This window comes from Lynx rufus, unplaced genomic scaffold (genome assembly GCF_022079265.1).
Source record: "Lynx rufus isolate CCGP_SWC_20201006 ecotype Redwood Valley unplaced genomic scaffold, mLynRuf1.p SCAF_7, whole genome shotgun sequence".
Lineage (NCBI taxonomy): Eukaryota > Metazoa > Chordata > Mammalia > Carnivora > Felidae > Lynx > Lynx rufus.
In genome coordinates this window covers 86100413-86172501 of record NW_025814889.1, presented here as the reverse complement: position 1 = coordinate 86172501, position 72089 = coordinate 86100413, and the positions used below count along the sequence as shown (strand labels likewise).

General features: G+C 37.9%; 1 pseudogene; it reads left to right on the top strand.

Annotated features, from left to right (window-relative positions):
- The first annotated feature begins 19778 nt into the window (after nucleotides 1-19778).
- Nucleotides 19779-63784, top strand: LOC124501947 (ethanolamine-phosphate phospho-lyase-like; annotated as a pseudogene).
- Nucleotides 63785-72089: the final 8305 nt, after the last annotated feature.

The window sequence follows — 72089 nt, the reverse complement described above, 5'->3', positions numbered from 1 at the left end:
CACCTGTCAGAACGGCTAAAATTAACAATGCAGGAAGTAACAGATGTTGTTGGTGAGGATTTGGACAAAGCAGAAATATCTTACACTGTTGGTGGGAATGCATCCTGGTGTAGCCACTCTGAAAAACAGTATTGAGGTTCCTCAAAATGTGAAAAATAGAACTACCCTATGATCCAGGAATTGCACTACTAGGTATTTTTTCAAAGGATACAAAAATGGCTGATGCACCCCAATGTTTATAGCAGCATTATCAACAATGGAAAATTATGGAAAGAACCCAAATGCCCATTTACTGATGAGGGATAAAGAAGAGGTTACACACACACACACACACACACACACACACACACACACACAGGGATATTACTCAGCCGTCAAAGAGAACCAAATATTGCCATTTGCAATGATGTGGATGGAACTAGAGTGTATTATGCTAAGTGATATAAGTCAGTCAGAGAAAGACAAATACCATATACTTTCACAAATATGTGGAATTTGAGAAACAAAATAGCTGAACATGGGAAAAGGGGAAAAAAAGAGAGGGAGACAAACCATAAGAAGCTCTTAACCATAGAGAACAAACTAAGGGTTTCTGGAGGGGGGTAGGTGGAGGGATAGGCTAAATGGGTAATGAGTACTAAGGAGGCACTTGTGATGAACACTGGGTATTATACATAAGTGGTGAATCACTAAATTCTACTCTGGAAACTAAAAACACACTATATATTAATTGATTTAAATAAAAACTTGAAATATTAAAAAAAACCCACATCTGGTGAAGAAGGAATAGCCCATTCTACATGAAATGCTCATTACTACACAGTTTATTAATGTTAATGTGCTTTCAATTCTTCTAAAAATTTTTCATCTAAATTATTTCTAAAAGAGAAAACAGTTTGCCATCTTATATGGGCATGATTCGTGGCACTCCAAAACAATGACAATAACATCAATGATTACTGACCAAAGATCACCATGGCCAACATAATAATAATGAAAAAGTGAAATGTTGTGAGAATTACCAAAATGTGACACAGAGACATGAAGTGAGCAAACACTGTTAGAAAAATGGCACCAATCAGTTTGCTTGCAATAGGATTGACACAAACCTTCAATTTGTAAGAAATGCAATCAATAGCTGCAAAGCAGGGTAAAGTGCCATAAAATGAGGTGAGCTTGTACTTATTTTCATGATCACGTGCTTTTAAAGCACAGAATATGCCTTAGACTTAGCCAAAACATACAGCTGCCCTGGTCTTGGAATCTGTAGCTAATGGTCCAAGAAAGTATTGCTGCAGAAAGTCATTTCTGGCAGTGGTTTCTCCAGTAAACAAATCTGAAAGGTTAGAGTCAGGGCACTGGAAGTAATGTCTAGTCCTCAGCCATGACGGAGCAGGCTTAACTAGTCTTGACATTGGATGGGACTCCATGTTTACATTTTCTGACTTTCACCTAGAGGCTATTCAGTGATTCTTTTTGCCACCAATGATCTTTTAATATACTCAATTTTTGCTTACTTCAGCCAGGTTTAATTTTTATTTCTTATATCTAAGATTTCTGATTGATATAAAAAGAATTATCTTTAATGAGTTTTTTTATTAAATGGGCACTTATTGCAGGCTTCATGTCCAACTACACAATCTGATCACATTTGAACAATTGCTACAAAATTGGACATATACACCTACATTATCTGACATTCAAGGTCTTAACAATATACCATGGAATTACTGTACACTTAACCTTTATTATTCTACCTTTCCTTAATCTCTACAAACATGCTATGATAGTCAGTAGACAGCTGAGTTAGTAAACAGCACACAGCTTAACTCTATGCCTGCCCTCTGGTTTCACATATTCTAACGCAGAAATAAACTTGAATAATTTAAATAAGTTGTGCAAAGTATTTGTATAAGATTAACTTTAGCTTTTTCCAATTTTGCCTTCAAATTTTTTGCTTTTATTTTTTATTGCTAAAAATATTTTAGGGGCACCTGGGGGGGGGCTTAGTCAGTTAAATGTCCAATTCTTGATTTCAGCTCAAGTAATGATCTGACCGCTCATGGGTTCAAGCCCTGTATCAGGGACTATCAATGAAGAGCTTGCTTGGGATTCTCTCTCTCCCTCTCTCTCTGTCCCTCCCTCCCTCACTCTCTCTCTCTCTCTCTCTCTCACTCACTCTCTCTCTAAGTAAATTAAAAAATGTAAAGAAATATTTTAGAAAAACCTGACAGAAAAACTCGAGGCAGTGAACATGCTGAGAAAAATTCTGATAACACTGAGTCATCTAACCCACCAACCAAAACCAGAACACCAAATACGTGTAGGACTCATATTACCAGGAGCAAAGACAAAGGGCACATACTGAACGATGGAAGTAAAGCAAAAGGAAATGCTCCATGAAGGATTCATCTTAAAGTACATGCAGCAAGTTACTTATTGGTTAGACATCAGATTTTTCTCACAGTGAAAAAGATGTAAAATAAACACCAAATGGCAAATGCCAATAGCAGAGGCATACTGTGATTTTAACTCTTGTTTTCATATTCAAAGAAAAATTGACAATTAATATGAAACCGACTTGGAAAGCACAGCTGGATATAAAATAAAAGGGGGGAAAGCTGTTAACAGGTACTACTTGAGTTCTGTAGTTAACTGCAGCTAATTCACAACAAACATCATATAAGCATTGAACATGCACCATGTTTGAATACGATTCCAGAGTGAGTTTTTCAGACCTTATACTCCTATGTGGCTTCTCTCTCAATGAATAAACCATTTAGATTTTCTGTTCAGAATACATCAGATGAGTGTGTGTGTGTGTGTGTGTGTGTGTGTGTGTGAGTGTGTGTGCATGCTCGTGTGTGCTCAGGAGGGAGAGGAAGAGAGAGGTAGAAGAGAGTTTAAGAGTGTAAAATATTATGAAGAACCTAAATAAATAATGCAAATTTCATTCATGTAAATACCTTTCTATTTTCAGCAGCAGGCCATTTATTTACCAATGTATGGATATCAAGGCATCAGTTAAAGTTCCAATTACAGTATGATACTTCCTTCTTAAAAAAGCACTTGTAAACTGATAATTTCCCCCAAGGAGGCTGCTCACTAAGTTTCATGAAGGACTTTCTCAGTTTTGTAAGGCATCTGAAAATTCATTAGTAAGTGAGAATAAATATCATAAAATATAACATTAATAATGTTAACTGAATTAACCTGCACTTCTGAAAAATAAATAGTATTTTGAATATTCTTCTATTCCTTAGGGGACAATGACTATGGCAAAAACATTTTTTTATATCCACTACCACGTCCTTCCCAGAACTTCTCTTGCTATTAGGCATGAAGTACGGTTAGTAAATATTTACAATGGTCATGTCAATGTCACTATGGAAATAGGCTCAAGAGTAGTTAAAGAAGACCCGATGTCTTATCAAGCTATCAGCAGGATAGGGATAACTTATGACTCTTACACTGACATCCTTTAAATATAGACTCAGCGATACTCATGTATATTTATTGTAATGAAGGAATTATATACAATATTTATTTTCCTTTTTTTTTTGGTGCTGGAAACAGAGAGTGAACCATCATATAGAAATATTTCAAATTAACTGGCTAAGATAAATGATGAAAACAACCTCATATTCCCAAAATAATTGGCAATTTCTGTAGAGATTAAAAAAAGCCATATTAAATACTTAAAAAAATGCTTTCATATGATTATAATGAACCAAATATTCTATTCAGTTAATTCTTTAGATAACCTCTATGTCCAGGTATTATTATTAATCCCTGTTTTATTTATAAGGAAATTAAGATGAGAGGGAGTTAAGTAATTTGCCAAAGATTACACTCTTAGTGTGTGGTTGAGCTGAGATTTGAAGTGGGGGATTCTGGTCCAAAGTCAATGTCTTCAAACCTTGGTACCCTATCTTTACAGAGATACAGCATGAGGCAACTCTCTTCACAGGTCTCTGAATGCACTTATGAAGATTTACTGACTTGATGTTCTCTTTATTTTCATTCATCATTAAACGTTGTTTAATTAGGGGTGCCTGGGTGGTTCAGTTGGGTAAGCATTGGATTCTCGGTTTCGGCTCAGGTCATGATCTCATGCTTTTGTGGGCTCAAGCCCGCGTTGGGCTCCTCCACATTCACAGTGAGCAGCCTGCCTGGGATTCTGTTTCTCCCTCTGCCCTTCCTCCACTCACACTGTCTCTGTCTCTCTCAAAATAAACAAATTAAAAAAAACGTTTTCAATTATTTAATAGTTCAAGCACTAAAGAGTGCTTTAGTTATTGAAACAAGGATTCCACATAGGAAATGGAACAAAAAGATCATACTTTGAAACAAAAGCCCTATTTTGATTTAAGAATGTGGTGAATCAACGGAATAATGCTTCTAATTGTATTCCTATACTTGAGATTCTCTGATTATGTCACTATTTTCTGTTCTAGAAAGCCAAGAGGGCTTTTTAGTCTAAAGGGGTGGTCTCTAAGGCTTTGTTATTTATGATATTCCCTCAGAGAGAAATACTGTTTTATTCTAAAGAAAGACCATAAAATATGAATACACAGGAGTAGTCACTTGGGCACTAGCATTTTTCACTTTGTTTGCACAGCTCACACCATTTAACCAGAAGACAAAGTAAGAAATCTTATTGTAGTGGCATAATCCGAAATATAATTATTTTTCAACTCAGTAAATGGTCATCAGATAATTAGAACAGTATATAAATTAAGATTTAGGTCAGGTAAAATGTCATTTCCCCCTTTATTTCTAAATATACTCATCTTTTTAAAAATAGGAACAAATCATTGTTTGGTTTTTAGAGCAATTTTTAATTTTTATGTTTCCTCTGATGCTTCTGTTGACCCTCACTAGTTGCTGCATAATCTCAATGATGAGATCCAGCTCAATTCCCCCCTTAAGAACAGTGTGTATGTAAATACTCGGAAATGCTACGAATAGTACTGCAACTTTTTAAAGTATGCTTGGTTGATGTTATCTATGGAAGACACCAGTTTACCTAGTTACAATTTACACAGTTTCAATTTTTTTTTTCAACGTTTATTTATTTTTGAGACAGAGAGAGACAGAGCATGAACGGGGGAGGGGCAGAGAGAGAGGGAGACACAGAATCGGAAACAGGCTCCAGGCTCTGAGCCATCAGCCCAGAGCCCGACGCGGGGCTCGAACTCCCGGACCGCGAGATCGTGACCTGGCTGAAGTCGGACGCTTAACCGACTGCGCCACCCAGGCGCCCCTCACAGTTTCAAATTGCATAGACATTTCGTCTGAGTTTGAACAAAAAAATTACTGGTCATAATCAGTCAGCCTCTTAATATGTCTTAATTGACTAGTCTCATATTCTAGGGGCAAGTGACATAAAAGCAAACAGACAAAGCTCATGCTTCAGTAGAATTGTACACTAGTGGGGGAAGACAGACATTCACAATTGTTTTAAATGTTTACTTATTTATTTTGAGAGAGAGAGAGAGAAGGGAGGAGAGACAGGGAGAGAGAGAATCCCAAGCAGGCTTCACACTGTCAGTGAAGAGCCCAATGCACAGCTTGACCTCACAAAGTGTGAAATCATGACCTCGGCCAAAATCAAGAGTCAGATGCCACCCAGGAGCTCCCAGACATTCACAATTTAGGTAGATATAATTTATGTTTGTGATAAAATGCAATACTTAAAAATTAAAAAAACTGGAGTTATGGGATGGCGATAATATTTTCATAGATGCAGTTATCGGAACCCTCTCTAGTAGGTGACATTTAAGCAGATTGGAGTGAATGACACTGGCTCCCTGACAAGCTGGGAAATGTGGGACAAGATAAAGCCCTATGATGAGAGATGCTTAGTGTCCAAACGACAGCACAGACACCAGGTGGCTGAGTAGCATGAGGTGAGGAGTAAGTTGTAAAAGATAAGCAGAATGATTTGAAATTTCATTATCTATCTATCTATCTATCTATCTAGACTACATGACGAAATTCCATATCTAGATAGATAGATAGACAGACAGATATAACTATAATGCAAAGCAACCTTTTCAGTGACCGGTAGAAGGCTAACTTTGTAGTGATGGGATTTCTAAATTGTGAATTCATATCTCTTCCCATCAAAAGACACATAAAACGCCACAGAACTCACTACTGGAACATTATGATATGATATGCAGACATCATAATTAAAGTACAACATGGAGAAAAAGACCAAATGATAATAGATGTGTACTTTTGATGTCTCTATATTTTGCAGACAGAGGTAAGACATGACTGAATATTCTAATATGACCTCATTTCAATACTGCAGTATATTTTTAACTGGTCAGCATTCCTTCATTTTCTTCCTTCTCAAAAGCCACCACACACACACCAATTCATTTTTTTAAAGTTTGCTTTGGTAATATCTTTCCTTTGTAGAGCATATAGATAGAGGTTAAGACTTAGGTGCTGGTAAATGCAAATATATTGTTACAAAATACCACTTTAAATGTGAGAAACCACAAAAATAACATTAGCAACCTTCTAATATGATCTAGACACACTTTTAAACATTCTACCTGGGACCACATCATTTAATTCCTACAAAAATCCTATGAATGTAGTTTTAAAGACTGTTTTCATATCTATTTTCTACATGAGTGAACTGAAGCAGAGAGATTATCCTTTTTCCATGATGATATAGCTGGTGAATGATTGGGTTGGAATCTGAACCCAAGTTCTCAGACTTCAGAATCTGTCTTTTAATCACTAAAACACACAAACATACATGTATAACATACAATATATATTATCTCTATAATACCACATTGAGTAGTCTACCATTCTTAATTATTTGTGATGTTTCTAGAATTGCAAAAATATTTTGTTTCTTCATGACGGTATCTTTACTCTCTCAGAACATTATTTTGAATAGAGATTCTAGACAATGGGGCTATAGTATCTAAACATACAAACATGCTTAAGTCTCTTGATACATGTATTGTTCACATTTTTTTGGCCTAGCATTTATTGCACATAAAGCCAGATGATAAATATAGGAAATAGCTATATTTCCTAATCATTACAAAAATATATGCTGTATGCTAAGGCTCATTCCCAGGATCTGGGCCAATCTCTGAGTATTCTACCATAGGAAAACAGCCATGCAGGTGGTAACATGCGAAGTCAGCATTTAAGAATGAGTAAAACATTAATAGCTTTAAGGAGAGAAGTGAATAGTATTGCAAATTGAGAATTTGGTGCCTTTCTTCTGATTGTTCTCACTTCAGAAAACATCCACAGGTATCCTACCTGTTCTTTGATTAGATATCTCTATTCTCAAACGAGCTAGATAAAAATTTTAAGATCAATGCATTCCAAAATCACAATATTTTAAACAACCTTCTTTTTCTTGGAATGATCAACATAAAAACTAACTGGAGCTATTTTATGTATTGCCAGAAATATTGTTCATCACTCAGCCTAAATATATTCGTCTCCGTTTCCTGGCATGAATGTGACAAAATGTGTGCTTTTCCAGAATGTCAAAGCAAGTTATCAGTCTTTCCATAATTTTTAATATTTAATGTCTAGTGACTCATGTTGACTGATTTTTGTCACGATATATTATACGTGTTAAAAATTAAGAGTGGTACTGTCGGGAAGCCATGAAGCATTGAACATATGAGCTAATGCTTTCCATAAATACATCCATGCATTCACATTCACATCTTTACTTATCTCAGATAAAAGCCTATGGAAAGAACTTCATTAAAGCATTATGAAAAAGATATTTACTGAGAGAAAGGCAAAATGATTAATGCATAGCAGTCATGAAACACATTGGAGCTGATGGCCTCGCCATTAAAAGGAGCTATAAACATCACTGCTTGAAATGGTGGTCTTCGTCAATGTAACAGCGCCCTCTATGTTCGAGAGCATGCAATATGGAGAAGAGTCATACAATCTGCATAGTTAATGAAGCCTGATTTTTCCGTATCTGGAAAATTTTACCTTTACACATAAAGGTAAAATTAACTTCTTAACTTGTTTATCAGCCAATTTTATGGTCCACCTCCATAAAGCCAAAAGGATAATATTAAGATTTTATAAGAAAAAAATGAAACAGAATTTTAAATCCATAGTTGTTAATTTCTTTGGAGAACAACCACTTACCTATCGTGCTTGAATATTAAAAGCAGAAATGATTTTGAATGGGAAAATAATACATTTTTTAATACTGAAAATGTTTAAGACTCTTAAAAGTAATAGAAAAGTATTTGACTTTGACATAAATCATAAGCATAAATTATAGGTTTCAGTTATAAGGCATCTTCTTACAAATTATAAGGAAAGCCTGGCTGAATTACATAAAAACTTTCTACAAGGAAAATTTTATCATAGAACTAATACCAGAGGAACAGGTGAAATATACTCTTTTAGAAACTACTATCCAGAAAAGAAGACTTTTTCCTTGCTACTCTTTAGTATCCATAAATATCCATTAATTTCCCAATGTAAATCTTCAGATTATTTTATAAACTTTTCCCTCAAAGTGTTAAAGGCAAGATGAAAATTAAAATAGAATAGTCCAACTTTGTAAATAGGAATAGTTTTAAATGTTTGTTTTTATTAGTAATTTAAAATATTTGATCTTTTAAGGTACTTGTTAGCTTAAATTAATTACTATAGGCTATAAATACTTGTAAAAACTGAATTGTCTGACACAAAATGAAATGCGCAAAATGGAAGTTTTGGTTGAGGATTTTTATTCTAAATTTTCCATTTATGCAACTGTAGTGCTAAGTATATTGTTAAAAATAAGAAGAAAAGGAAGTTAGAAAAAATGGATTGGGCAAATAAGGTTGGAATTTTGTATAAAGAAGTTCATCAAATTAGATATGGGAGGATGTTAGGATGTCTAAGAAATATCAAATGTTTCTGTCATACACTTTAAATGTTACACAGTTAAGATTTTTAAAGTACTATGACAATTTAAAGAAATAGTTCTCTTTTTTCCTCCAAAACTGTTCAACTTTTTCTACATGATCTTTAGTATAATGGTACTGAAATTTGAATGTATAGCATTTAAGATAGAAGCCAGGTACACCTGGGTGGCTCAGTTGGTTAAGCATCCGACCTCAGCTCCGGTTATGATTTCACAATTTGTGGGTTTGAATCCCACATCGGGCTCTGCGCTGACCAGGCTCAGAGCCTTGAGCCTGCCTCGGATTCTGTGTCTCCCTCTCTCTGCCCTTCTCCTGCTCATGCTCACCCGCTCGCGCGCTCTCTCTCTCTCTCTCTCTCTCTCTCAAAAATAAACAAACATTAGAAGAATAGACAGCCAAACTAAAAAAAAAAAAAAAATTAATCTGAACAAAAATTAAATACAAATATATCACAACAGAATCTTGTGATTTCCATCAGATGTATTAACAAGCTACACACAGTTAATAAAAAATTAAGTGTAGACATATTTAAAATTGTCAGGGGGCTTAAGAATAGAATTTATTCTTAAATTTCTGTCAGATCTAAATATAAAGGTGGAACCTTTCAAATTCCCAAATATCATTTTTTCCCAAAAGAATGAGGACCTGGAAACAGGAATATGAATAAAGGGTCTATGTTTTTGTTTCAAGAATCTGGTGGAAGAATGAGTTATTTTACAAATTATAATTATATTCTAACTTTAATATTTTAAAAATTATTAGATTGTTGAATATATTTCCTTTTTCAAAGCCAAAAATGTAATTTTAAAAGCATGCCCTCTATAAACTTAATATAACTTTAAAAATTAAGAAAAACAGAAAAGAAGCAAATTTATTTACTTTCTCTTTCAAGGGTAGGGGTAAAACTCAAATATCTATTTGAATATGTTGTTTTAAATACTGTGAAGGAGTACCAGCATTCACATATGAAGTATTACAGAACCTGCCTAGAGAAGAACAAATTGCACAGTTCAAAAAAAAAAAAAAAATGCACAAATGGTTACTAAAGTATGAAGGGGCGGACCTAAAAGGCCGACCACGCCTCCTCCCCTTGAGTAACAGGACTCCAACCCTTCCCCAGCCAATCGGCCAAGGCCACAACCCTTCCCCAGCCAATCAGCTGAGGCCACAGCCATTACCTCACCAACTGCCCCTAGACCCCAATAAAACCTTTGTGCTTTTGAAACTTGCTCTCTCCCCGGTATCTCACCACTGTGTCAGTGCAGGTAGGGTATTGAGCTCGAGCTAGCTCGAATAAAGGCTCTTTGCTTTTGCATCGGACTCGGCTCCCTGGTGGTCTTTGGGGATCACGAATTCTGGGCATAACATTTGGGGGCTCGGCCCGGGATCCCCAAGACCCCCGAGGGACCCCCGACCCGGAGAGCCTGACTGGCCACGGTTAGTGTCTGTTCATTCTGTCTTTTCTGTGTGAGCTCATTTCTGAAATTCTAGTAGTGCCCAACGCGGTCTAAGTGGACGCACTGGAGGACCACGGGCCGGGAGTTTTGGAAGATGTTCCGATCCTCCCTTTTGGAGGGATGTGGAATCCCCTCGTTGGTTCTGGAGGGATGTGGAATCCCCTCAAAGGTCTGAGACGAGGCAGGTCGCTCCCACCAGTCGGCGTGAGGCCGTCATCTAGCTTTCGGTTTAGGAGGAACGTGGAATCCCCTCATCGGTTTTGGAGGGACGTGGAATCCCCTCAAAGGTCTGAGCTAGCTTTCTGTTTTGCTTCCACAGAGTTGGAAGACTGTTTCTAACGGCCCTCTGTTTGTTTCTGTGTTTCTCTGTTTTGTTCTGTGGACTTACTGGACGGACGTTATGGGACAGACTCAGACTACCTCTACCCACCCTCTTGGCTTAAGCCCTTCCTAGCCCCACTCCCTCCTGAGCCAAAACCTATTCTTGCTTTGCAGGGGACAAAGAAGAAGGAAAACAAGAAAAGTCTTACCCAGTCTTCAGCACCCCTCTACCCTGTCCTACAAGGGGGGACTAAAGAAGAATTAATTTTTCCTCCCCCGTATAACCCCCTAGAATGCCGGAAGAACACCACCCTCCCCCTCCAGGGGAGGCAGACGCTGTTCCGAGAGCGGGAGGTGGAAACGCTCCAGTGGGAAGCCCGCCCTTTACCAGACAAAGGGCTCAGAGGGAGCAATCCGCCTCCGCTGCTGACTCCACTATTCTGCCCCTGCAAGCCACTGGACCCCCAGACGCGGAGAGGAATCAGCCCCATCACTATTGGCCTTTCTCCACTAGTGACCTCTACAATTGGAAAGCTCAGAAGCCTAAGTTTTCCGGGAAACCGGCAGGGCTTATTGATTTATTAGACTCTGTTCTTTTTACCCATCAGCCCACGTGGGACGATTGCCAGCAGGTTTGCAGGTCCTGTTCATGACTGAAGAAAGAATCCTCAATGGGGCCCAAAAACTAGTTCCGGGCACAGACGGGAATCCCACCACCAACCAGGCTCAGATAGATGCTTCCTTCTCCTTAACTCGGCCCCAGTGGGATTTCAACACGGCAGAAGGTAAGGAGAGGCTCCGGGTCTACCGCCAGACTCTAATGGGGGGTCTCCAAATGGCTGCTAGAAAGCCAACCAATTTGGCCAAGGTAGGAAATGTACAACAGGGAAAAGATGAATCTCCAGCTGCCTTTTTAGAACGGATCATGGAGGCATTCCATACCTATACCCCCATGGATCCAGGGGCTCCGGAAAGCAAGGCAGCTGTTATCATGGCTTTGTAAACCAATCGGCCATAGACATTAGGAGAAAATTACAGAAAATAGATAGACTAGGAGAAAAAAAGTCTGCAGGACTTACTGGTGGTAGTCGAAAAGGTATATAATAACAGGGAGCCTCCTGAGGACAAGCAGGCTCGCACCATGGCGGCTGCCAGCAGTAAGCAGACTCGAGACCTGGCCAGAATACTACTAGCTACAACTGCTGACTTCCCCCGAGGAACGAGACCGCTGTCTCTGGCAGCTGGCAGACGATGCAAGAAAAGGTAAAGGAACCACCAAGGGAGGGGGGGGGGAAGCAGAGGCTACAGAGAGATCAGTGCATATACTGCAAGGAGAGAGGGCATTGGGCCCGAGATTGTCCGAAAAGGGCCGGCGGGAAGGGAAGCAAGACTGATCGAGTAAAAGTCCTAGAGCTAGATGAACTGAGTGATTAGGGGATTCGGGGTTTGGACCCTCTCCCCGAACCCAGGGTAACTCTTAAAGTGGAGGAGACCCCTGTCGACTTCCTCATCAACACCAGAGCACAACATTCGGTCCTCCACACCCCACAAGGAAAACTAGCCAGCAAGAAGTCCTGGGTACAAGCGGCAACTGGTATGAGCCAGTATTCATGGACTACCCGAAGAACGGTAGATTTGGGGACGGGACGGGTATCCCACTCCTTTATGGTAATACCAGAATGCCCCTACCCGCTGTTAGGACGGGACTTACTGACCAAGATTGGAGCTCAGATAACTTCCAGACAAGGGGGGCCTCAGGTCACCGATGGCAAGGGCCACCCCATCCAGGTCCTGACCATGAAACTGGAGGATGAATACCGCCTCCACGAGGAGGCGCTCCCGAGAGAGGATAATATAGGCAGATGGCTACAAGAATTCCCCTCGGTTTGGGCAGAGACAGGGGGGATAGGACTAGCTGCTCACAGGACCCCGGTCCTGGTAGAGCTCAAGCCAGGAGAAAGTCCGGTAAGGATCAAACAATACCCCATGTCTCAGGAGGCCCGGAAGGGGATCCAGCCACACATTCGGAGACTACAAAGCCTAGGGGTACTAGTTTCTTGCCAATCTCCCTGGAACACCCCCTTACTGCCGGTCAAAAAGCCTCACACAAATGACTACCAACCGGTACAAGACCTCCAGGAAGTAAATAAGAGGGTCACGGACATACACCCAACTGTTCCCAACCCATATACTCTCTTGAGCTCCTTGGCGCCCTCCAGGGTCTAGTATACTGTACTAGATTTAAAGGACGCCTTCTTCAGTCTGCCGCTGGCACCCCAGAGCCAACCCTGTTCGCCTTCGAGTGGCATAATCCGGAGGAGGGCTACAGTGGGCAACTCACCTGAACACAGCTGCCTCAGGGATTCAAAAATTCGCCCACCATCTTCGACAAGGCACTACACGAGGAACTGGGTGAGTACAGAAGGGAGCACCCTGGCCTCACCCTTCTACAGTACGTAGGTGACATCCTGATTGCTGCCGACATGGACAAAGACTGTGAGCGAGGGACCCAGGACCTGCTGGTTACCCTGGGGGCCTTAGGGTACCGGGCATCCATGAAGAAGGCTCAGATATGCAGGGAGAGGGTAAGTTACCTGGGATATATCCTGGAGGGCAGACAGCAGCGGTTATCAGATGCCAGAAAAGAAACTGTCCTAAATATCCCTACTCCCACCTCCCGAAGAGAAGTAAGGGAATTCTTAGGATCAGCTGGCTACTGCCGCCTCTGGGTTCCAGGTTTTGCTGAGATCGCCAGGCCCCTATATGAAGCTACCAAAGAAGGGAAAACATTTAAATGGGCTGAAAAAGAAGAAACTGCCTTTAATCAGTTAAAAAAGGCCCTCCTAAGTGCCCCAGCCCTGGGCCTACCAGACATTACAAAGCCCTTCCACCTCTTTGTAGACGAACATAAGGGAATAGCAAAAGGGGTTCTAACTCAAGCCTTAGGCCCCTGGAACCACCCGGTGCCTTACCTGTCCAAGAAACTAGACCCAGTGGCTGCCAGCTGGCCGCCATGCCTAAGAATTATTGCGGCGACAGCACTCCTGGTCAAGGACGCAGACAAACTTACCCTAGGACAGGAGATCTGGATCACGACCCCACACACCATTGAAGGGGTTCTAAAACAGCCTCCTGATAGATGGATGAGCAACACACGTACCAGAGCCTCCTACTCAACCCTCCATGAGTGCGGTTCCACCCCAGTGCAGCCCTCAATCCTTCAACCCTGCTGCCAGACCCTGACCTAGGTGCTCCACTACATGACTGTGCAGGAATCCTGGAACAAATACATGGATTCCGGACGGACCTGACCGACCAGCCCCTCCCCGATGCCGAGGCTACTTGGTTCACTGATGGCAGCAGCTTTGTGCGAGACGGACACAGGTATGCGGGTGCAGCGGTGGTCACCAAAACGGACACTGTATGGGCGGAGGCTCTACCCTCCGGAATGTCAGCCCAGCGAGCAGAGCTCATAGCCCTCACCAAGGCGCTGATGCTGGGAGCTAGAAAAGGGCTTAACAACTATCGGACTTGGGAGACCCAGTTTTACCAGACCAGCCCAAATACTCCCAGGAGGAGTTACAGCTGATCAAGAAACTCCCCATGGCCCAGGAGATAAAGGGATGGTGGTATACACCTAACAAAGAGCTCGTGCTGCCAGACCGGCTCGGAGTCTCAATATTAGAGCAAGTTGTATCTGCCTGCAAGACCTGCCAACTCACCAACGTGAGAGCCACATCAAACATAAAAGGAACCAGGCTCAGAGGCACCAGATGGGAGCCCAATGGGAGGTCGACTTCACTGAAGTCAAACCAGGAAAGTATGGTTATAAATATCTTTTAGTATTTACAGACACCTTCTCTGGCTGGGTGGAGGCATACCCAACCAAGTATGAAACGGCTCAGATGGTGGCTAAGAAGCTACTAGAAGACATCTTACCCAGGTATGGTTTTCCTGCCATGGTAGGATCAGACAATGGACCAGCTTTTATCTCGCAGGTAACACAGGCAGTAGCCAAGGCAGTGGGGGCAAACTGGAAATTACATTGTGCTTATAGGCCCCAGAGCTCAGGACAGGTAGAAAGAATGAATAGAACCCTAAAAGAGACCCTTACCAAATTAACCATGGAGACTGGCGGGGACTGGGTGACTCTCCTACCGTATACCCTTTACCGGGTTAGGAACACTCCTTACACTAGTAGGGTTTTACTCCCTACAAGATCATGTTTAGCAGGCCACCTCCTATTATTCCCAACCTTCTTGCTAAGTTTAAAGATCAAGAACTTTTTCTTTCCTTGAGAGGGCTCCAGAGGGCGCATGAGGACATTTGGCCATGCCTCTGTGCCATCTACGAGGCTGGCCCGACCCTGACACCTCATCAGTACAGGCCGGGAGACTGGGTCTACATCAAGAGGCACCACCGAGAGACCCTCAAGCCGCACTGGAACGGACCCTATATCGTGGTACTGACAACCCCCACTGCTCTCAAAGTAGACGGCAGCACGACCTGGGTCCATCACACCCACGTTCGGCCAGCGGACCCCTCCTCGATCTGGAAGGACTTCGTCACGCGATGGACCATCAATCGGGACCAACACAACCCTCTCAAGTTCAAGCTACAGCACATTCGACCCACCTAATATTGGTAACTCTGTTAATTCTGCTTGTCATTGCTCATGCTGCCAGGAGTCCCCACGCCCCCCAAAACATCACCTGACAGATCACAGACACCAGCTCGGGGACAATACTTAATCAGACCTCCCAGAGTCACCCCAGTGACACTCGGTTCCCAGAACTTTGCGTAAACCTCCAAACTCTGTTCCCCTTGTCACCATAAATGCAGCTGGTCCCATGATTGGGTCTGTAAGCTACATGACAAGGGGGGAATGAAGGGGTGGACCTACACTGGCTGACCACGCCTCCTCCCCTTGAGTAACAGGACTCCGACCCTTCCCCAGCCAATCGGCCAAGGCCACAACCCTTCCCCAGCCAATCAGCTGAGGCCACAGCCATTACCTCACCAACTGCCCCTAGACCCCAATAAAACCTTTGTGCTTTTGAAACTTGCTCTCTCTCCCCGGTATCTCACCACTGTGTCAGTGCAGGTAGGGTATTGAGCTCGAGCTAGCTCGAATAAAGGCTCTTTGCTTTTGCATCGGACTCAGCTCCCTGGTGGTCTTTGGGGATCACGAATTCTGGGCATAACAAGTATATCATCAATTTGGGAAGTGATTACACTCTAACCTCTTTTTCTTTCCTTCCCCTCCCCCATGAGTTTCTGTTAAGTTTCTCAGGATCCACATAAGAGTGAAACCATATGGTATCTGTCTTTCTCTGTATGGCTTATTTCACTTAGCATCACACTCTCCAGTTCCATCCATGTTGCTACAAAGGGCCATATTTCATTCTTTCTCATTGCCACATAGTACTCCACTGTGTATATAAACCACAATTTTTTTATCCATTCATCAGTTGATTACAAATTTTTGAGTAGATTAGTAGATATTCCGGAGGAAAAAGAGAGATTCACTAACCACTCACTAACATGCTATGCAGTATTTAATTGAATATGACTATGTCCCTATAATGCCCAAAAGAAAAAACGTCCAAAAAGTTAAGGTATTCATTATTCAGTAAATAGTACTCATTTGTGAATTGAAAATCAGGAAAAAATACCCCAAACCATCAAATTTAGTCCTAATGATTAAGCAAATGCTGGGCACATTCTGAAATCAAGAATGTTTAATATCAATGATGTAGCAAAGATGATGATTGAGACTCAAGGTTAAGTTAGTAGACAAGGACTGGAAATACAATGACAAAGATATATACTACCTTCCCTCCATCTCATTCTAACTTTACAAAAAGGAGTTGGGGCCTAAATGCCTCCTCCATCCAATACAGCTCCATTTCTGCCCCCAACTTCCTTGTTGCTAGATCCTGAATCCTTAGCTCAGGCAACCATTCCCGTTTGCTACCCACTGCAGCTCCTTCTATCAGGTCTTTTCTTGCTAGAGTTTATTATTTATGTTGCAACGGAATGACCTTTCAAAACCATCAATCCAGATAATAAGCTCCATGAGGGAAAGGGCCCTGACAATGACAAATTCACTGCAGTCTAGCTCCTAACCCATGAGCCAGCACCTGGCACACAGCTCACAAAACAAGCCTTTAGTGAATATTGTTGAATGACTGAATGAACAAATAAAAAACCTACTCGTTGCATTCCCCTCAGTGGCACCACATAAATTTCAACTGTATTAACATGACCAGGAAGGTACTGCATACACAAATCTCATCCTTTTTAAATCTCTGCCTCCATGTGCTCCCTTCCCACACAATGGCCTCTAGTATCCAACAACAGTGCACTCCTTTCAGTTCCTTAAAAAAAACGAAAAAAAAAAAAGCAAGATCTGCTTAATTTTCCATCCTTTTCATTTACTTTCTGTCATTTAGAATATTCCCACACTTTTGGTCTCTTTTTCCCTCTAAACTGCCCTTCTTAAGGCTAATACCTACTCATCTTTCAGCTTTAGCTCTCTGTCAATAGATCACTTCAAATCCCTGTCTCAAAGCTCCCCAAATCCCAAGGACAAATGTCATGCTGAATTTAGCATAGAATACAATGCCAGGCACATGAGGTACTCTCAATAAATGTGTTTTGAAAGAAAGAAAGGAAAACAAATGTCAACCGATTGATAATTGATTGCTTTAAAATTGTTCAGTCCATTTGTTGATCAAAGTTAACTCCCTTTTGCACTTGTTTTACCAATTTGATTATTGCCCTCATGACAGAAGTTCACACAATCCAGTCCTTCTAACAAAGTTTCCAAGATAAAATTATTGTCTAGGAAAATGACGACTGTATCTTGTTAATATTCAATAAATCTGTTACAAACACTGTGCAAATATTCAGACACATGTAAATTCATATATATTCATAATAATTATGAATGAATTTAATAAACAAAACATCACTGATTGACAGTATGTCACAATAGGATAAACATGGATCTTCATGTTATGCATCTACCTGGGCTGAAATCTTAGCCTTACCAATTCAATTTTTCTGACCTTGAGCTAGTTACCTAATATTTCAGAGGCTCATTTTTCTCATGTATAGAAATAAAAGTACCTTGTGGTGTGACTGGAAGGAACACAGAGGTTAAGGTGTTCAAAATGGGTGTCATTATTCCAAACTCCATACGTTAAAACATATACCATAGAATGTTTTATTTTAGTGAAAATGGTTATTAATAAATGAGAGTACCACTCAAGAATACCTTAGTAGATACCTTGAAAGTCTGTTTTCCTTTTTAAGGAGATAATTAAGATTTGACCATGACTAATTACCTTAGAGATAGGTTTCCTGCCTCTATTGCAAATTAATTTGTGTCACATAAAGTGCACTAAAACATGCATTAAATTAAGTATTCATTGTCTGGCAATCAATTCATCTTAAAAAAAAAGTTTAAACACTTGTAAATGTATCATTGATGCCTTTACAATTTTTTAAAATGTTACCAGAGATTATATAAGATTTTTAGATGATCTCTTCAAACATTTAACCCTTAATCCTTTACTCAACTAGACTTACAGCTAAATATCTAGAGTGAGTCTATAGATGAAAACAGTCTCAAATCATTCAAAGTGTTTAGTTTAGCAGGCTAATTAGAATTATTTCTGATATGTTTCTTGCATGCCAGGCACAATTCTAGGCACCAAGGAGATAACAATAAACAAAATGGGGAAAAATAGCTCTACTCTCATAACAGCTGAACACATCACCCATTTATTATTTTGGTTCTTTAGGTCAGAAGTCTGACTGGTATTGCCTGGTACCTCTACTTAGGTTCTCACAAGGATGAAAAAAAATAAGATGTTGACAGAGGTGGGCTCTTATCTATAGTTTCTGGGAAGTAATCTGCTTCCAAGATCATTCACGCTGTTAGCAAAGTGAATCTTCTTACCCTTGTGGGACTGATGTCTTCATTTCCTTATTGTCTGTCAGTCTAGGATCACGCTTAGCTCCTTGTGGCTGCTCCTTGCGCATGACCCATTCCATCTCCAAAAGCAGCAACAGCACATCAGATTCTTCTCTCAATTTGAAAATCTCTGTGTTTCTTTTCTGCTACCAGCCAGAGAAAACTCCACCTTTCTTTTTTTAATGTTTATTTATTTTTGAGAGAGAGAGCATGAGAAGCGGAGGGGCAGAGAGAGGAGACACAGAATCTGAAGCAGGCTCCAGGCTCTGAGCTGTCAGCACAGAGCCCGACGTGGGGCTCAAACTCACGGACCGTGAGATCATGACCTGAGCCGAAGACGGACACTTAACCGACTGAGCCACCCAGGCACCCCTCACTTCTTTTTTTTAATGTTTATTTTTGAGAGAGAGAGATATAGAGAGGCAGAGTGCAAGTGGGGGAGGGGCAGAGAGAGAGGGAGACACAGAATCTGAAGCAGGCTCCAGGCTCTGAGCTGTCAGCACAGACCCCAACGTGGGGCTCAAACTCAAGGAATGTGAGATCATGACCTGATCCAAAGTCAGATGCTTAACTGAGTGAGCCACCCAGGCACCCCATGAGAAAACTCTGCTTTTAAAGGGCTTACCTGATTGAGTCAATTCCACCTGGATAGATGGATAATCTCTTTTATGTTAAGCTTAACTGAGTTGAGATTTTTATTACATCTGTAAAATCCTTTCACAGCAGTACCTACATTAGTGTTTGATTAAATAACCAACAGACAAATCTTCGGAAGAGGGTATCTGCCTTAGAATCTGCTTATCAGGGCACCTGGTTTGCTCAGTCAGTTAAGCTTTCTGACTCTTGATTTCAGCTCAGGTCACGATCTCTCAGTTCGTGAGATCAAGCCTCATGTTGGGCTCTGTGCTGATAGCATGGAGCCTGCTTGGGATTCTTTCTCTCCCTCTCTTTCTCTGCACCTCGCTGGCTTGTGTGTGTGCTCTCTCTCTCTCTCTCACTCACTCGAATAAACATTACAAAAAAGAATCTGCCTACCAAAGCAGGGGATACCAACTTTAAAAAGAAGTCAGTGACATGCATATTGTGTCAGATGATGGTAAGAGCTATAGGAAAAAAAAAAAGCATTTAAGGTATAAGAAATGATCATGTGGAAAAGTATTGTAAACTCACATTCTACAGTCTGAAACATAATACATACTTAGGAATACCTGGGCTTTTGGAGGTGTCAGGCTAAAAAGAACATTGAGAATTTCCCTGGAGTTTAAAGCAGAATGTAGTGGGATAATGCTGAGTATATCAGAGAGGAAGATGGAGGGGGAGATCATAGCAGGAGCATTTCGTGTTTGGTAACTCCACTCAACTCCTATCAGTGCTTGTTCATAGATCAAGGGAGGAAGGGCACCTTATAAAAAAATATAAACTGGAGCACCTGGGTGGCTCAGTTGGTTGAGCATCAGAATCTTGATTTTGGCGCAGGTCATGATCTCACTGTTTGCGGGATCAAGACTCACATCTGGCTTCATACTAACAACATGGAGCCTGTTTGGAATTCTCTCTCTCCCTCTCTCTGTGCTGCTCCCCAGCTCAAGTGTGCTCTCTCTCTTAAAATAAATAAACTTAAAAAATAACTAAAAAATGGGGCGCCTGGGTGGCGCAGTCGGTTAAGCGTCCGACTTCAGCCAGGTCACGATCTCGCGGTCTGGGAGTTCGAGCCCCGCGTCAGGCTCTGGGCTGATGGCTCAGAGCCTGGAGCCTGTTTCCGATTCTGTGTCTCCCTCTCTCTCTGTCCCTCCCCCGTTCATGCTCTGTCTCTCTCTGTCCCAAAAATAAATAAACGTTGAAAAAAAAAATTAAAAAAAAATAACTAAAAAATAACTAAGCTGTACCATTTTAAGAGAAGTACAAATAAAAGCTGTACCTATTCTCAATTGCATCCACAAATCTGAATGTGGTGTTTATTACTCCAATGCATGTTCTTATCCTGGACCTTGAAACAGAAACCATATTTCCAAAACTGTAAGAGGGCTCACGAAACAGATAAACTGTATACCAGCGTGACATGCTAGATAAATGATCTGAGCATAAACCTTTCAGCATCAGTTTATTTAGACACACTCAGTCCATGCTAAAACAAAGACCATCCACCCTGATAATAACTCTACAGTGACATATACTTAAAAGGTACGACTACCCATCTTCCAGTAGCTATGTATTTTACAAAATCCATTCAGTCCCTGTGAATATCACCCTGTGACTTATTTCAGCATTCAAAATGCTATCAACAACCTGCCCTGACTCCCCATTTTGAGAGTCCTCATGGTTCCTCCTAGTTTGCATTTTTCTTTGATGTAGCAAGCTAATTAACCTAACACTAGCTTATTCCAGATGGCCTCAGGCTGCTGAAGCTTGGCAAGTAGAATATCTGGCCAAGTCCCCCACTGATTCTGACAGGAAGCTCAGCCCTATAATGGTGTGCACATCTGAGATATTTGAGTCTCCCTCTACTGAGGGCCACCTTGTCCATGAGTATGAAGTTTTTTTTTTTTTTTTTTTTAACGTTTATTTATTTTTGAGACAGAGAGAGAGCATGAACGGGGGAGGGTCAGAGAGAGGGAGACACAGAATCTGAAACAGGCTCCAGGCTCTGAGCTGTCAGCACAGAGCCGGACGCGGGGCTCGAACTCACGGACCGTGAAATCATGACCTGAGCCGAAGCCGGCCGCTTAACCGACTGAGCCACCCAGGCACCCCTGAAGTTACATTTTTAATCTGAGCTCCAACAATTTCACAGAGTTCTCAGTATTAGGTTTTCTTCTCTGTCCTGAGAAAAGTCCATACTTCTTGGTCATTGGACAAATTTGTATACATTTTCCCTTGTATGGACCTTCCACAACATTCATGTGCCACTAAACATCATCTTTACTTATCTATTATGTTTAAGGCTTTATGTCTCCTAACAAGGTTCAACAAATGTCTTTCTGTAAAAGGACAGAAAGTGAATATTTTAGGCTCGGTGGACCAGACAGTCTTTGCTGCAACTACTCCAATCTGTGCTGCAGCATGAAAACAACCACAGATGACATGTAATAAATGCATGAGGTTGTGTTCCAATAAAACTTTATTTTATATAAATAGATATCGGTCTGGATTTAGCATGCTCACTGCAAGTTGCTGACCCCTACATTACAAGTTGAAGTTCAGGGGCACCTGGGTGGCTCAGTCAGTTAAGCGTCAGACTCTTGGTGTCAGCTCAGGTCATGATCTCATGGTTCATGGATCCTGCTTGGGATTCTCTCTCTCTCCTTCTCTCAAAATAAATAAGTAAACTTAAAAAAAGTTCAAGTTCAAAGGGCAGGAGACTGAATTCAGAAAAACTGGCCTTTCAAGTGGATTAGAAGCTGACAGTTTCAAAATCTCATGTTACCCTAGTGCATCACACTAACGTCCTTTAGACAAATGTTACATCAATTTACCTTTCTGACACCTTATAAAGACATTCCTCAGTACTGTCCTTATGTTCTTGAAAATATTTTACTTAATTCCCTCTGCCAGGGCTAGAGGCTTCTTCAAGCTATTAGTCTTTGGCCAGGTTCTGAAGTCATGTGGTTTCACAACTATATCCTTGTTGACTATTACAGTTATCATGGAGTTTCTTAAATCTGTGTTCTTTCCAGACTAAAACCCTACTTTATCTATGTTTCATGTTACAATCCTAGCTAATATGCAAATCTCTCTAACTGGCATAGTTTTACTGAGGGCAATTTAGAATTGCAGTGACAGAGGAACAAATTTTTTTCATTTGAGAGGCTCCATAAAACAAGCATTCAATGAATCAGATTTTAAGGTTTCTTACAACCTGTTGGAGCTCAAATTTGAACTGATACATTCTTTAGGTTTATATAAATTTAAAACAAAAAATAAAGAAAAAATTTAAATGTTTAACTTTCTATGCTTTAAATATTTTCTTTCCAAATATAGCTTTTTTTTTCCTCTCCAAAACAGCTCCATGAAAAGCTAGATAGTAAATTTCTGTTCTGTAAAAAGCATTCTAAACTTCAGTGAGTTAAGCTAATAGCCTTAATCTTGGTTAGATATAAGAAGAAAAGTGTGACACTCAGAACTTACAAACATAATTTAAAGAGTCTTTTAAAAATACGATTTGTGAATACAGGGATTCATAATGTGTGCAAACAAAAGTTAATTTAATATTTCTGATAAGTAGAAGGCTCTTTTTAAAAATTAGCATTACTAATAGGAGTTTTAAAACAACTCTGTATATCTTCTTCCTAATTGTAAATAATGTAAATGATATTCTGCTTTGTATAAGACTAATAATTGTAAGAGTTCTATGTATATTTTAGATACTAACCCCTTAGCAGCTATATGATTCATAAATATTTTTTCCCATTCTGTAGGATGTCTTTTCATTTTGTTGGTCATTTCTTTTGTTATGCAGAAGCTTTTCAGTTTGATGCAGTCCTACTTGTTTAGTCTTGCTTTTGTTGTTTATGCTTTTGCTGTCATATCTGTGAAATCCTTGGCAAGACGAGTCAAGGACCTTTTTCCTTTTGTCTTCTTCTATGAGTTTTATGGTTTCAGGTCTTACCTGTAAGTCTTTAATCCATTTTGAGATAAATTTTGGGAGTGGTGTAAGATATGGCCCAGTCTCATTCTTTTGCATATCAATATCCACTTTTCCCAACACCATTTATCGACTAGACTCAATTTTTTCCCACTATTGTCAAATAGTAGTCAAAGATCAGTTGACCATGTATGCACGGATTCTTTCTGGGTTCTTAATTCTACTCTGTTGGTCTATGTCTTTTTTATGTCAATACCATACTTTTTTTGATTCCTATAACTTTGTAACAGTTTCAAATCAGGAAGTGTGATGCCTCCATCTTTGCTATTCTTTCCCGGGACTGCTTTCACTAGTAGGGACCTTTTGTGCTACCATACACATTTTAGAACTTTTTTCTACTTCTGTAAAAATATCATTACACTCAGTGGCAAAAAAAACAAACAAACAGATAACTTGATTTAAAAATAGGCAAAGGACCAGAAGAGACATGTTTCCTAAGATAATCAAATGCCCAATAGATACGTGAAAAGGTGCTCAACATCATTAATCAACAAAACAAAACAAAACAAAAAACAAAAAAAAATGCAAATCAAAACCATAATATCACCTCACACCTATTAGAATAGCTATTATCAAAAAGATAAGAGATGTCAAGTGCTGGTAAGGATGTGGAGAACAGAGAACACTTGTAAGGAGTTGGTTGGAATGCAAACCGGTGCAGCTACTGTGTAAAACAGTATAGAGATTCCTCAAAAAATGAAAAATAGAATTGCCATGCGGTCTAGCAACCCAACTTTTGGATATGTACCTCAAAGACAATAAATCATTATTTTGAAGACATGTCTGCACTCCCATATTTACTGCAGCATTATTTACAATAGCCAAGACATGGAAACAACCTAAGTGTCATCAGTGCAAAAATGGATAAGGAAAATGTGACACACACACACACACACACACACACACACACACACGTACGTATATAATGAAATACTATTCAGCCATAAAAAGAAGGATAATAGAAGGATGTCAGAAGGATTTCTGATAAAATAAGTCAGAAAGAGAAGATAAATTATTTCATTTATATGTGTAATCTAAATCAACAGATCTCCTAGAGAGAACAGATTGGTGGTTATCAGAGGCAGGAGTGGCAGACAAAGTTTTCAAGGGTACAAATGTCCAGTTATAAGATGAATAAATTCTTGGGATTTAATGTACATGGTGACTACAGTTAACAACACTGTATTTTATATTCAAAAGTTGCTAAGAGAGTATATATTAAAAACTAAAAACAGAATGTAAAAAAGACAATTATCTTATAATTTGAATTATAAATTTCAATATTTACTTTACATATGAATCAAAATATATTGTTTCTAAAATTTGGGTCATGTTACATACCTGTTCATTTTGAAGAAATGTAAAAAAAAATGTATGTTAGGTATCAGGGTATATAGGCAGAGGAATGGATATTCAATGGTTTATCCAGGAAAAGAAGAGATTAAAAGAGAATATTTTCTTTTAAAGGGAGACAGTGTGGTTGTTTCAAAATATAATAGAAAATAGTGAAATATATTTGAAGACATACAAGAAGTGCAAAAGGTACGAATGAAATGAATTTTCATGTGCCTGGGTTTATGGTAAGTGAAAATAATGAGACAGAAGCAATGAAATGTACTTAAAATTTAACAAAATTGGCTAGATATGATAGGCTTATTCACAAGGGATAAAAAAATGCTTGTGACTCCTTTACTATAACTTGTTCAATGTATGATTGCAAACAAACAAAAAAAAGAAGTAGAATTCTAGTTTTTTCCTTGTTAAATATAATTTTTATGTGTCCAAAAAACAGTTTCTTTTATCACAAATATATTTTTAATTCTCTGTACTTTTTGACACATTTGTAATTATCTTTTTTTTTTAATTTCAGGAGTAGAATTTAGTGATTCATCTCTTATATATAACACCCAGTGCTCATCCCAATAAGTGACCTTCTTAATGCCCATCACCCATTTAGCCCATTCCAACCAACACACCTCCCGCAACCCTATTTTTTCTCTGTATTCAAGAGTATCTTATGGTTTGCCTCACTCTCTGTTTTTATCTTTTTTTTCCTTCCCTTCCCCTATGTTCATCTGTTTTGTTTCTTAAATTCCACATGAGTGAGTGAAGTCATATGATGTAAATTACCTTTGATAACTATTATTGAATTTTGTAAAAGTTAGAAGTTCCTAATATAGTCACTTACTGCAAAGTGTATACATACACCTGTGTGTTTGTGGAGTGTATATGTGCATGTGTGTGTTTGTGTGTATTTAAAAATATTATGTGTAACTATTTCTTACCTATTGAATATTGTACCTTATGTTTGGATACCTGTGGCTTATGTTATTTATTTTTATTTTGACAATATTTTGATTTTTACCTTTCTCAAATTTAGGTCCCAAATTCAAAATAATAAAACTTATCTTCTATACCTAAAATAGCTGTATTTCCTAAATGGCCCTTGTTTTTTTTAAATATAATTTATTGTCAAATTGGTTTCCATACAACACCCAGTGCTCATCCCAACAAGTGTAAATGGCCATTGTTAATGAAAAGCTATGCTACTTGTTTTATTAAAGGATGGGAAATTAGAATAATTAAGTTTATCTGGCATGCTCTAAATTTTAATTAAAAATTAAGCTGAGGCTTTCGACAAGCTGAGAAACACTTCTGGAGCTTCCAAATGCATGGCTAAGACTTTGTTCTGGACATCATCACAATGAGAAAACCAACAGGCAATGGCTACCCAATGGAATGAATGGTAGCAACCAAAGAAATTGCAGAAACCATCAGCAGCTCTGGACCACAGTATTTCAATACTGTGTGGAAGAAATCCAACATCCTGTGCTGTTGATTTGGTCATCCTGGATGTAATTATAAGTGAAGACCATCAAGGAAATGTCACAAGAGTAGGGAATTATCTTACTGAGTTACTGAAGGCTAAACACACTTTCATTGGCAATATCAGCGGTGTTACCCTTTTCATTAAAATTGACTTAGTTAAGGACCATAAGAAAAGGAGTCCTGCCATAGCCAAAAGTCGACACACTGTCTACAAGATGAAAGAAAAACAAGTGGTTCCCACTGCTGATGGACCTCATAGATATGCTTGAAACCACCTACGTACTTGATTGAAGAAGATCCAAAGTTTATGGTGGATCAACCTGATGGAATTTTAACAGGTTTAGGATAAGCCATGGGAGCCAAAAATGAAAGTGTGATCTTTGAGAATACACCATGCATGACAAAGATACCTAATGAAACACATTCAGAATTGTTCAGTGATGGCACCACTGACTCTATAGAAAATCCCAGAAGGAAGAGAAATGGATAGTGCATGTGGGGCCCCTGGGTGGCTCAGTTGGTTAAGTGTCCCACTCTTGGTTTCAGCTCAGAACACGATCTCACGGTTTTGTAAGTTTGAGGCCCACATCGGGCTCTGTGCTGGCAGCATGGAGCCTGCTTGGGATTCTCTCTGTCTCCATCTCTCTCTACCCCTACCCCACTCATGCTGTCTGTGTCTCTCTCAAAAATAAATAAACTTTAACAAAAAAGAAAGAAATGGATTGTGCACAGATAAATATTCACTACTTAGTAAGAAGGTTAAATCACAAAAGATTATCATTTTAAAGCAAGATAAATGTGCAGAGATACAACAAATAAGTGGATCTGTCTCTTCCATTCATAGCTCTACTGTAGCCTTCAAAAGTAAATTTTAATTCTATTTTGATTTGTAAATAAAAAATTAAGTAACAAGAATAAATCAAGTGATGATCAAACCATGGTAAGAGTATTGGTACAACCTCTAGCCTGTTAATTTTTTGACTTGAGATTTCTGAAGTACTTAATTTATTCTACAAACGTAAGCCTCAAATTTAATACTAAGTTGGCAGCCTGACTTCTCATGTTATAATGTTTGAAATTACAGAGCAAAGTACAATAGGTACCTTAATTTGGGAGACTTGGGCGTCTTACAATCTGAATTCTGTAATGGTTTAATGTACGTAAGTATAGTCATAGACCGTAATAAAAGATGATATAAACAAGAAAATAATATGAGTCTTTTTGGTTCCTTAATTTAGGACAAATAAACAAACAAAACAAAAAGCACCTCAGTCTCTTATTTTTTTAATCATCTACTACTTATCAGTAGTTGGCAAAACTAGACATAGTATCCATTAAGTCATATGCAGATAAGGCACACTATTCACATAATCATTCAAGTATAAAACTGGCATTATGGTAAACGCTTTAAAATATAAATATCTATAGTATCAGAAGACTATGTAATTAGTGATACTTATTTTGGGGAAAAAAAGACATTTGACTTATTTGGGGGAGGTGTGTTCAGGGAACTTTGAGGAAAAAGCATTTGAACTGGTATGTCCAGAGAGCAGAAAGTGTTCCAGGTAAGAGAACAGCACTTATAGAGGCCAGGTACTGGGAGGAAATCTGGCCTGTTCAAATACTTAGAGCTTAGAAAACAAGCTTAGAAAGTAAGAGTGTTTGATCTAGAGATGTGGGTAAAGACAGACGTAGGGTTGAGATTATGTTACAAACTATTTCTTTTCACCAAAACAACAAAAGAACATTCAAGGATTTTAAGCAGGGGTGTTTTTAACAAAAAACAAAACAACAGCAAAATTGGATAATATATGCTGTGCTTTACTGTATGCCAGGGATTGTCTCAAGGGTTTCCTATCTCATTGAGGAAGCACTGATAAGCTCAGATTAGTTCATCAAAACTCTAAGAGACTAAGAAATTTTGTTTGAGTCAATATTTGTATGTGCAACTTACTTGTGATGACCACTTTTAAAAAAATAGCAGTGTGTTCCTAGTTCTTAGAGTTTCTCATTCAGTAAGAGACCCAGGAATTTGAATTTTAATAAGCATGGTCCATAATCCTGACAGACTGTCCATGGACCACGGTTGGATAAACACCTACTGTGTAACACTTCTTATTTCACACACATACCAATGATCTGATCCCCTGCGAAAGGTCACAGAGTATATAGAGTCTGATTTTTCACTACCAAATTCCTATATCCAGCCTTCAAGGATTGGCACATACAGAAGATAACAGTTTATAGATCTTCAAAAAACCAAGCACATCAAACTGAAACAATGTAACTATAATCTTAGCAAATATTATGCAAGAAAATCAAGATGATAAACAAATTTCATTAACTGGTAACCTCACCAATTACAAGATATTTCTATTAGAAGTATTGAACTTACTGAACTTTTCCTAAGACAGAAAAATTCATCTAAGTGCTGAACACAATTAGAAGAGTGGTTTCCTGACATGGGGTGGGGTGTGGGTTGGGAATGATAAGGACATGGTGTGAGCAAACTTTTACAGGCGATGAAATGTGAATCTTGAGAACTGTTTTAGTTATACCATTATACACATTTGAACTCATTGAACTTATACTCAGGATCTATATGCTTCACTATATCTAAGTTATACCTTAATGAAATAAATCAATCAATAGAAATATAAGTATCTGTGACATAATGCCCTATTTCATGCCCCATTCTTACAATACCTCTCAACTTCAGTCAGTTGTCCTGGCATTTTCTTTTCCTATGATCTTCCTGTGAAGAGGTCCTTGGGTACATAGCAGTTCTAGAAACACTCTGCCTTTATCCACTCTACACAAACTTGTCCATGTTACAACAACACATCATTTCAACTTACATGTTTTGACTGAGAGCAACTAACAAAACAACATTAAAATGTTGAGAGGTTGAAACAAATTTTCATGCATTCTTTCACTGAGCTTATATTTAACAACTCTGTGAGAAGTGGAAAAAGATACAATGACAGTTCAGCAGTAAAAGGGCTAGGCCAAGAATGAACAGTGCCACTGTGAGTGAATATAGTTGACAGTGACAAAAATGGAATTTTTGACAATTTCTGCTGTTTTTGAGGTAGAGAATAAATAATGTGCATATAAATTCACTTTCCCCCAGAAAAACTTCAAGTCACCTTTATTATAGAATTCAGTCTCAGGACCAACAAGGTACTATAAAGCACAAACTGAGTCACTGATGGAACACATACTCAGTATAAAGAAAAACACAAATGATGATCAAACTATATCCAATTAACTATTGAGAGATCAACTTTTCATTCTAATCCTTGACTTTTAGAAATTTTCACTTTTCCATTTATTAAGTGTAAGATAGGAACAGAGTATGTATTATTTATTTAAAAGTCACATAAAGTGCAAGATAATGTAAAAAACCTAAAAACTATAAAGTTATAGAATAAAAACTGTAAGAAACTCAAATAATTCAGTTTCAAATCCTTTTTTTTTAATTAGTATTGGAAGAAAAACAGTATGTTCATTTTTAAACGTCCCAACTAAACAAAATGGGGCAGGTAACAACACACACAAAAACATACTCAAGTCCATTAACTTTGTTCAGGTTTTACTTCCTCATAATCAGTAGTGACTACCTAAGTCCAGTGGCTCCAAATAATGGCAATCAATAGTTACGTCCTTTGAAATTAAAGCTACAATGATTTATTAATCTTTTATTTATTCTTGAAGAATAAAAATCCATTTTGATGAAAAATAACTTAAGTCTCTGAAGAAAGGAGTATGTCTGGCATCTGGATATATAAATGAATAAGCATACCATAACAGGATTTCTGAGGTTTGCTTATGGATGACATAACTTATATGTTGATTATCAGATGCCAAGACAAAGACTGAAAATATAAAAACAAAGTCTCAACATGCTTATATAAAGTTATATAAATAACTTCTATAAAGTTATTGTAATAACACATTTCAAATGACAAGCAAATATGATACCTATCACAGAAGAGAAACACATCAAAAGATGAATGAAAAGGGGCATTAATAAACCAAAATGTAACTCTATTTAAAACAAAACAAAACAAAACAAAATAGGGGCACCTCGGTGCTCAGTCAGTTAAGCAACTCATTCTTGATCTCAGCTCAGGTCTTGATCTCAGGGTTGTGAGTTCAAGCCCCATGTTTGGCTCCATGCTGAGCTTGAAGCCTACTTAAAAAACAAAAACAAACAAACAAAAAACTAGGGGCAGCTGGGTGGCTCAGTAGTTTGAGTGACCAACCCTTGATTTCAGATCAGGTCATGATCTCACGGTCGTGGGATCGAGCCCCACGTCAGGCTCAGCACTGACAGTGCAGAACCTGCTTGGGACTCTCCCCCTCTCTCTCGGCACTTCCCCATGCTTACTTTCTCTCAAAATACCTAAAATAAAACCATTAAAAAAACATTGGTACAGGGAAACTATAAAGATAAATTGGTGAGAACAACTTTACAAACATTAAATTTGAAGTAACATAGTCCATATTAATGGACTATAATGGACATGAAGAGAATAAGGAGTACACATACATAATAATAAAAAGAAAAATAATATATAAGAAGAAACCTTGAGTACGTGCATTATGATCACACACAAAAAAATTTAAACCAGAAAGGGTAAATAAAGAAGAATCACTGAAATAGTTTCCTCCTTACAATTTACAAAGAACTTCCGATGATACTTTATCAAATTTCCTAACTAAAACAGCTAAAAAAGTAATCTGTGGTATTACACTTATTTTTCTCTCTTTCAATATGCCTTGGATATTTCAGATAGAGTTTATCCGAATCCCATACTTCACAAAAATATTCTTACTTCACAAAAATATCCTTACTTCACATGAGCTAAGTGGTCACGTGACTCATGAGGCTGCTTCTCTATAGAAGTAGGATGAACGTCCACCTAAAATGAGGTTAGGGGGCGCCTGGGTGGCGCAGTCGGTTAAGCGTCCGACTTCAGCCAGGTCACGATCTCGCGGTCCGGGAGTTCGAACCCCGCGTCAGGCTCTGGGCTGATGGCTCAGAGCCTGGAGCCTGTTTCCGAGTCTGTGTCTCCCTCTCTCTCTGCCCCTCCCCCGTTCATGCTCTGTCTCTCTCTGTCCCAAAAATAAATCAACGTTGAAAAAAAAAATTAAAAAAAAATAAATAAATAAAAAATAAATAAATAAAATGAGGTTAGGATGCCCAGACCGTTGATGCCCCATTTGTACCAATAGACTATGAAAGTTTTTTGTTGTTGTTGTTGCTATTGTTTTTTCTCACATGAAAAATCTTTCTGGGAAGAGAAAGGCAGACTTAATAAGTTGTTCTTAAAATTATTTAAGAAAATAGAGGAAGAATATTGGTTTTCTGCTTTTATAGTCAGTAGGGAGCAGACCCAGGGTGAGCATTCCTGTACAAGTTTTGAACTTGGCATGCCCTGCTATCAATGAAGGGAGTAGCAAGGGGGCTTTCTTATCAGCTTGTTCAGATGTGGGGCAGAAAGGGAACAGGGAGGGGTAAGGACTTAAAAGCTGCCAGTAGTCAAACATCAAAAATGGAATCATGGAATCGGACTATCACAGTAACAACAACAGTAAATTTTTATGCATAATTAACATTTCTCAGGTCCTATGATAAAATCTTCACCTCCACTTCCTCACCTGAATATACCTGGAGAACAATGGGTGCTATTATTTTAAGTGTTAATTTCTTTGTATTAAGGCAGCCCATGATAATAATATCAACTAACATTTTCTGAGCATTTGGTATGTACTCAGGTATTATTTGAAGCTGCTTATAGGGATTTTCTCATTAAATCAACAACAAATCTATAAGGGAAATAGTTCATAATCCTCATTCTACAAATGGTGATGCTGAAGCACTGAGTGGTTAAGTAGTAGGATGCGGATTAGAATTAAAGAACACAGACAGTCCTGCTCCAGAAAACAAGCTCCTAACTACAACGTTATGTTGTTTCTTGGCAGGCTTTTCAACTTCTAGATGTCTTTCTCTTTGGAGGTCATACAAACCAGGTTTGTTTCACTCATGGTTACCCTGTATCTGGTTAGCATTACAGTTCACGCCTCACCTTTATGTCAGCCTCCTAACTTCTAACCTCAAGGACAGGTTGAATGTGACTGTTCCCTGACTATTCCCAGGAGAAATACAGTCCCACTAAAAATGATTAAAAAGTTAAACTCCTGTATAATAAACCTAAGGAATATAAAGCTATGATAAAGCAATGAAAGGAAATGTCTTGTCACTCAAAAATGAAAAACCATTCTAAAGGTCAGAGTATTTTATTTCTTTGCTCTAATTCAGGGAGTTGAATTTCTGGTACATCCTCAAAACATAGATTTTTAACAGGTAATAGAAAGGGAGTAGTACATATCCCTTTTTTTCCTGACAATGAATAAGCAGTCAGAAAAGGTAATTAGCACCCAGCTCCCACACTCCGTCCCTGTCCTTAGCACATTATGCTTAAAAATGACTGTCCAATAAAAGATACGTTCCCGGCTATCATTTCATATACCAGCAAAAAGTTAAGTGTAAGTATATACGTATCTCCTAGGTGGAACATTTATTTTTGTCTCCTCCTTTACATGTTTACCCCAACTATATGTATGAATAGTCTTAATTTAGCAGTCATCATTTTTCAGGAAAACTTAGGAGAGTTTTTCTTCTCCCTTATGCCTTTAAGTCCTTAGATCAATGCATATACCTCCCTACCTCCCCCTTCCCCCTTTCCTTCCTCCCTTCTTTTTTCTTTTCCTTCTCTTTCTCCTTATCCTTTTTTCCCCTCTCCTTCCTCTTCTCTCCCTCTTCTTTCCTTCTTTTTTTTTTATTTCCCTTGAGGAAAAAAAATTTTTTCAAGTAAAAAATTTTGCCAACAACTCTAATATATTTAATCAAGTTACATTTCTATTAATTAGTGGGGGTCCTGGAGCCTTCGGCATGTTCCTGTTCCTTGTGCATCACACCAGGTCCTTTGACTCCATAGTAATAATGTGAAAATCACTATTCTAGATGATTGCCAAAAGCAGTCACTAGACAATCTACATAAATATCCTGATCAGAGACTTAAGCATCTCTGAGGCACTCATATTTTGGTGTCTAGGGTTTTAATAATCCAGTAGAAAAATAAGTCATTTTTCTTAAATATGTCTTTTAAATGGCTTTTCTGCTTGCTTCACAAAGTTGTCATGAGGATCAACCTGTAGAATATTAGGGGAGATGCCTTAGAAGTTAATCAATTCAATTCTCCACCTGATGATTGGATTCCATGTGCACACCGTTTTAGATGCAGGTCGTATCAGTTTGAAAAGTTCTGTTTTTGGTAAAATTATTCTTTACATTATCAAGACTTCTTTGAAAATATTTAATAAACTGCAAAGGACTCTACAAATACAAGATATTATTACTCTATTGTGCCAGGTAACACAGTAGCTACAAAGATTGACAAGAGATAATTCCTGGGTCTAGAAGCTTATGATCTGGGGAAAGGAAGAATACGAACATGCAAATAACTAAAGAGAAAACAGAATTTCATATGTGCCATAAAAGAATAAAATATTTAATTCTGAGTACTCAAAGAGATATTTCAAATCCAGTTGAGAAAATCAGGAATGACCTTTTTTTTTTTTTTTCCAACGTTTATTTATTTTTGGGACAGAGAGAGACAGAGCATGAACGGGGGAGGGGCAGAGAGAGAGGGAGACACAGAATCGGAAACAGGCTCCAGGCTCTGAGCCATCAGCCCAGAGCCTTACGCGGGGCTCGAACTCACGCACCGCGAGGTCGTGACCTGGCTGAAGTCGGAGGCTTAACCGACTGCGCCACCCAGGCGCCCCAGGAATGACCTTTTAAAAGTAAGGTGGGCATTATTTGGTATGTAGGGTTCTTTTAGAAAATGAAATGCAAGGCATTATTTCAGTCAGGTTATGGAGATGAGGAATAGTAAGATCTTTGAATAATAATAGGTCCTATGTCCAAATTAAAGCATATTGAGAAATCAGATGTAAGGTACTGAATGTAAGGCAGCATTAACAATGTTCAGTGCAGATCTAATACCACAGGCATTATAGAAAAATAAAGATGGGTTCAAATCCCAGCTTAGCTAATTACTATGTAACATGGACGAAGAATCTACCACTACTTTTTTCTTCTAAAAACAGGGAATAGGCTACAACTAACTCGCTGGGGAACTAAGGAATTAGCATGAGCAAACTGTTAGTTATTACTGTCAACTTTATGATTAACAATGGCATGAATTATTGTTAACAATATTCTGGTTTTGAGATGAAAGTTTAGTGAAATAACAGGTTTTATTTTTTTCTGTTCAATTTTGTCTATATAACTAATGTTAATTTTACTGTTCAAGGTTCAAAAACAATAGCAGCTAATTCCTCTTTAAATTTGTCTGAGAAGCATTTATTAGAATAAAGATGACAGTTTTAACTCAATATCTGTCAAACCAAATCATTACTGTAATAACCTTATAAATACTTATAACCTAACTTTCATGTATACTTTGAGTAATATCCTCAAGAGTGAAAATTAATTTATTGACAATATTGTTTTTCCATTTATAATAAATGTACAGCTTTTTAAAGCCACATGCAATGGCAACATTCATCAGGGAGTAGCATGAGGCCTACAGTCGCAAGTGGCAGTCTTGCAATTCATATAAGACTATATATTTATTCTACAAAAATATACTGAGTATACAGAATGGACCACGTGTTATGTTAAGTCCTGGAAGCTGAGAGATAAAGGCACTCTTTATCCCTGAAGATCTCAGAAAAAATAAACTGGAAGTAATGATAAAGGCTTTAATAGTAATATTAATGTGAGATGTGGATGGACATAAACAGCTACAATTAACTTCCCTAGGTTAGATAACAACTCATGTTTATTTGCACTGTATAACAAGGATGTACTTTTCAGATGAGATGACAATTATATTGAGCCTTATAAAAACTTTACTTCGACTTAGAATAAGGAGCTAAAATATATGCAGATTATATTAGTAACTGCTCTCACCTCCTACCCTCTACCATTTTTTCCTGACCCAATGAAGGTAAATCAATGAGGCAAAATATGCTCTTATGTTTATGAAAGTCCCTGTTTGAAACTGAAATGCAATTGCAATGACCCTTTCTACAGAAATGCTGGTTACCTTTATTCAAGTTTAAGACAATCTTAAAAACAGTTGTACCACTGGCTCTGATTTCGACTCAACTATTAGGAATTATTTACTATGGGCAGTATTGATTAATGTGAGGAATTCAAAGCTGAGTCAACCATAGTCCATGGTTCACAGTATGATTTATAGGCATGTCCACAACAAGATAACTAGAAAGAACACAACATTCTACAATAAAGACAAAGATGTCCTGTGGTATATTTAGAGATAGAGGATGGTTTATTCCAAATGAGGATCCTGGAGAAATTTTCACCGAAGAGTAGACATTGAAACAGAATGAGTTGAGATAGGCTATGCACATAGCAAGAACGAGGGCAGAAATACTAAAATCATGGGGCACCTGGGTGGCTCAGTCATTAAGTGTCCTACTTTGGCTCACGTCATGATCTCACAATTCATGGGTTTGAGCCCTGCATCGGGCTCTGTGCTGTCAGTGTGGACCTGGAGCCTGTTTCAGATTCTGTCTCCCTCTCTCTGCGCCCCTCCCCCCCCAAAATAAACATTAAAAATTTTAAAAGAAACACTAAAATCTTACTAATAGAATTCTATCCAAAGAAAACTATAAATAGAAAGAATTTAGCAATGACATCTTATTTTACTCAGAATATACATTTTCACTAGATACAAATTTATAATTTTATAGGTAAAAGTATAAATACACAAAACACACAAGTTTGTGTGTATATATATATATTATATATATATATATTATATATATACACAATAATGTTTATAATAATAAGAATGGTACCAAACAGATATGCCAAATGTGTAGCACTTAATTACATACTATCATAATAGCAAAAAAAAATATCTTCTAAGAATGCAGAAATAAGTTAAATACAGAGTAGGTATTAGATTTGAGTAACTTAATAAAGAAACACAGGCCATATTTGAAAATATTGCAAGTATTTGTTTCTGATCAACTAATTCACCTTGTATGCAAGACTAATAACAATGTTTCTTGTGGGTGTGGTTTTAATTATAACCTTAAACTTCCAAGGTATTAAAAATATACTAGCTTCTAATATATCCATCATTATAGTTGGAGAACAATAGTGTTACAGACTACATGATACTCCTAATTCTAATTTACAGTACTATGTTTGACTAAAAGTTCAGATTTTTCTTTTCAGTCACCTCAAACAATGATGGGAAAATAAGATTACTAAAAGTATTTCACTCATAACATGTTATGAAGCAGTCTACCGCATAATATACATGTAAGTTAAACAGTTAAAGCCAGCTGATATCATGTAAACAGGAAAAAATAGTTTAACTGGATATTTTTCATTGAATTCAACTTTGTTGACTATCTCACATGTGTAGGTGATGTAGACTTTTAATATATTTTTTCCACAAAAAAGGCAAATTATTTTTTCCTCAAGTATTATACAGCCTATATTATTAGTTTTATTAAAATTAATGTTACCCCTTAGCCTGGAATCCACAGAATTTGTAGTTAATTAAGAATGTCTAGAAATTTCGCATACAAATTGCCAAGTTTCCTAGAGAATATAGCCATAAAAAATAAGAAAAAATTTTGTTTTTTTCTATTTACTCAATAAATGATAAAGATTAAATAACAAAATATTTTCAGAACTCAAAAATCCATGTTAATAATTTCAATGTATAGACAATATCCTTGACTGCTTATTTTTGAGGCATTCTATAATATGGTTTAAAAGTGGAATCCAGTTGAATTCATGGTGTTTAAATGCCTAGTCATTGAAAGAACTACTGGTAATATTTTAAAATTTTTGGTTAAAGGAGATCAAAACATCTTGGGTAAACATGGAGAATTTTGAAGAGACAAGAGGTCTCCTTGGAGTTGAAGACTACCTGTTCTCAACCATTTCTCCCTGAGATCCTAGGTATTTATAATCCCACTCTGGTGGGAGGATAATAGACCCACATAATTAAGAAAAAAAATCCCCTGGGAGGAGAAAGAAGTGGAACAGGCAGGACTGCTACTGCATTGAGTAGAGAACAGGACGGTTATTTTGGGGTAGAGAGCTCACCTAATCCATTCAGCGACAGACTTTACTCTGAAAATGTGACAGTGTGAGCAAAGCCAGGTCTTTTTGGTTTTGCTTTTTGTTTTTAATATTAGGATTTAAGTCAGTTGGGCATGGGGTGTCATTTGGCTCAACATCATCCCAAAGTTGGGGGGGGTCTATATTTTTTCACATCTTGAAACACTCCTGTAGTATGAGCAACATTTCACACTAGGGGTGGAAGAAATGCTCTGAGTGGGAAGCCTGCCCCAGGACTTCATCTTGCATTTGTGGTTGTAAGTTCCAACTGCTGCAGCAGGTATAGGACCTGACCAACAGTGCAGCAGCAAACAAATTTCTTAAGTGCTAATGGGATTCAGCTCTAGAACTTTACTACAGTGTGAGAAGTTCAATGACTCTTTGACAAAGAGGCTCATTCTAGAAGAAGCAGCTTCTAGAAAAAACTGAGGAATCCTGAGTTCCTTTCTCAAGGGACCCATACAATTAAGACTCACATAGTTAATTATGATGTTCCTTTCTCATCATGGTCAGATAAAAAACAGCAGGGATATCTTTTGGGACACAATGAAGCACCACACATTTCTGGACTTATTAGGAGAAGAGATAAAAACAGGAAAATTGCACTGATCACTGCATTTTGAGACTCCTTGGGTGGGGGTGGAGGCATTTTCCTTACCCCAATTTGTTAACCAAAACATTCTAAACTACTAAAATATGGTTTTAGAGTTAGAACTAGTCACAGATGAAACACAAGAGTCAGTCAAGTTAATGGTAGAAAAGCCACTGTAATTATGTACAGGAGCCCCACAAAGATAGGAGACTCCAAAGAGACAGCAAGCAATTGAGCCTTATATACTATACCATCCTGAGCTAAGGAAAGGGAGAGGGGGTCTGGGCACTACAAAAGCTAAGAAGGCAGATCACAGGAAGATGAGACAAAGAAATATTTGGTAAAGAAAATTTTTCCTGCCACACAAGAAATATCACTATGAGTAGGGTAATAAAATAACCGAAGTCACAACAACAGAGAGCAAGTAACAATCTCCAGAAAAACACCTCCTGAAGGGCCAGGCCCTGGACAGTGTATGATCCTCCTTTAATACAGCAGTGCTCACAGATACAGGCACACATGAGCTTTTAAAATGCATAAGGGACATAAAACTAGACAAAATGAAGAAATGGAAGAATTCTCCTCAAAAGAAATTCCAAGAAGTAGCGACAGCTAACGAATTGATCAAAACCGATTTAAGCAATATAACTGAACAAAAAATTAGAATAATAGTCGTAAAGTTAATTGCTGGGCTTGAAAAAAAGCATAGAGGACAGCAGAGAATCTATTGCTACAAAGAACAAAGGACTAAAAATTAGTCATGATGAATTAAAAAATGCTATAAATGATGCAAAATAAAATGGAGGCGACCACAGCACAGATTGAGAGGCAGAAGGAAGAATAGGTGAATTAGAAGATAAAATTATGGAAAAAGAGGAAGCTGAGAAAAAGAGAGATAAAAAAATCCAGGAGTACGAGGGGAGAATTAGAGAACTAAGTGATGCAATCAAACAGAACAATATCCATATCTTAGGAATTTCAGAAGAAGAAGAAGAGAGAGAAAGGGGCTGAAGGTGTACTTGAAAAAATCATAGCTGAGAACTTCCCTGATCTGGGGTAGGAAACAGGCATTGAAATCCAAGAGGCACAGAGAACTCCCTACAGACGTAACCTGAATCGATTTTCTGCATGATATAGTCAAACTGGCAAAATACAAGGATAAAGAGAGAATTCTGAAAGCAGCTAGGAATAAACGGGCCTTAACATACAAAGGGAGACACATAAGGGTAGTAGTAGACCTATCTACTGAAACTTGGCAGGCCAGAAAGGAATGGCAGGAAATTTTCAATATGATGAACAGGGAAAATATGCAGCCAAGAATCCTTTACACAGCAAGTCTATCATTCAGAATGGAAGGAGAAATAAAGGTTTTCCCAAACAAACAGAAACATAAGGAATTCATCACCACCAAACCAGCCCTACAAGAGATCCAAAAGGGGACTCTGTAAGTGAAATGTTGCAAGGACCACAAAGTACCAGAGACATCACTACAGGCATGAAACCTACAGATAACATAATGACTCTGAACCCAGACCTTTCAATAATAACACTGAATGTAAATGGACTAAATGCTCCAATCAAAAGACAGGGGGTATCAGAATGGACAAAAAAAAAAAAAAGACCTATCTATATGCTGTCTAAAAGAGACCCATTTTAGACCTGAGGACACCTTCAGATTGAAAGTAAGGAGATGGAGAACTATCTATCATGCTACTGGAAGTCAAAAGAAAGCTGGAGTAGCCAGACTTATATCAGACAAACTATACTTTAAATTAAAGGCTGTAACAAGAGATGAAGAAGGATATTATATAGTAATTACAGGGTCTATCCATCAGGAAGAGCTAACAATTATAAATGTCTATGCACTAAATTCGGTAGCACCCAAATATATAAAACAATTAATCACAAACATAAGCAACCTTATTGATAAGAATGTGGTAATTGCAGGGGACTTTAATACTCCACTTACAACAACGGATAGATCATCTAGACACAGGATCAATAAAGAAACAAGGCGCCTGAAAGATACATTGGATCAGATGGACTTGACAGATATATTTAGAACTCTGCATCCCAAAGCAACAGAATATACTTTCTTCTCGAGTGCACTGCAACATTCTCCAAGATAGATCACATACTGGGTCACAAAACAGCCCTTCATAAGTATAGAAGAATTGAGATCATACCATGCATACTTTCCGACCACAATGCTATGAAACTTGAAATCAACCACAGGAAATAGTCTGGAAAACCTCCAAAAGCATGGAGGTTAAAGAACACTGTACTAAAGAATGAATGGGTCAACCAGGCAATTAGAGAAGAAATTAAGAAATACATGGAAACAAATGAAAATGAAAATACAACAATCCAAACGCTTTGGGATGCAGCAAAGGCAGTCCTGAGAGGAAAATACATTGTAATCCAGGCCTATCTCAAGAAACAAGAAAAATCCCAAATAAAAAATATAACAGCAAACCTAAAGGAAATAGAAGCAGAACAGCAAAGACACCCCAAACCCAGCAGAAGAAGAGAAATAATAAAGATCAGAGCAGAAATAAACAATATAGAATCTAAAACAAACTGTAGAGCAGATCAATGAAATCAAGAGTTGGTTTTTTGAAAAAATAAACAAAATTGACAAACCTCTAGCCAGGCTTCTCAAAAAGAAAAGGGAGAGGACCCAAATAGATAAAATCATGATTGAAAATGGAATTATTACAACCAATCCCTCAGAAATACAAGCAATTATCAGGGAACACTACAAAAAATTATATGGCAACAAACTGGACAACCTGGAAGAAATGGAAAAATTCCTAAACACCCACACACTTCCAAAACTCAAATGGGAAAAAATAGAAAATTTGAACACACCCATAACTAGCGAAGAAATTGAATCAGTTACCAAAATCTCCCAACAAATAAGAGTCCAGGACCAGATGGCTTCCCTGGGGAATTCTACCAGACAGTTAAAGCAGAGATAATACCTATTCTTCTCAAGCTGTTCCAAAAAATAGAAAGGGAAGGAAAACTTCCAGATTCATTCTATGAAGCCAGCATTACTTTGATTCCTAAACCAGAGACCCAGCAAAAAAGAGAACTATAGGCCAATATCCACAATGAATATGGATGCAAAAATTTTCAACAAGATACTAGCAAATCAAATTCAACAGCTTATAAAAAGAATTATTCACCATGATCAAGTGGGATTCATTCCTGTGCTACAGGGCTGGTTCAATATTTGCAAATCAATCAATGTGATACATCACATTAATAAAATGAAAGATAAGAACCATATGATCCTGTCAATCGATGCAGAAAATGCATTTGACAAAATACCGCATCCTTTCTTAATAAAATCCCTTGAGAAAGTTGGGATAGAAGGAACATATTTAAACATCATAAAAGTCATTTATTAAAAGCTCACAGCCAATATCATCCTCAATGGGGGAAAGCTCTCAGTTCCTGAGATCAGGAACACAACAGGGATGTCCACTCTCACCACTGTTGTTTAAAATAGCATTGGAAGTTCTAGTATAACCCATCAGACAACAAAGGGAAATCAAAGGCATCAAAATTGGCAAAGATGAAGTCAAGCTTTCACTTTTTGCAGATGACATGATATTATACATGGAAAACTCAACAGACTCCACCAAAAGTCTGCTACAACTGAAACATGAATTCAGCAAAGTCGCAGGATACAAAATCAATGCACAGAAATCAGTTGCATTCTTATACACTAATAATGAAGCAACCCAAAGACAAATAAAGGACTGATACCATTCACAACTGCACCAAGAATCATAAAATACCTAGGAATCAACCTAACCAAAGATGTAAAAGATCTGTATGCTGAAAACTATAGAAAGCTTATGAAGGAAATCAAAGCAGATACAAAGAAATGGAAAAACATTCCATGCTCGTGGACTGGAAGAATAAATATTGTTAAAATGTCAATACTACCCAAAGCTATCTACACATTCAATGCAATCCAAATCAAAATTGCACCAGCATTCTTCTTGAAGCTAGAACAAGCAATCCTAAAATTCGAATGGAACCACAAAAGGCCCCAAATAGCCAAAGTAATATTGAAGAAGAAGACCAAAGCAGGAGGCATCACAATCCCAGACTTTAGCTTCTACTACAAAGCTGTAATCATCGAGACAGTATGGTATTGGCACATAAACATACACATAGACCAATGGAATAGAATAGAGACTCCAGAATTGGACCCACAAAAGTATGGCCAACTAATCTTTGACAAAACAGGAAAGAATATCCAATGAAAAAAGACAGTCTCTTTAACAAATGGTGCTGGGAGAACTGGACAGCAACATGCAGAAGATTGAAACTAGACCACTTTCTCACACCATTCACAAAAACAAACTCAAAATGGATGAAGGACCTGAATGTGAGACAGGAAACCATCAAAACCCTAGAGAAGAAAGCAGGAAAAACCTCTCTGACCTCAGCCGCAGCAATTTCTTACTTGACACATCTCCAAAGGCAAAAGAATTAAAAGCAAAAATGAACCATTGGGACCTCAACAAGATAAAAGCTTCTGCACTGCAAAGGAAACAATCAACAAAACTAAAAGGCAACTGACAGAATGGGAAAAGATATTTGCAAATGACATATTGCACAAAGGTCTAGTATCCCAAATCTATAAAGAACTCATCAAACTCCATACCAAAAAAACAGAAATCCAGTGAAGAAAAGGACAGAAGACATGAATAGACACTTCTCTAAAGAAGACATCCAGATGGCCAACAAGCACATGAAAAGATTCTCAATGTCACTCCTCATCAGGGAAATACAAATCAAAACCACACTGAGATACCACCTCATGCCAGTCAGAGTGGCTAAAATGAACAAATCAGGGGACTATAGATGCTGGAGAGGATTTGGAGAAAGGAGAACACTCTTGCACTGTTGGTGGGAATGCAAACTGGTGCAGCTGCTCTGGAAGACAGTGTGGAGGCTCCTGAAAAAATTAAAAATAGATCTACCCTATGACCCAGCAATAGCACTGTTAGGAATTTACCCAAGGGATACAGGAGTGCTGATGCATAGGGGCACTTGTACCCCAATGTTTATAGCAGCACTTTCAACAATAGCCAAATATGGAAAGAGCCTAAATGTCCATCAACTGACGAATGGATAAAGAAGATATGGTTTATACATACAATGGAATACTACTTGGAAATGAGAAAGAATGAAATCTGGCCATTTGTAGCAATGTGGATGGAACCGGAGAGTATTATGCTAAGTGAAATAAATCAGGCAGAGAAAGACAGATATCACAGGTTTTCACTCATATGTGGATCCTGAGAAACTTAACAGAAGTACATGGCGGTGTGGGGGGGGGGGGGGAGTTACAGAGAGGGAAGGAGGCAAACCATAAGAGACTTTTTAAGTACTGAGAACAAACTGAGGGCTGATGGGAGGTGGGGGAGAGGGGAAAGTGGGTCATGGGCATTGAGGAGGGCAGCTGTTGGCATGAGCACTGAGTGTTGTACGGAAACCAATTTGACAATAAATTATTTTTAATATAAAAAATAAAAGAAAAAATATGGTTTTAATCTTATAGGCCATATTGTGTTTTCACTATCATTAATAACAAAATCATCCAACTTTTTTCTTTTCTTTTTTGCTGTCATACTCTCATGGGTACCAGTTGATTAATGACTAACCGGGGAATGGAAATGTTTCTAAAGATAGACATGCAAATAATATGCTTACTTCTAAGGATCAGAAACACATTAACAGAAGCAACTGTTGTATAAATATCATTATTTGTACTCATTATAATTGGAGAGGAAAAAGTGAATGCTTCCAAAATTTTGTATAATGTACTTAAAACCAAAGTAAGCATTAAAATAAAAGTTAACAATTTTCATAATGTAGAACAAGATACCAACAAACTGTTTCTTCTAAGTATATTTTTTGTGGTTCAGACAAAAACAATAACACTTTTGTTGTTGTTGTAGTCATTGTTTTTGTTATTAACTTATTTTATCTCTTTGGGCAAAAATATTTATCCACAACAGCAATCAGTTTTTCAGTGATGTGGACTGTTAGGAGTCACTAGGATAATCAGATAACCATTGTGGTTGCTGCCTTAGATATTTTTGAGGTAAGCAAATTTGATTTTTTCTCTGCATAAAGAATGACATTTGATGCACAGTATTTCCATTGTAGCCACTCCATAAAAGCAGGATAGATCACCCTAATCAAAATTTAGTTCAATGTTAGCATGCCACCAGATGCCATGTATTCACACAAATAAGGTGAAATAGGGTAAAAATAGTATTCATGACATAAATCTTTCTGGGAAAAGCAGTGTGGCATCCAAGGGTGGTCCCAAAATGACTTTGGAGAATGGGGAAAGGAAATGGGGTCCTCTTTTATGGTGGTTAAGGTGGGCTTGGCTCGATGTTTCTCACAAACCTTGCATGGCTTGCATGATTTCAACTCACCATTGGTGCCAAAGGAGAAATCATCCAGGCTACCTCATACAATTAACCAGATGTGGAGGAGAAGGTGAACAGGAGTGGTAGGGCTTGAAAGCTGTCAGTCATAAAATATCACAAAAGGAGTTGGATTCTTTATTATAATTCACCTCAGTGCTTGATGACTAACATGTGCTAAGTTTAATTGAATTTTAACCTGTTTAACACAGGTATTGTCCTATGAGATGTGTATCCTAGTGCTGACAGGGAGGTAAAAGTTCCAATATACGTATTGTTTAAGAACTTAACAACACATATTTTAAGAAGTAAAAGGAGTGCCCTGTTCACCGTCAATAATGTCTAAACTCAGGTGTTGATGAGGCCTTGCATCGTGATTTCAGTATGGGTAAAGACACGTGTGACTTTGAATTTTATTGTGCATATCTGTGAGTACAGTGTTTCCAAGAATTCTATTTCCTAAAGATAGCAACATTGGATAAAGAATTGTTATTGCTGCCACTGACTGGACCAGATGGCCAGACCATTGACAATGGCCAAAGAATCTATAAAAACATACAGATGGGGCCAATCTAGTGCTAAGATAACTGTCTGAAAATCAGTCAATGGTGCTAGCCTTTGGGTTCCATCACCGGTTAGAGATATTCTTATTAAGGGATGAAAACTAGCAGCTCCAGCAAGCTCCATCATGTATGAGAATGTTGCTGCCATACGTAAAGTATAAAATTGTCTTTGCTATACTATTCATCCATTTAATCTCAACAGGCTGCCCAGGTAGAGGGGTGGGAGAAAGACTGACTTTCCATGGCATCATGTATGTGACAATGGACTAGAGACAAGGTCATTCCTCTGCATCCAGAATATGTCAGAGGACCCAGATTTAGTTCTTCCTTGTAGGTATATTTTTCATTTCATGAGGAAGACTTTGGTGGCTGAACCAAGTCTGCTGAACCATGGCTGAACCATGGTGCTGCTTTCATGACCTAAGGCCTAATGAGCAGCTAGCTATAAGCATAGAACCTAGGTAAGCTCCGTATGCAGCCAACAACAGATGCTCTAAAGGTATGTACTGCAGACATCCATGGGAACTTTATATTCCGGAAGTCCAAAGGACATTTGTTGCCATCAGGGTCAATCCAGAATAGGCATTAGAGGATATTGCTAAAGCTTCTACAGTGAAGGAGGGCCTGGGAGACATTATGGGGAATGCCTATTGTATGGCAATTTGGATGGATTCTAGAGCCTTTAATAGTAAGATACCTCATTCAAAATGGGCTATTTGTAAGTAATGGCCTAAATGGATTTACATAAAACTTACAAAATAAGAAGGCCTGAAAGATGTTTGGCTTGTGTTAACATTGCTATACTGAGTAGATAAATATTGTTTTGTTTCTTGACAGTGTCAGTGATGAAGCAACACTTGACTGATCAATAATTTTTAGGAATTTAGACAAGATGGAAGGGCTTTGTACTATAGGTCAACAGCACATGTTTTGGTAAAACTCCTTTGTGATTTTTTGTATGCCCTGAATGAATTTGCCAAATGAATCCATGGAGAATGATGTCACTGATGTGATGTCATACCTGTGCTCCTGGAGAAATCTGAATAGCGTTCAGTTCTTTCCTATAAAGATTGTATGAGATGGCAGGGCATTGAGGTACTCCATGGGTAAGCAGGTAAGGGTGCATTGTGTTTCTCTGAACTTAAAGGCAACCTGCAGCTAATAGACTATTGAAATAGGCAGGGAACAGAAAATATTAGCCAAATCCATAACTGCAAAGTGTTCACCAGTTTCAGATTGGATGGAGTCAGTATATTCAATAATATTGGACATGAGTATCTTAATAGGGGAAACCACATTATAAAAGTGGCTATAATCCATAATGAGTCTCCATTCATTCATTCCAAGTTTGAGATCAGGTAAAATGATGCTGTAAATTGAAGAAATGGTCGGGAAAACCATCCCTTGTCAAAATTTTGTATAATGGTTTTCAATCCTTAAAGGCCTGTTTTAATTTATATTGAACCATATTAACTATTTTAACTGGGTTGGGGGTGGCAAATGGAGGTCCACGGCAGATCTCATTTTGTCAAGCTCGTTAATTAGTAACAGCTTAACTATTTAAATGTACCATTCTTTGGGTCAGAATGGTCATGCACTACCCCATGATGGGTCATTGTAGGGTAACAGGTGTTATGGCCATGGGGAATTTTAGGCAAATCAATAGTGCCAACAGTTAAGGTGAGACTTAAATTTGGTAACACCTCCAATTTAAATTTAAATTTAGTGGAAGCCCAGGTATGAATGTAACTTGAGCCCCGGTATCAGTTAAGACACTTAAGGTTTGCCAGTTGGTGCATTTCAGCCAATGTAAATTCCAAACCTACATTGTAGAGGCATAAAGGTCAATCAGTGCAATTTTATCTTTTTGTTGTTATAAATTACTTTAGTAAATTTTGGGTTTCCAAAAAGGTCAAATTTTGGACTTTTATTTTAGTTTTCTGTTGCCTTCCTCTATATACAGGCAATGATTGATTATAGCTTCTTCTCCTCCTCCTTCTTCCTGTTGTTATTGTTGTTGCTCTCTTTCTCCTCCTCATCCTCTTCCTTCTCCTCCCTTATCATCATCATCACCATAGTTGAATGGACTGCCTTTGTAGTACTGGATTTATTACAGGGGACATTCTCCCTAACCTTCCAATATTTAGAAGTTTCTTCCTCCAGAGATTGTTAAATCAGTATCATCAGGGTTAGGGGTTTCCTTCATGGCAATAATAGCTTTATAGAGCTTAAGGATCCTGAATTCCAATCAAGTTTGAATGAACCCTGTGACTGTGCCACAGGGGTGCCTTGGGTATTTTCTCTAAAACCCAAAGGATCAGAATATCTCTTTTGGTCATAGAGGCATAGGCAGTAGTAACAGCAGAAGCATTTTGTAGGGTTCTATTAGGCCATTTGCTTTTAGAAATGTGATCTCAGCAAGCCACATGCTGACTTTTCATCCACACAAGCAACCATCCAGTGTACCCATTTTTCGTCTGAGTAGTCTATCAAATGGGAGCCTATGTCTGGTTTAGACAAATAATCAGCAATCACAGGGTAAGAGTTGCTCTCATAACCCTAGCATCAATCATAACCTATACTGAATTGAGATACCCAATTCAATCAAAGACACAAAGCCAGAACATTCAACTCAGGGTCACTTTAAGGAGGGCCAAGTCCCATACTCCTGTCCTTAAATGTCCTGGTCTGGGCCAGAACACTTAACTCAGGGACACTTGAAGGAAGGCCAAGTTCCATACTCCTGTCCTAAATGTCACAGTCTGGGCCATGACACTCAACTCAAGGCCACTTTAAAAAGCGTCAAGTCCCTTACTCCTATCCTAAATGTGTGGGCCAGGACACTCAACTCAGGACCATTTTAAGGAGGGCCAAGTCCCAAACTCCTGTCCTTAAATGTCAATTATAAAAACTTCTAACATAAGTTTATTAAGTTACAAGAAGTTCAGTAGGACTCAACTACAGAGAAGCACAGCTAAAAGATCATGTTTGCCACTGGGCATCAAATCAAACTGAAAGAATAATGATGACTAGTGGTGGTGATCATTGCGTAGACAAACTGCTTACGGTTTTAGCCATGGCAGCCAATTCACAAAGACAGGATGGATACCCCATTTAGCATTTGGTTCAGGTTGAGATTAATGATCACACACATACACACACACACACACACACACACACACACCAGGAAGGTATAAAAGAGGTTATCACTTAACATATTGAGGCTCTCTGGGGTATGAAAATTTTCCAAGGTAGTCCAAAGGAGACTGGCTATACTTTCACAGGGAGCAGAGCTGGGGTGAGGATACATATACGTAGGCCAGGGATTGCATGCTTTGAACTTCCCACCAGCACTAAAAGAGAAAGTATCCACTATGAAGGGGATGTGGTAGGGCTTAAAAACTGTTCAGATTCAATCACCAAAAATGAAGTAAGCACATACCACATTCCAAATGATTCCTTTGGTCTCTGTTTATTATTCAGTTTTCTCGTGAAAGGACATTAGGGAAATATTAAATACCTTTGAGGAATAAGGAAGGTAAAAATAAGTATATGCTTATGTAACATTAATACTAACATAGGACAAAAATTTTAAATTGAGGAACACTAGAAAATGAATGTCGAAAACACTTAATGATACTGAAGCTAAATTAGAAATATATGTGAAGGAGAGTATAACAATTTAGATAATACTATGAAATGATATACACATGTAATTAAAGTTTCAGTTCCTTTGTAAAGAATTATTTTATGGGTTGTACCAAGCTGCCTATGATATTACCTTTCAGTGATTGTGTAATCAGATTTAATTCTGAATAGCCTAATTTGCTTAAATTATCAAGCATTAAAATTGAATTTAAATAATTTAGTTCTGAATATGGATAAACATTGAGAGGAAAGAGTAGCTATTTATTTCACCAGTAAGAAATTAAAGCCAGCTGAAATTCTAAATATCCAACAAGTTCTCCATTGACCAAAATGACAGTATTCGAGATAGAAATAGAAACATACTTTTTACCTAAGATTTAGGTATCAATTTCATAAACAGCCTGCTAGTCTCCTCTAAGCATCTCAGATGTGCATGAGTCATGTTTCGCACTGAATAGCCTAAATAATGTGATCATTCCTAATTCTGTTACCAGCAACCTTATGTTCTAAATGCTATTTAGTGCAGACAATATTCTCTGACGTTATTTTCAGATATCCCTCTTTTTTAAGAGGAAAGTAAGTACCAAAGTTAATAAATATTTGTATGTATAAGTGTTTTTTGGGGCTATACTGAGGACAGTAGAAGGAAAAACTCATTATTTGTATAAATTCTTTGATTTCTGCATACTGTCATCCACGTATAATTATAAATAAATTAATTTTGACAATATTCATTGCAATTTATTTTTTTCTCTTTAGTAGATACTCTTTTAAGTGTTTTTCTTCCTACAAAAGAGAAAGTAATATAGGCAAGAGTTTAAAAACCTATGAGAAACAAAATATTATAAACTATTTATTGAAATAAGATGCTTTACTTTTGAGGGAAGCCTAGGATATTTTAATGCTAGAAAAGCTTCAGCATACGGGGCGCCTGGGTGGCGCAGTCGGTTAAGCGTCCGACTTCAGCCAGGTCACGATCTCGCGGTCTGTGAGTTCGAGCCCCGCGTCAGGCTCTGGGCTGATGGCTCAGAGCCTGGAGCCTGTTTCCGATTCTGTGTCTCCCTCTCTCTCTGCCCCTCCCTCGTTCATGCTCTGTCTCTCTCTGTCCCAAAAATAAATAAACGTTGAAAAAAAAAATTTAAAAAAAAAAATAATAAAATAAAAAAAAGAAAAGCTTCAGCATATACTTAGAAATTTAAATATCCAAGGTATAATTTAATCTATGGATTCATAAAGCTCTGATCAAATAACTTAAGATCAACAGCTAATTAATTGCAAAATCAGACTTCAACCCTCAAAACAGTAACTCCAACATGCCATTATAATCAGAGGCTAATGAATATCAATCCTTGAAGATTAAAGACACAATGTCTACTAAAAAATTAACAATTTAATTAGAATTGTGAATTTTCACTCTTATGTGGATCCTGAGAAACTTAACAGAAGACTGTGGGGGAGGGGAAGGCAAAAAAAAAGTTAGAGAGGGAGAGAGCCAAACCATAAGAGACACTTAAAACTGAGAATAAACTGAGGGTTGATGGGGGCTGGGGGAGAGGGGAAAGTGGGTGATGGGCATTGAGGAGGGCACCTGTTGGGATGAGCACTGGGTGTCATATGGAAACCAATTTGACAATAAATTTCATATTAAAAAAAAAAGAAATGTGAATTTTTCCATGCAACTGGTGATCAGCACAAAATTATGGAAAATAAGCTTATAGAGACAAAAGCCACAGTATGTTAAATACTGTATGCTCTAGAAATACATTGGTAATAAAGCTATAGGGGAAATTTCATCCCTAAATAAATATTCTTGATGTTGTATGATAGGATTATTTCACTGAGCTTCCCAAAGTTTATGTCAAAAATCCCCTCTAATAAAATAATAAATACATTTATTTTCTTTCATATGGTTTCATGCTTGCCATGTGTATTAGAAGGGAATACTTCTGGTTTCAATTAACAAAATATGTAACTAATAGTGGCTTGAAATATAAGGAAATTTATTGTTAAATTAAGGAGTATCATAGACTAGATGGTAGTTACCCAGCTGTTAAACAATATACTCAAGGAACTGAGATCTTTACATATTACTGCCCTATCATCCTTAACATATTGGCTTTTTTTATTTTTTAAAAAAATGTTTATTTATTTTGAAAAAGAGAGAGTACATGCATGTGCAAGTGGGGGAGGGGCAGAGAGAGAGAGGGAGACAGAGAATCCTAAGCAGGCTCTGCACTGACAGGGATCATAGAGATCATGACCTAAGCAGAAATCAACAATGGGATGCTTAACTCACTGAGCCAGTCAGGTACCTCTGGTTTTTCTTCCCTTTTTTTTTTTCTTATTTATTTTGGGGACTGTGCAAGCAGGGGAGGGGCAGACAGCAGGGGATGGAGGGTCTGAAGCAGGCTCTGCACTGACAGGCTGAGAGCGGCAAGCCCGATGTGAGACTCAAACTCACAAACCTGGAGATCATGACCCGAGCAGAAGTCAGATGCTCAACCAACTGAGCCACCCAGGTGCCCTGTTTTTACTTCTTTATGCTGTCCTTCAAGTTTACAAAATGGTGGCCACAATTCCATGCATGCATTAAAAGCAATAATACAGGGAAAGGAGTAGGGCACCTGGATGGCTCAGTCGATTGAGCGTCCAACTCTCGGTTTCAGTTGAAGTCACGATCTCATGGTTTGTGGCTTTGAACCCTGAATCAGGTTCTCATGCTGGCAGGGCAGAGCCTGCTTGGGATTGTCTCTCCCTCTCTCTCTGCCCGTCCCCTGCTCACTTACACACACACACTCTCATAAATAAATAAATAAATAAATAAATAAATAAATAAATAAAAGGAGAAAAAGGGAGAAGGAAAAAGAGAGGGAGTGGGAGGGAGAGAAAGAAAGAGAATGAGAGAGAGGACCTCAGTCTTCCTTAATTGGGGTAGTTGACATCTGGGAGATTCTGATGCATGTCAAGATTCTCTGTTATGTGAGCAATTCCTCAGTATGCATGTTGATGAGAAGAGCCTACCATAAAGCCTGAAAAACCTAGATATTTGCCTTCCTAGATAACCTCATGCCTGAGGCAAAAGTACTAGTCCTAGACTCCAGTAATCAGATGCCTCTCTCCCAGACACTGAATCAAGAACTGAAGAAACACGAACCGTGTACAATCCATGACTACAGTGGCTGTGGCAACAACAAATCCTGTTTCTGAGACGATGATGGCAAGGGTGCCAAGACCGGGATTCAGTATTGAATGGCAATGGTGGCAGCGGTACCAGCCTTTAAGTTTATTTTCCTTGTAGAAAAGAAACAATATTCTCACTGAACTGACACTATCACGTCATTTTGGGCATGGTTCTGTTTGTTACGGAGCGCCCCAAGATGACTCAGTTTAAGCTAAATTATGTCGCTTAAACAAACTCGAATCTCAGAAGTCAAACACAGTAAGCATTTATTTTGGGGCTTTGCACCTTAGGAATAGTCCCTATGTGGGACATGCTGAATTTATGAGAGAGAAAAGAGAGATGGTAGAATCAAGCAATGCTTTTTAAAGCTATTTCTCAGAAGTGGTGTAAAAATATTCCAATTACATTCCTGTGCCCAAAGAAAGTCACAGAACAAAGCATGATGTTAGTGGGATGGGGAACCATGTGCTCTTTTTCATCTTTTCGTATGTGTGTATATATATATTTTTTAAGAACTTGGCTCTTAAAGTATTTTTTGGCAATAGTGTGAACTCTGCAATATCAGAAAACTGCTTTCCTGCAAGAGTTAATTTCTGTTGCCTGCAACTTGATTGATGACTACCCCTAGTAGACAAGGACTAAACCCTGACTTTGGTGCTCTGACTACACACACATGGGAGCAGACAAAGAACCTAGTGTGAGGAAGAGAGAACAAGTTGGTAGAATCACTGGCATAAAAATGTTTCCCCCTTCTGTATAGCATAGTGGTTAAGAACTTGCCTTTGGAGCCATAATGCTTTGCTTAGGATCTCAACTTCTGTGCATATTATTTCTAATGACCTTGAGCAAAATATTAAACTGTGTCCAAGTTTCACTGTCTGCAGAAAGAGAATAAGGTACCCACTTCCCAGGGCTGTTGTGGGGATTAAATGGATTAACATATGGACATAGAACAGTATGTGGACCACAATGAACATTTACTTTTAGATATTATTACAATTATTGTTACTCCTGGAACATAGCTGAAGATGTTTAGCCTTTATTTTATGATATGTGATGGTGATCCAGGAAAATGCAGAAAATAGCTCTCCTTGTCAGAGTGAAACAAGAAGTCAGAGCAGGATGAGGTCAGTGTGAGCCTGAGTAATTATTTTAAATCACATTTCATAGAAGGTAATCTTGAATTTATACTATGGCTAGCTATATTTGCTTATCAGCCTCTTCAGTGGCTTGGGGATCCAATGAACCAGAAACACCGCATGGTACTCATGATAAGTTTCCACATAAATGTTATGCTTTCAAATATCCTCTGGAGTAAATTTGTTGCAAAATTTACTTCCCTGGACAGAACTTAGTGCAACTTCATTTTAAAGGAGTGGCTGATAAGATTGGAGGCACTCCTCCAATCTTGGCTGAAATATTGCCTTGCTACTGTATATATATGAGCTTGATGACAACAATACCAGTGAAGAAAATATTATATTCTGAACCTTTCCACAGTCCATTGTGTCAACTACACTATGCACCAAGTAATGACACTTGCATAGAGACTTAATGTTGTCAGTTGGGTCTACAATATTAAATTGCATTCAACACAAATCTGACAGTTACAGAGAGAAAATAAGAAGGAAGGAAACTTGCTGTCATTAGGAACCCATTTATTTTTGTAGTTTAACAATGGAATTTGGGATGGAGAGCTTCAGGAGGTAAAGGACAAAGGTGGATGGTGGTCAGCACCTAAAGTTCCTAAATAGAAAAACTTCTGCTGATTGCATCTTTTAAAAAATAAAATAAAATATGGACAGAAAGGGAGAAATAAGCATATTTGTTTTCATTTTTCTTCACTCTCACTGGGAATAAAAATAAATTTCATTAGTCAATAAAAGGGGGAAAGCTAATGATCAAATAAGTTAGATGGTTTGAAATTGGAAATTGCAGAAATACGCGAAGTACAAATGTAATACATTTATTCAAACACAACACATAGCTATTATTATAGACTGCTAAATGAACTGTTGATTATGCAGTATGTGTAATTTTAGAAAAGCAATATTATGAAAAATAACATTTGCATTTTTCTGACTTCTTATTTGGAAATTTCAGATATTCCTGTGAATTAGTTCTTTTTTTTTTTCAATCAGCTTCTTAGGTTTTAAGAAAAAGAAGACAAAAAATAACATTAAGCAGAGAAAATGTCTATTTCAGGGTATGTCTATTTGAGGATAGTTCACAAATCTGTAATTATATTGCATTAGTTTATTTTGTCATAAAAAACTCAAATGCTTAAAAAACAGTCTTTAGAGCAAGCTAATTTCCAAGGGGCTACATTTTGGGAAACAGCCCAGCCCAAATGATCTTTGCTGGTAAACAGACAGCCATGACAACATCTTTGAGAAGCCAAAGAACATATATTGTTAATCAGTAACATGGATGGAAAATAGTTCTTTAATTAATTTGAAATATATAAAAATGAAGGTCCTTTTCAATTAAAAATTAATACATAAGGTGTTTGACAGAAAATATAATAAGAAAGAAGTGGGTTGCAAAAGTGAATTATCTAATGATTAATAAAAGCAATTAGGCACAATGCTAGATGCTTTAGATGGATTCTCTGCACCACATTTCTCAATAGCAATGGCTTTTGGGGCAGCTGGGTGACTCAGTGGGTTAAGCATCTGACTTTGGCTCAGGTCATGATCTCATGGCTTGTGAGTTCAAGCCCCGTGTCGGGCTTTGTGCTGATAGCTCAGAGCCTGGAGCCTACTTTGGATTCTGTGTCTCCCTCTCTCTCTGCCCCTCCTCTGCTTGTGCCCTGTCTCTCTCTCTCTCAAAAATAAAAAAACATTAAAAATTTTTTAAAATATAGTAATGACTGTTATTTATTATTATCATTTTAGTATATTTCTCCCAGAACCCTATGTTTATTATATGTGTAGATTCATGGAATATACATATGTGTATATATATACAAATAATAATAAATACACACAGTTACATGTATATGTTATGTGCATACAGTTACCTATGTACAGGCACATACAATTTTTTCTTTGAGGTTTTGAGAGCTGAAATGAAATAACATTGTATGTATTTTACCATCAGCCTTTCACATTGTATGTACTTTACATCAGCCTTTCACTCAGAATAGAGATTTTCCATGCCAATTACACAGATCTATCTTATTCTTTTAAGCATCATATTTAAGTTATTAAAGGTTTTCACTATTACAAAACACTACAGGGAACATCTGTGTAATAATTCTATAGATTAGGATCCTGAAACTGAAATTATTTGCTATGCAACTAATGAGTACGATGCAAAATATAGAAGGTACACTGAAAACCAAAACTGAATATGAGTTCCCATTCACTAAAATTCATCAATGTGTATATCATCATCTGTTTAAATGCTTTCATCTTGTTGAGGAAAAAAGTATCAGTGTATTAATTTGCAAAGCACTGTTTACTTGTGAGGTTGAATTTATTTTCATATTTTATTGGCTAACTAGGTGGTATTTTTTTTTCCTGTAAAATAGTTCTTAACATTATTAGGCCATTTAAAAATTGAAGTGTTTTTTTCTTTTTTTAAGATTTAATATTTATTAAGATTTAATAATTAAGTTAAAAAAATTTTTAATGTTTATTTTTTACAGAGACAGACAGAGCATGAGCGGGGAAGGGGCACAGAGAGAGAGGGAGATACAGAATCTGAAGCAGCACAGAGCCCTGAGCTGTCAGCAGCACAGAGCCCAATGCGGGGCTCGAACTCACAGACCACGAGATCATGACCTGAGCCAAAGTCAGACACTCAACCAACTGAGCCACCCAGGTGCCCCAATTATTATTAAGTTTTAAAAATGTTAAAATATTCCTCTTAGAATTGAGAATATTTCTCACCCAAACTGTCACTTGTCTTTTAACTCTGGGTATGTTGTTTAAATGCCCTACTTTTTTGATAAAGTGGTATTGACTTGAGTGAACTTGGCTCACTATCTGCAGAGTTGATAGCAAATGCACTTTCCCCTAAGTCAATTTCAGCCATTCCTGGTTACTATGCATCCCTACATTCTATCTATATTAATAAGTGACTTATTTATTCTAGTTTGTCAAATAAGTCAATGGAAAATTCATAGTATAGCTGTACCTAAAAGATGATGTACGTGTAAGTATTTTAACATCCTCGTTAAATCATTTGGTCATCTTCATCCTTCTAAAGATTTCTTTCTGTGTGTGATCTCCAAGCTAATTGCTTAAGACCAGGTATACTGATAGAAGACTCTGAATCTCCAGCTACTAAGGATGACTCAGAATTACCTTCTTAATCTCAGTTTATCTATAATTTCCTTTACAGTAATAGGCTTTAAAGAGAATTTTTTTAAACTTGACCAACAGGTGGCAGGACAGGGAAATGCTGTCATGAAAGCACAGACTTCACATAACCATACAAATGAAAAGGAGTTTATTCTGTAATCTCCTTGCATCGTTTCAGACACTGTTACCAGGTTAACCTTCATGAATCACTTTTTTTCATGCTACCCACTACTAACATTGTAATAGTTCTCTGTTGCCTATAGGTCATTGGAAGACATACTGAAATTCAAGGCTCTGAATATTCTGGTCTTACTCTACTTGTCTCTCCTCATTTCTCATTCTTCACTCCCTCTTGACTCAATAATGAATCTTTCATGCCATCTAAGCTTGCAGTTTGGCTCTACGTGAACTGGTCATTTGCATTTTCAACTCTAAGGTCTTGAGGAAAGAGGTTGAAACAACATACTGCATTTGTTAAGACTCAAATTTATATTAAAGGCAATAAAGGGTACTGAGAAGTTCATCTCTCATCAAGAGGAGGAAGATACATCTTAAAAAGATTTATATAACACCTTTTTCTCTTTTGACTTTCTTTTAATAATGAATAAAACATAGTCAATTTCAAAAGTTATGCTCAATAGTTAACAGTATCAAAAAATTTGTTTTTATTAGATATCAGAATTCCAAACCAGAAAAGGCAAAATACAAGCAGGAACTTCTATATCTTTTTCTTAGCATGTTCTTCTTTCTAGGCATTTATATTTCAGTTACATAAATGATTTTCTAGCCTATAATATATTGAATGGTAGCATAATACGGCAAAAAAAATTTCATTGGCAGTAATGAGAACTAAAGTTTTAAAATTTCAATTTAATATATATGAACATATTCAATAATTTTATGAATTTTTACATTAAGCATTCTAATAATATAGATTAAAAAATAGGATACAATAGCTTATTTGGATTAATTAAATTTTAATGTGCCTTAACATTCATGTGTGTATAATGGATTTGGTTGATACTACTAGAATTCTGGTTTAGATGAATTACATTGAGTAATGCCTCTGTGTGAACATGAAAGGCTCTATAATTGGGGAAAACCTGTATTTATATTTAATTTTACTAAGAACTGAAATACACATTTTGAATGAATGGAGCACTATTATTTATTTTCTTCTTCTGCCTTTCTATTATGGCAATCACTTGGGGTTCTAAATTTGGTTTAATCTCCATGACATCTCCAAATGAAATTTCAGGTCAAAAAAATAGAAATAGAAGTCTGGACACATGTGAGTGATTTTTGATAGAATCTTCCTAAGAGTTAAGTGCATTGAGAGGACTAGAAACAGGATTTAGAGAAAAGTAATATTTATAGCCGAGACTATGACAATAAGGTAAGTATATAAAACATACAGATGACCAAATCCACCGAATTTTCCCTTTGTTCAAGTACATGATCATGAGAAAATCAAAATTTTATCAACCTGTCATAAAAATAACATTAAAGATCTTAAATAAAATTTAAAAGTTACAAATGATTTATCTACCCATGTTTATATGTTCCCTTGCTTTGATAGTTGTGTAAGCACTTCGTTTGAGAATTGAACTCCCTAAACACTGCCCTTGATTGCTCTCATAGCAGCTTGTTCTCTGTTGCCTAAGGGCACATACTCAACTTCTGACCATTCTGACTTTGAACCTGAGTTTCTTTTCTTGTTGCCTTTCCTGCTTGATTCATAGCAAGCATAACAGATATTCAGATAAATAAAATAATGAGATAATTGTCTCTTCCACAATTCTGGATGTCATAAACCTACACGTTTTCCTAACTGAAAACTTGAAATTGCTAAATCTTGACACTGTGTCTTGTCTTTCTCCAACTGAACCTTGGTTCCTCAATAGGCCTATATCTCCCACTTCTGAAAAATTCTTACGTGTGGTCTGACAGGACCCACTCCCTGTTATTGTTTGCTCCTCGTCAGGAATCTTAGGGTAAAAGTTTATATTTTCTTCTTGAAGGCTACGTATATTTTTAATCACTTTCTGTAAAACACCTATAAAGAGGCATATTTGTCTCAAGGTATCAGAAAATGAGCACGTAGTAGATAGTAGATATGATATTGCTATAGTATCCAAAGAGTAGAAGATCACATTCAGAATCTGAGATGAAGCTACTACTGAATTTTCAGTTATGACTCCTAACTTAGGAATTTATCTCTTAGGAGATGTTACTTTATTCTATTAAATTATCTATCTACACTAAGAAAATATGACCATGAGGAAATATGTCAATAATAATATTATTATTACCCGTGGTTTAGTATTTGAATATTTATAGCAACGCTTTATGTTCAGAAAAAAAACATAGGACACAATTTTTGTCAACAACTGTCTTCTATTCTAGAATGGAGAGGAAGACATAAAAGTCAAAACTTCAGGGGCGCCTGGGTGGTTCAGTAGGTTGAGTGTCCGACTTCGGCACAGGTCATGATCTCGTGGTCTCTGACTTTGAGCCCCGTGTCGGGCTCTGTGCTGACACCCCAGAGCCTGGAGTCTGCTTCCGATTCTGTGTCTCCCTCTCTCTCTGCCCCTCCCCGACACATGCTCTGCCTCTCTCTGCCTCTCAAAAATAAAGAAAACTATTAAAAAAAATTTTTAAGTCAAAACTTTGTAAAAAATTGTGTTTATTTATAATAAATTATTTTATAAAGCATTACAATAAAAAATAAGAGTATCAGCTTAGAGATATATATATTACAAAAGAATATATATGTGTGTGTGTGTGTATACACGCACACACACATCATTCTTTATTCTTCTCTTTAAACTTTATAACTTAATTGGAGTTACACTACACCTATACGTAAATCTGAAAAAAAAATTACCTCATCTGTAATAATGCCTCTTTACAATTATCTAAATCTACTTTTGATCTCAAATATGAACATAACACAGATATCTTCAATATGCATCGAGTCAAGAAATTTACTCTCCTTTGCTGAAGATATTACTTGAGGATAAGCTCTAACAAAATGAGAGCGCTGGATAAAATTACAGGAGGTTTCCCATAAGAGAGGCATGTAGGCTAAGCAGGGTTGGGTATTGAAGATTAGCCTTGGAAGAGTAGAGGGGTAAAATGTGTACATTCTGGATTAAGAAACTAGTATGTAAAGAACTATAAGGCAATAGCTGTGGCTGATACATGGGCTATGAGATGGAATCAAAGGAGATGAGGCTCTGGATACCAGCTTTGGTCAAATCGCAGAAGACCTTACATGCTTCACTAAGAAATGTCAGTTTTATCCTATGGATAATGAAATTGCCTCTCAAATAAAAACACACATTTAATAAGAATTCATATGTATTAGAGATGAGACAAGGAAATCTAAGTAGGAAACTGGGTAGATATGTAAGTTAAACAGTATGAACGATGTATCTAGTTCAACGTAAGATATAGGAATCACAGGGAAATACAGATTGGTCAAACACATGGCTTGACACTAAATTCTAGGCACCAGAGAAATAAGAAACTACTATGACTGGTGATGTATATTTACACAGACCTTGGAGGATCTGAGTAGTATTAGTTCTCTTCCTTCAAGCAGGGTATGATAGGAAGAAAGCAAGGAATGACTTCAAAGTTCTGAGAAAGTAAATCAAATAGTATAAACCTGAAATGCATATCATTGCAAAAGACAGTATTATTCTCAGAATTTTACTCAAACAAAAAAATCTGTATGACTTAATATTAACTTAATAAAAATTGCCCCCTTGGCTTTTTGTTTAATGACATAAAACTCAGAATTACTTCCTGTCTCCCTTATCGGTTATTAAAAATTACTTAGATATTAAAAATAAGAGCCATAGTTATACATTATGAGTAAATAGCTCACTAACACCAAATGTGTAATTTTGGGGTGCCTGGGTGGCTCAGTCGGTAAGCAACTGACTTTTGATTTCATGGTCGTGAGATTGAACCCCAACCATGTCCCTCATCAGGCTCAGTGCAGAGCATGGAGCCTACTTGGGCTTTGTTCTCTCTCCTCTCTCTCTCTGCCCCTCCCCCACTTGTTCTATTTCTCTCTCTCTCTTTTTTTCTATCTCAAATAAACTTTTAAAAATGGAATTTTAATGCTTAAATTAGACTAGTTTCAAACTTAAATCAGAGTTGGTGATTGTATTTTCTCACAAAACAGTTTCTCAGTCATAACGATAACTGTCTACAAAAATATGTATAATAAGCCTGACAAACAGAGACAAGGTTACTCATCCTCAGTTTGATTTTCAGTAGCCTTGATGCAAATATTGCTTTGTGGTTATCCACCTATTCTCAGTATTTAGGTTATCTTTCCCACTCAGAGTAGAAGGTTAACAAGGATGACAGCACAGATGGTGACTTTTTCTTCTTCACAAGTCAAAGTGATGAGCCTTATAAAAGACTGTCACCTGCACCCTCTCACCTGTCTGGTCCCTTCTGTGCCCCCATCTGCACAGAGTTAATCGGATGACTTGTACTTCCTTGACCTCTTGAAAACCAGGCTTTCAGGATCAGCTCAGAAAATGCTCAAATTACTGGCTTAGGTTTTCTTTTTAATTGTATATATATTATATTAGCAAATCAGTTTGATGATGCAAGGTCAAAATGGGCTATATATTTTTTACACTTAAAATTCAAATACTTTTAACTTTCATGATCTGTAGCTACTTTAATGTAAAGTCTAACGCTCCTTTTGAGTCAATACATATTCTCTTTCTCCCCCAGTTTTATTGAGATGTAATTGACATATAACGTTGTGTAAGTTTAAGGTGTACAGCCTGTTGATTTGACACACTTTTCTATGGCAATATGATTACCATCATACCATTATCTAACCATCCATCGCATCACACAATTACCATTTATTTTTTTGTAGTGAGAACAAGAAATAAGATTTACTCTCTTGGCAACTTTCAAATACAAATACATAATTGTTAGTGATCACCATGCTATGCATGAGGTCTCCAGAACTTACTCATCTTCTAACTGTAAGTCTGTCTGTACCATTTGACCAACATCTCCTCATTTCTCCCCATCCTCCAGACCTTGGTAACCATTATTCTACTCAGTTTCTATGAGTTTGGCTTTTCTAGATTTCACATATAAGTGATATCATATAGTATTTGTCTCTCTCTGTCTGACTTTATTTCATTTAGCATAATGCCCTCAAGGTCTGTCCATGTCACAAGTGGCAGGATTTTCTTCTTTCTCATGGCTGAACATTCCAATGTGCTTGTGTGTGTGTGTGTGTGTGTGTGTGTGCTACATACATATATATACCTATATGTATATACATATTATACACATTGTATGTGTTATATGTATATTGTACACATATTACATACACTATCTATGTGTATATACTTATACATATTTATTATCAAGTTAAAATAAAAACCAAACCAATAATGTACTATTTGAACTGAAAACAATCCTTTTCCCTATGCTTCTGAATAAATGCAGCCACTATTACATCAGTGTCAATTCTACTCCTCCAGGTGGGTACTGTTTGACATATTTTTTCAAAAATTTGCTATAATGCGGTATTTCTGGTGAGATTCAAGTGTTGTGTATTTTTTCACAGCTTCAGTAGTCTGTTCTCATTTAAACCTAAAGTAGGCAGACATTTTATTCCGTTCCTAACTCTGAATGGATCACATATTGCCTTCTTTTCCAAAACTGCCAATCTTTTTTTCCCTTTATCCTTCAAGTAAATGCTTTCAAATATATGCAGGTCTGCCTTGGTCCTGACTGTAAAAATGAACAAAAGTAAATGAATAAAAAACCTTCACTAGAAAACTAATAACTGTTTTGTTCTTTCCTCCGTTCTTTTTAAACAAAGATTTAATAATGTTTGTCTGTTGATGGTAGCCTCTAAATAATTTTCTTTCTCTTGTCTTCCATTCTGACTACTAGATTTACTGTTTAGCTGAAATCATTTACTTCAGGGCATCTTCCAGGTCTAAATTTTGATAGATCTAACTATCCCCACACAGAGGCTCTGTTAAGCCAGAGTTCTAGAATGTGTTTTACCAAGTTTGACTGTTGATTGGAGGACTATAATCAGGAAACTAAGCCAACTGAAGATTATTTTTAGATTAGGTAGAAACCAATGAAGTTGCTAGAAGCAAAATACCAGCTAGCCCATGAATGTAACAACAGGGGCCAGGCCAATTTGTGAGGTCCTTATGACAGATTTTCTCCAGAACATACGGAGACAACGAACCCATTTTATGGCAAAAGAATGAAAAAGACACTCAGAAAGAAACAGAAAATCATATAGACCTTAAGATTCAAATTATTTTTGCTAGAGTTTCCTTATGTCTTAGGGATGTTCGGGTCCCGTCAACGCATATCCCCGGGAAGGTGAACACGGACAATATTGAGTAAAATCCAGTCTTGGGAGTGGGGGTGGGGAAAGGAGCAAATATGCTATTTTTATAAATGTAAGTGAATGTGATTGTGACTATAGGAAAAAAAAAACAAAGTAACAAACACAGCTGAAATTGACTTTGTCCCTATTCATCACCTGAGAAGAGTTTTATCTTGCAGCAGCAACTCAGGCTCTAAATCCAGAGGATGTGGAGACTTAGGTAAATTTTAATAACACGACTAGGCTTTTATTTTGATAATTTTTATAGTTACCTTCTATTTATGGTAAGTTAAACTAGTGTCCTCTTTATGGTAGGATGATATTTAAGATGGATTTAAGGGCCAAATTTCGAGGTTTGGAGGGGTTAAAATCATTACAGGAATAGAAACAAGGTTCTCCTGTAAAATGGAAATAGGTCAGGATGTAGCAGGACTCAGTGCAAATGCTTCTTCCCAGCTGCAGCACACTGAATCGCAGGGAGGTGGCAGGTTCTTTGGCAAGCTGTAACCAGAGTTCTGGAAATGGATGTCAAATGATACAACTGGCCATTTCCATTTACAGATTCACTTAGGAAGAGTGAATATAACCAGCCACCATTTAGATATTCGGAGACAGGTTCCCCTCCCCATACCAAGGTCGGATTGGCTTCACCAACTACCAAGTGGTAATGTCAGGAGTCTGAGAGGCAGTGAAGAAGCCAGAAGGCTGAGATACCCTCAGGCAGCAGCTTTTAAAGTATACAAATCTAGGGGTGCCTGGATTTGGTGCCATGACTTGGGCTCAGGTCATGATCTCAGGTCAGAGAGTTCAAGTCCCACATTGGGCTCTCTGTCACTGTAGAGCTGCTTGGGATCCTCTGTCACCCCCTTTCTCTCTGCCCCTACCTGGCTGGCACTGGATCTCTTTCAAAAATAAATATTTTTTAAAAAGTATGCAAAGACATAGTCTTCTGGGGGCCCTCAGAGTTAGTCCTGCATGTCCCTAGAGCCAGCCACCAAAGAGCAGGCCACGCATCCAAAGTCCCAAGGACGGGTCACCAAGAGTAAAACTTCGACCCAGACTCAATCCAGGGCTGGAAGTAAAACCGGGATCCAGACGCAAACCGAGACGCCTAACGCAAACCCGGGCCTCAGGCGCAAAACAGGGTTCCAGACACACCCAGAAAGCCAAGCAGAGAGTCCTGAGTAAAAACCACCCCGACGCAAACCAGGTGAACAGCGCAAGGACCCTGCGGGGGACACAGCCCTGGAGCAGGGACAACAAGGACGACAACGTGAACTGAGCCCAGGCCAGCGGAAGCCGCCCCATCTCAGCTGAGTCTGTCTAGGAGCCAAGCTCTCCGGCCGCGTTGGGGTAGACGCGAGGGAGGGTTTGCAAGTGAGAGGTTTGCAAACCTCCCTCAGGAGCACATCTGAAAAGCTTGGGTTCCCGACATGGCTTCAAAGCCTCCCCCCTCTCGGGGTCTCAGTTCCCTCCCCTCAAGCTCACGGCGACACCTGGCTGGCCCTCCTACCTGCTTCCAGGCGCCCTCAGCCAGGTGCAGGTGCTCCAGGAGACCTCGTTCCGCGTGGAGCAGTGGCCTCATGCGTCCCAGGGAGGTCCCCCTGCGTCTCCGTCTTGAGCTGCGCAGCTGCAACCAAGTGGGTCAAGACCCTGGCCAGCGCGCGAGGCGGTCCGCAGGGAGGGCGGCAGGTGACCAGGACTCTGTTCCTCTCCAGCGACGGCCCCTGGGGAACGCTGGCCCGCTCCTACTCCGGGTGCTCAGACTGTCCTCTCTGGCTCCCCCTGTCACGTAGACGAGTTAATAAACCTGGAACCAAACACATGCCTGAGCTTGAGCGCGAAGGCAGCTGCGGGCCTGGGCGGATCGTGTTTCCCCCCAGAAACCAAGGGCTGGCATCGCTGTGCACACTTCTAGGGCGAAATAATCCCGAGGGAGAGAAATGTCTCTCTGAAAAGTTGATTGATGATATGATCACAATATCATAGTTTCATCGAGTGAAAACTGTATCTTGCAATAGAAGATGAATCTTTTCCTGAAGGTTTTTAGATTATCCAAAGAATATTTTTAATCTAGATTTCTTCGAACAGGGACCACTACTTCTGCTTACTGGTAAGAGAGCAGGACTCACGTAGTAAGGACCACCAGTATGCTAGCTGGTGGAGAGCAGGAGTCTGGCTGCTTTTTCACAGCTGTATCTTCAGCAGGAATACTACCAGTAAACAAATCAGTGACTGATTTGGGTATTTACTATGGGCCAGCATGCCGACTTAACAAACATCCCTACCCCTGTACATTTCCACAGCCGCCTAGGAAGTAGACGTTGGCCTGCATTTAAAATCATGAGGGGGAAAAAGGCAGTTTTCATTTCTCTTACACCATTTTTCATCTCTATAATTTTTTATTCTTTCTTAGGATTTCCACCTTTCTGCTTACATTTCCCATTTGTTCTTACATTGCCCTTGTTATCCATTAGAGACTTTAGCATATTTATCATAGGTGTTTTAAATTTTCACCTGGTAATTCCAATGTCCCTGCCGCGTCTGGTTCTGATGCCTTTTCTGTCTCTTCAAATTGTGTGTGTGTGTGTGTGTGTGTGTGTCTTTTAGAAAGTCTTGTAATTTTCTTCCTGAGAGCCAATATGATGCACTGAATAAAAGCAATTGCTATAAATACATCTTGAAGGTGTAGGGGAAGAGGAAGCATACCATAGTCCTATGATTAGGTCCCCAGTCTTCTAATGAGCATATGCCTCTGGACTGTGAATTGTACAAGTGTTTCTCAGTTTTTTTCTCACCCCTTAGGTGGGAGAAGATTAGAGCCGTCTGGATTTGGGTATTTCCCTTCTCCTTTATGGTAGGCTGCAGCTGGCTGGAGTTGGTGTTTCCCCTCCCCAGGTCAGTTAGGCTCTGATAACACCTCTGCAGGTTCGCTCTGGCTAACTAGCTTCTGCTGAGGTCAGACTCTGTTTAGAGTGCTCTGGTGTATTTCAAAATGTTTTCCTTCTCCATCCCCCTGCTGAAAGCAGGAAGGGATTTTCTCTGATATTTACTGTGGCTACCTGGTCAAGCTCCTGAAGGTAAATCTCAGGGTTTTGTGGATGCCAACATCCCCCCCGACCCACACTGATAACTGGGTTCCCTGGAGTTTTTAGCCTTCAGACTTCTCCATGCTGAGCTTCCAGCAATTCATGGATTAGAGTTCAGGTTTTCCTACCCAGGCACTGATTCTTGAAGCAGTTTCTGCTTGTGAGTCTGTTTTGTGAGCCCTTTACTCACCTGTCTCTTCAATCTAGTGATTTACATTATGACTTCTCCCCTCCTATGAAACCAGGAAGAGTTGTTGATTTTTCAGGCTGTTCAGCTTTTTTCTTGTTGTTAGATCGAAATTGTGACTTCCGAGATCCTTACCTGCAGAACTGAAAACCCAGTTTCCATTTGTTTGTGATTGTTTTGTGTACAAAACCATAATCAGATTTGATTGGGATTGATTCATAGATTCAAATATTGTCAGCTGTGGTAGGCAGAATTCTAAAGATGCCACTCAAGTTCCTGGGCTTAGTTACTCAATCAAACACTAACCTAGGTACTGCTGTAAAGGAACCTTGCCAATCTAATGATGATGAAGACGTTATCCTGGATTCCATGAAATTGGATCTTGGATCCAGTCTAATCACCTGAGTCCTTGAAAGCAGAGAATTTTCTCAGGCTGGGGTCAGAGAGAAGAGGTAGCAGGAGAGATGACAGAAGGGGAGTCAGAGATATCACAGTGTAAGACAGACTTGCTGTTGCCGACTGTGCAGATGGAGGAAGGAGACCAGGAGCTAAGGAATAGAAGGGGCCTCTAGAAACCGAGTATGACCTCTAGCCAAAAGCCAGCAAGTAAATGGGACCTCAGTCCTACAACCATATGGAATTGAGTTCTGCCAAGAATCTGAATGAACTTACAAGTAGGTTCAACCCCAGAACCTCCATAAAAATAAAAAAAAATAATAATAAAAAGGTAGTCCTTGCTGACAAACTGATTTCTGATGTGTGAAATTTAGGTAAGAGAACTGAGCTATGCTGTACTTAGCCTTCTGATCTACAGAACTGTGAGAAAATAAATTTCTGTTGTTTTAAGCCACTAAATTTGTGGTAATTTATTATGACAGCAATAGAAATCTAATACATCAGATTTATTTCTCTTTTATAAATTTCCCCATCAACCTTCCACCAAATGCTTTTAGCATTCACTATTGATCATTTCCCAGATCCATTATTTCATTAGAGACTGCAAAATAGTAATATAAAAATTCTATCATTCTTCCAGCATTTATTACCTGTGTATTTTCTTTTTATGAAGAAGATTTTGCCTTATTAACTATTGGTTATCCAACAGTATAAACAGAGCAAAACCAATGCCTCTCTTTTCACTTTATTTACCACTTTTAAGATAGTGTTTTAGTTGGTGCCTAAATTTATTTGAATATTTGAAAGATTATGAATTCTGGATTTGTACATATTTGATATGTTTGGATCACTGCATTAAAGATTCTCCAGTCTTTGTCAGCTTATAAACTGTCTCTTGTTTCCTTGGACATGAGTCGGTTATTTTATACATCATCCTTTTTTTTTTTCTGGAACTGCAAGATAATTTTAAGTTACCTTTGCATATTTTCTTCTCCAGGCCTGGAATTTCCCCCCATCATACCCCACCTCCCAGAACTCCCTTATTTGTTTGTAGGAAGTGATATTTAGAGATTATCATCTGGGTGATAGGTGAGTTAGTTACAACTGAGTTGTTACTGCTTCTTGGACTTTAAACTGCACAGAGCAGAGAAATGCTATTCTATTGAAAAAAGTCATGAGTTCATACTGGTATTTCCATTTCAAATATAAGACTACAGATGTTTTATTTATTTTTTGAAATTTATTTTGACTTAATTTAATTACATCAACATAAATATTTTTTATTATTATTTTTAATTTTTTTAATGTTTATCTTAGAGAGAGAGAGAGAGCAAGTGGGGAAGGGGCAGAAGGAGAGGGAGACACAGAATCCAAAGCAGGCTCCAGGCTTTGACCTGTCAGCATAGAGCCCGACGTGGGGCTCAAACCCACAAACCACGAGATCATGACCTGACCCCAAGTTGGATGCTTAATTGACTGAACCACCCAAACGCCTCTCAGCATAATTATTTAATATATCTTACAATATATACATTATAGTTCCAAATATATATGTATATACACATGTAACCAATAAAAATAAAAACACTCTGAATAGACTTTAGACTTCCTTTACATTCTTTTTGTTCTTAGAATACATTCCACTGGAAATGTAAATACATACCGTGTTTTAAAATGTTTCGAGGGGCACCTGGGTGGCCCAGTCGGTTAAGCATCCAACTTCAGCTCAGGTCATGATGTCACGGTTTGTGAGTTCAAGCTCTGTGTTGGGCTCTGTGCTAACAGCTCAGAGACTGGAGCCTGCTTCAGAGTCTGTGTCTCCCTCTCTCTCTGTCTTTCTCTGTCTCGGCCTCTCTCTCAAAAATAAATAAACACTAAAAAATAATAATAAAGTGTTTTGAAACACGTTTCATCTGTGCAGTTTTTATAGTATGTCATCCACATTGTCATCAAATTATAATGATTTTTTTGTTTTTTTGTTTTTGTTTTTTGTTTTTTGGTTTGTTTTTTTTTTTTTTCTGATTTAACAGTTTTTGAGAAAAACCTAGACAACATTAAGTGGTTCTAATTTAAAAATTATGGGCAAGTGACAGAGAAGTTAAACTTTAATTGTAGCCCTGTTATTCTGTTGCCTGTTTTCTTACAGAAAACCATTTTTTTATGTTTTATTTATTTTTGAGAGAGAGAGAGAGAGAGAAAGCACGGGAGGGACAGAGAGAGGGAGACACAGAATCCAAAGCAGGCTCCAGGCTCTGAGCTGTCACCACAGGGCCTGACACGGAGCTTGAACCCACAAACCATAGATCATGACCTGAGCCGAAGTCGGATGCTTAACCGACTGAGCCACCCAGGCACCCCACAGAAAACCATTTTTTTAAATTTTTATTTATTTTGAGAGAGAGAGAGAGAGAGACAGAGAGAGAGAGAGAGAGAGAACGAGTGGGGGAGGGGCAGAAAGAGAGAATCCCAAGCAGGCTCCACACTGTCAGCATAGAGCCTGACAAGGGGCTCTAACCCATGAACTGTGAGATCATACCTGAGCCGAAATCAAGACTCAGATGCCTAACCAAAATAAGCCACGCTGGCACCCCTAGAAAGCCATTTTTAATAACATTTTCTTTATCTTTGCAGTAGTTCCCTTTGAATACAGGTACACAACGTGTTCTGTCAGATAACAAGGAGAGCCAGGGATCCTGAGTTCCACATATGCACATCTGTCCCCCCAGTTACCAGTCTTCCCTGGAGAACTGTGAATGAGGATCTTGAAAGAGACCAGTACTTTAGGCTAGCTCAAATCCTTCCAAAAACAACCAGGAGTCTGTACATCCTTTGTAATATGTATTTTTCCTCTCGCCTAAAGTCAAGTTAGATAGACTGTCTCTGCCACAAAATTATTCTTAAACTTTCCAATCCACATTGTTTTTGCTAAAATCTTATTTAAACTCCTCTTGTAACCAGTATGTGAAAAAGACTCTTTTGAACGTTTGAGTAATAATTCATAATCTTATTTTTATAGGCAAATAATTGACTTTAGTTAATAGGTTTAAAAATTGAAAAGTGAAACTTCAAATTTGAAAGATTGAGATAAAGGAAAAATGGCTTCATGTAACTTTTTCCTTCACTTAATATCGTCTCCAGCTTCCGATCATTCAAATCTAATGGAGTCTAATCTAATGAATCGTATCACCTTTTGTGGCCAGAATGAATATCCTTAGTAAGACTTCGAAAATTTATACAAACAGTAAGTGCCAAGCCTCATTTTACTTTAATAAAAATCCATTCCTTTTTGAAAATATTTGTGATAGGATTCTCATGTGGAGAAACTACTATTTTTTCCCCTTATGTTTATTTACTAGAAAACAATTGACTGATCAAGGACATTGAGATTTTTTTTTAATATAAAAATGTCCCTATATATATCTGAAATATCACCAAAACTACCTGAACAATTTTTATGGCTTTTACATATTTTCAAAATTGATACCAATATTGACCGTAGATTACTCCATATAGTCTGCTGCTGAAACACAAACTGCTATCCTGAATGAGCTGATGTGAAGTCTCCCAGATTTGTTTCAAAACATCTTTCAAGATGCATAACTCATGTGGTAGAGAATATCATCTATATTTATTTTTAATATTACCTTTTTCCTTCTTAAATCATCAGATATTTCTGACTCCTCAAATTCTGGAGGCATTCACATCTTGATTCTAAGCATCACTGTATTTTGGAAATCTATCAATAGGTTTTAGTTGTTTGTGGAATAGGCAAGCCCTATATGCTTATTATAAGATAGGCTGGTGTATACTGAAAATAATTTAGCATCACTAATAATCCAATTACCAATATAAAACCACTAAGAACATTTTGAGAGATTTTTTTCTATTGGTTCCTTTCTGTATGTAATAGATGAGCATGCACACCAAGTGTTAAATATTTTTCACCTATTTTGAGCATTTCCCAATAAGTTCTTCAAAAATTTTTATCAATGATTGTTGAATCACTATATTGTACACCTGAAACTAATATAACACTGTACATCAATTATATTGGAATTAAAAAATAAAGAAAAAAACCCAAAAAACAAAAAACAAAGCAAGCAAACAACAACAACCCCAAAACAAAACTGGAGCTCATAGGCACAGAGGGAGAACTGATTGGTGGTTGACAGAGACAGACAGGGGGCTGGGGTGGGGCACAAAATGCATGATGGGGGGTCAAAAGGTACAAATTTCCAGTTATAAAAACCATGGGATTGCAATGTACAGCATAATGACTATAATTAATAGTATTGTACTGCATGTTTGAAAGTTGCTAGGAGAGAAAATCTTGAAAGTCCTTATCATGAGAAAAAAAATTGTATCCATGTCTGGTAACAGATGTTAATTAGACTTATTCTGGTGATCCTTTATGCAGTACATACAAATATTGAATCATTATGTTGTACACCTAAAACTAATATAATGTCATATATCAATTATACCTCAATAAAAAAAAATGTTCAGAAAGAAAATTCACCAGAAGCTAGAAAAGAGTATAATACCCAGCAATCACCAGGTATTACCTGGACTTAAAAACCTTCTATACAATGGTCTTAAGGTACAGCACTTCCTTGTGCACACACACACACACAAAATGTCATATACTATATAATCACATATGTATGTGTGTTTTTCTTACATTTACAAGAACTCAGAGCAATATATTAAAAAAGAAAAAGAACATAAGGCCTGCTTGGAGAAGTGTATTAACCTCTCTAGGCTTCAGTTTATTATCTGGAAATGGGGATAATAATAGTAGATATCTCATAAGATTGTTGTGAATAATAAATGAATGCATGCAAAGCACTTAGTGTTCAATAAATGTCTACCACATAGTAAGTGTTGGTTAAATATTAGACATAATTATTACCATCATGAAACACAAAACTTGGGTTAGTTATAACTATACTCAGTTTTTTTTTTTTAATTTTTTTTTTTTTCCAACGTTTTTATTTTTATTTTTGGGACAGAGAGAGACAGAGCATGAACGGGGGAGGGGCAGAGAGAGAGGGAGACACAGAATCGGAAACAGGCTCCAGGCTCCGAGCCATCAGCCCAGAGCCTGACGCGGGGCTCGAACTCCCGGACCGCGAGATCGTGACCTGGCTGAAGTCGGACGCTTAACCGACTGCGCCACCCAGGCGCCCCAATATACTCAGTTTTTGATGAAGAATAGCTTAACTTTTGAGAGAAGTTAAGTTTATATAACCTTAGCGGTTAAGCTTGTTTTTAAACTCACATCTGTATTTCATAGGCTTTCTATTCACCATGTGAAATTGGAAAATTTTCTACTGCTTGTTGCATTATTACTTATAATTTTCTTGTCTGCCCATTTAGTAAAGTCATTAACATTTTTTGGTTAATATAAGTAATGCTCTCTTTCTCATGTATTGAATAGTTGATATAAAAGGAATGGGTCCTGGAAAATACCTCAGAATATCACCTTCCGTTCACTTGGTCAGGGTGGAATGACTTTCATATGAATTGCAGTAGGGCGACCGACTGACACTAGAGTTTCCCAAAGAGTGGGATCCTCGCTTCTGGTAGAAAGAGGGACAAATTTAGATGTATGGAGGAATAACATTAAATCACACTGAGATGCCATTGAGAAAGTTCCTCTTTTCAAGTCTGTCTGTCTGTCTCTCTCTCTCTGAGAAATTTTGTTGCTCACATTTCATTAATGTCTGTCTAGCATTACATCATTTTCCTTTTCAAAAAGAGAAAACAGACCTCAGTCTCAGATTTTGGCAGGCAATAGTATTCAAATGAATGCTAATAT